The 72089-nt window shown below is 38.8% G+C and overlaps 1 protein-coding gene and 1 long non-coding RNA gene across 2 annotated transcripts; one reads left to right on the top strand and one right to left on the bottom strand.

The window, feature by feature from the left end:
- Positions 1-78: 78 nt before the first annotated feature.
- LOC121931910 lies at positions 79-3307 on the top strand. Its single transcript, XR_006104229.1, has 3 exons — positions 79-1577; positions 2000-2192; positions 3127-3307. It is a non-coding gene; the product is annotated as an uncharacterized LOC121931910 (long non-coding RNA).
- Positions 3308-20125: 16818 nt separating this feature from the next.
- On the bottom strand, positions 20126-52937 carry WDR1 (WD repeat domain 1). The gene is made up of 15 exons (XM_042468817.1): positions 52757-52937; positions 51347-51468; positions 39524-39614; positions 36773-36920; positions 35112-35292; positions 33412-33489; positions 31330-31410; positions 28538-28771; positions 27942-28029; positions 27005-27161; positions 25801-25888; positions 24062-24172; positions 22332-22505; positions 21675-21819; positions 20126-21084 (listed from the first exon to the last, which is right to left on the bottom strand). The coding sequence occupies exons 1-15, from the start codon at positions 52770-52772 to the stop codon at positions 20975-20977; spliced, it is 1824 nt and encodes a 607-aa protein (XP_042324751.1). The 5' UTR covers positions 52773-52937; the 3' UTR covers positions 20126-20974.
- Positions 52938-72089: the final 19152 nt, after the last annotated feature.

Genomic DNA, 72089 nt, shown 5'->3' with positions numbered 1-72089 from the left:
TCCATTTAGAATTGGTAGTTACGCATACAGATAAAGGGATACGTACTCCACTCCTGTTTAAAAATTTGTATGCTCTCATTCCCAGAGCCAAGTCTAAGAAAGCAGGGGAAAACTCTATTGAGAGAAATGAGATTTTTCCTTTCCTAGTGTTCATGTGTGGAACGTGGAAACCTAGGGAAATGAGTGGCTTTGAGGTGGGAATGGGGATGGCATAGTGTTCAACATCTTCTACCTGCTATGGGTGAGACCCCTCCTTTCTTGCTTGTAAGTGGGAAAAATAAAACAGATTAATTATCCTACCTAAATCCAAGTAGAGGGGGTTTATTGAATTAATGCGATTTATATAGGTGTTGACATTCAGTGGCATATACTCAATTCAAGACTAGAAATTGGCTTTAGGTCCATTTAACTAAAGACACCAGATCCTGCCTGACTTTGGAAGCTAAGCAGGGTCAGCCCTGGCTAGTACTTGGATGGAAGACTGCCAACAAATACCAGGTGCTGTGGGCTATATTTTAGAGGAAGGAACTGGCAAAGCCACCTTTGAGAATTTCTTGCCTAAGGAAACCCTATGAAATTCATGGAGTTGACATAAGTCAACAGGTGACTTGAAGGTTCATACATACACAGGTCAAAGTGGTCTTAAAGGGCATCTGCAGTGTCTGGATGAAAAGCTAGCAAATCAAGGACACGTGGAAAGTTATGCAAAAGCAAAAACTGACTGAAGGCAATGTCAAGAAAAGTTGAAGGCGTGCGCGCGCGCACACACACACACACATTTGCTATAGTTCCATTTTCACAAAGTTGCATTTGACCTTTAGACTATGTCGACCTAATGTGTAAGTCAAGGGCAGTTTTTGGGGCCAAAGTTAAGGATTTTGATATGACCTGTGGATATGTTGAGGGTAAAACTTAGGGGCGTGTAACTTAGATTCTGAAGGAAGAAGGACCAGAAAACAATGCCAGAGAATTTACAAAATTCCAGCAGGCATCACTGTTAGAATAGAGGGGGTTCAGTGCTTCAAGGACAGCTTATACTTTTGCCTTTCACCAGGGGAGGGTCCCTTTTTAAATAAGATTTAAAGTTTGTACTTAGATTGACCCATTGACAAGTTGACTCAGGTTTTTTGAATGAATTTTTAACTAAAATTTCTAGATTTATATATGAATATACAGTAAACAGCCAGGGAGCAATGCGGGAGCCAAAGGGGCTTCGGGTGATTAGAGGCTCCTTCTCTCTTTCCCAGTGAAACTGGGGAGACACAGATGGGCTTTCACAGATGATTGCACTGGCAACATCACACTGGTTTTAGGTAGTTGTAAAGGGAATTATAGTGTAAGCTTCATGCTCATTGATTGATACAATTACTGATGTCACATTCCTTTGTTGTCCCTATGGAGACTAGTAGCTTCAGGGGGAAAAGCTTGAAGTATCTAAACCTTTGGCTAACGTAGTGAGGATAAGATATGACATAGTGTTCCAGAGCATTGCAGAGACATTCTTTTTTGGAGGAAAGAGGTGAAGATGACCACAGTTTAAAAGGTCTTCACTTCACATATGACATTATGTGTGTACGGTAAGCGAAACAGAATTTCCTAAACTATTTTTGGTGTCACAAGATATTTTCTTGGCCCTCCGGGAAAATAAAAGATTATATGAGATAAATAAAAATTAAAAAAACATCAAATTTGATTTGAAACGACAGAGCATGTACTTCTGTACTGTTAACTTGAAAAAAGAATGCAAAAATTATTCAGGATACTTCTTTGGACCTCGGTACAAGACGCCTTCTTTGGAAGGTGGTCCCCCAAGGCAAATTGGTTAACATACAAAGATTTGTTACAGATTAACGGTCAAGGGAAGGCCACCTTAAAAAAAGAAAATCTATGAAATGGTAATATGGCTTGATAATAAGATTAATTAATAATTAACAAGAATAAAAGTATAAATAATAAATATCTGGTGATCTGGGTTCACAAACTCATTTGTCTCTCTTAGGACGAATCCTACACCCGATTCAACATCTACAATCTGGGAAGCAGTTCTAGGTTTGCTTGGTTGGAATGGCAGTAATAATGCCCGCCATGATGATTTGTCAAGCAGTATTCTGGAGAAGATAATGGGATTGCTGTCTTTCGCAGCTTTTGTGTATGTTGGAATCAAAGTCATTCACCATCTCTGTGGAACCCAAGTTAGTGTTTATTTGATTATTTTATGGGGGGAAAAGGGAAATTATCTCTGGGTTTTCTTTCTCCATGTGTTTTGGTGAAAATATAACAAAATTTTAAGAGACAGAAAAAAACCAATAAAACAATATATGATATGAGAGATAGATTTTGGAGAATACATATTGATAGACATTGATCTGCACCTTTTTAATATATCTAAATGATAACCTCTGACCTGCACCTTGATATCAAAAGTGCATCTTGACCTGAGTAGCTGTATGGCTCTAGTATGAGATTTAAATACAGTGGTACCCCGGGTTACGTAAGGCGCCACATTCGTATCCCGGGGTACCACTGTAACAGGTTCCCACTGAAACAAAGTGAAGCCATGGGCTTTGATATGTAAATGAATTTCCTTTCCCAGCTCTGAAGATGGGTGAGATCATGCAAGGAGCTGCCTTAGCTGCTACCAGGCAGATGTTTTAAAGACGTGTCTCTCTTTGTGATTGAGGGGGAACCATTTGAATCAAAGGAATAGCGTTTGCATAGCCATTGGGGTCCCTACTCTGGCAGAAACATCTGGTGAGATCAAAACATGGACCTAAGATGTAAAATACACTTCAAGCAGTTTCCTTTGATTGCCCTTTGTCTAGAGACTTTGTTAAACCCTTAAAAGGTCTCCTAAATTTAGGTATGGGCTACTGTCAGCTGCTTGCCTCACCCAGGTCAGTCACCCGCAGTCAGTCTCTCTCTCTGACTTGGTCTGCTAAGCCTTAAATATTAAGCAGACTTGCAAACCCTCACACAAATTGGACTTCCCAAGATAGAACCTCTACATCATGTGAGTATTTCCATGAGTGAAGAATAAAAGTGAAATGAAAGTGAATTTATGAAATATATAAGAAAATCATTATTATATATATATAATATATTCTATCTATCTATCTATTTTAACAGACACGGGGTAACATAACCAACATAAATGCATGTCATGTTACTATAAACTATGGCCCCCACAAGGATTACACTGCGAATGGACATCTGACAGATGACAGTGACATGAATTAAGCAAGGAATCATCGCATTGAATGCTACGTGTTAATTCAGTTTGAACTTAATTAAAACTCTTACCACCTGATTTTTGTATTATTACTCTTTTTCATAAGATGTTTTCTGGTGTGCACCCAATGCAGGCAGTGTGTTAGAGGCTGTTCAGACAGGAAGGACACAGGCATGGGCTTGCGGGAACTAAGTAGAATAGTGGAGGATAGAGGTAGTTTAATTCAGCCAGGTGTTCCCCATCCTATATCTGTGCATTTCATTCTCCCCCCCACCCCAGTGCAGTACCTTACATTTCTCTGTGTTGAAATTCATTTTGTTACCTTTGGCCCAGCTTTCTAATCTATTAAGCTTTCTAATCTATTATGGTCATTTTGAATTTTGATCCTGTCCTCTGGGGTATTAGGTACTTGTCCATGTCTGGGCGTGATTTGTGGGAAGACTCAAGAAAGAGATTTCTGAGCCTGATGAGGGAGAAGGAAACATTCTCAAATCATCTGTGAGCTGATTTTTACTCCTGTTTTGGGTGCTATTGCAGTCTTTTGTGTCTCCTTTTTGTGGATGAGAATGTCATATTGATCACTTTTAGTCTGTGGGCCATGCTTTGTTTTCCACATTTGCTGGCAGATTAGGTTAGAACTATACTTGAATTTGTCTCTGTATATTGTAGTAGTTGTATTGGTATGGCATCTGTTCCTGGGATTTATTCTTCCCAGTTGTTTTGAGTGTGGCTTTCCAAAATTGGGGCAATTTGGGCATGCACTCATATTTAAAATGAATTTGCCCAGAGTTCACATGTTTCAACTGCAGATTTTGACAGTCATAGATGTCCTATGACTTTGCTCACAAAACATATAGATATGGCAACTTCTAACCAATATAGTTTCTAAATATGGGAAACCAATAAACTTTTATCTTTCTCACACTTTTGATTACATTTTAAACAACAAATATCTTAACAATATATAGCTTATGACTATAACTATGAGGTGGTTATGAGCAATGATAAATTTCTTTCTTTCATGGCTAAAACTAGAAGCTCCTCCCTGCCCTAGTATCATTGTAAAACTAGTGCCAAAGTAAATAGATATGTTAAATATACATTTTGCAATGTAGAGATGAAAATAAAGTGTGAAGTAACTATTACTGTGGACTGTAAACTAAAGTGTCATAGAATCATAGAACTGGGGACCACAAGGGCCATTCAGTCTAACCCACTGCTGTGCAGGAATACACAGTCAAAGAACTCCCAACAGATGACCATCCAACCTCTGTTCAAAAGACTCCAAAGAAGGAGACTCCACCACTCTCCAATGTGTGTTGACAGAACCCCCAAAAAAGAGTTTTGTGTCTCTGTGTGCTACTGTTCATGTTGCATGTAAAAAAGTCTTAGGGATATAAAAAATATAAACATAACATATATATTTGACTATAAGTCGATGTCAGGTTTTGGGGCCAGAATAATGGATTTTGGTATGACTCCTGCATAAGTAAAGGGTAAAACTTAAAACAAAGGATGAAGCCAAAGAAAACAATGCCAAAGAACTTGGAAAATTCCAGTAGGCATAACTATTTGAGCTCATACTGAAGACTGGATAGATGAGATGGTGATTCCAGGGAAGATTACCTTCTTGCCTTTCACCAGGGGCATAGTTCCTTTGTTATATATAATGTTAAAGCCCAGTACTTACATTGATCCATGTATAAGTTGAGTCAAGTTTTTTGATCAATTATTTGACTAAAATTTCTAGACTTATACATGAATATACAGTAGCAGAGAAGTGTCAAATCAGGCACAATCTAGAGCAAAAGCTAAATGCAAATTATCCTGAGATGTCCTATCAATAATGGCCTATGTTTCTACTTTTGGAGAGGTACTAATTTTAGTAGCAAAGATTTGATGAGGTGGCACAAATGACCTTTGCAAAAGTGTACATATCACTGAGTTAGGATTTACATTGGTGCACAAATCATTGGACTGCTAATGAACCACTTACTGTAAAACAGATACATAAAGCATTTACTAATGTACAGTAGATAAGAGATACTGACACTGCCTGGGACGCAAGTGCCCTGGAAGTGCCAAGGCATTCGAGGAGTAGCAGAGCAATTGAGGGCCTATTGATGGGTTTTGCTCATCAATGAAAACGTGCACCACAGTTAAATAACATCAATAGTAGCAGCAGGATAAACATGATGTTGTTCGATAAGTGTCAGCCAAAAATGGTTTTATTCTGTTAAAATTTCAATTTTTTCTTCATGTAATAATCTCCAAAGTGAAATCGAAGGCTTTCATGGCCGGTATCCATACTTTGGGTTTTTTTTTTTTTCAGGCTATGTGACCATGTTCTAGAAGAGTTTCTTCCTGATGTTTCGCCAGCATCTGTGGCTGGCATCTTCAGAGAATGCTTGCCTGGAAAAAGTTGGGTTTATATATACTGTGTGAACCTGGGAATGCAGGAGTGATTTGCACGTATATTGTTCTGTTGCTGATGGCAGGCCTCAGGCTGGGAGGCTAATGCAAAAGAGGATTAGTGTCTGCAAATTGGTGATCATTATCTACTGGGAAAGCCCCTGAGTCTGGGAGATTTCTCAGAGTATTGGTGTGTGCTGGGATGTGTGATTTTGAATGAAAGAGAGAACAGTGGGTTCAAAGATGGCAGCTTGTATTTTAGGTGTCAGAAGTCATCTGTGCCACACTTTCAGTTAATATATTTCAGTCTCACCAGCTTGCCTTTCTGTTAAATGAGCGTCTTGTGAACAGTTGCATGCCACTCTGGCACCCATTTTTGATGGTATCCATAATGCTTCAAAAAGTGCCTACTGGTACAAAAAAGTTGGGAATCTTTGCCACAGAATGAAATGTTAAGAGACTAGGACCAAAGTACATGTGGCGTTAGATATGTTTTTTCATCTAACACAAAGATTTTTAAAGATGCAAATTGCAGCAGATGGTAAATGTACATTAATTTGTTTTAATATTTTATTTTATTTTTGAAAACATAACATACATAACATACATTTATATCATATATACATACATAAAATAAGGGGTCAAAGCAGGCCTGGAGGGGGAATCTAACATTTTCTCCTCTGTGGCAGTTCTGGGGAAAGAAAACTATTTCTGACTGGGGCATTTGCTAATGGGCAAAGTCCCTTTGCCATTAGGAACAACAGATTTATAGATTTGGCCCTTGGAACAGAATACTGGTTTCACCACTACAAAACAATGCATGCCTTTGACAAACATGCAGATTGTTGCATGAGCAAAGTATCTGGAATATTTTGTTGTGTAAAATGTGGGGGGAAGCACCACCCTGTGACTCAGCAGTGGTTCATGGAAGATGGATACGATCATCTAATAATCTCTCTCCAGAAAAATCAACAGGATTGATCAGGTATTACCCAAATAATTCATGGAAATGAAGGGTATTTACCAACATTTGGCAAATGATAGCAAGGTAAATGACCTGATGATCTACATTACACATTTTTGTATAGGTAATCTACTATTTAGGGTGGTTCCACCCTTTGGTGATCTCTCTCCATTATCAGCGGGCTCTAATTAGCTGACTTGGCAGTTGCCACACTCCAGATTGTATTGGGCAGCATTTCCCTGTCACTTCAGTTTTTCATACAGTTCCAGAGTCATCCTATGGCAGAGAATTTGGAGACGTTTAAATGACAGCTGCTAGATTTTAGACCTCGAAACTGCTGTTGTTGCTGTATACCTTCAAATCATTTCTGATTTATGGAGACCCTAAGATGAACCTATAATGGGATTTTCTTGGCAAGAGTTTTAATGTTTACTGGAAAGTATGTTTTATATATGTTTTAAGTGTGCTTAGCTACATGGTTTAAAAAATAATATTGTTGTTTAATCCTTTTAAAAACTTTTGTAAATTAACATTTTAGCTTTATCTTTTTAACTTATTGTAAGCCACCTTGAATTGCATTTTGGGAGAAAGTGAGATATAAATCCAATAAATTAATAATAAAACAAGATTTGCCTTTGTCTCCCTCTCAAGCTGAGTCAGTGTGACTTGCCCAAGATCACCTAGTGGGTTTCTATGGCCAAGCAGGGACCTGAACCCTGGTCTTTTTATAGTCACAGTCCAATACTCAAAACACTATGCCATTTTCTTGAGACTTTGTTGACACTGAGATTGCCAGAAACTGCACCACAAAACTTCTAAACCTCCCAACAAAACCTCTACAGACACCAGAACCTCCTTCTTCCTATCGTCTTCTTCTTCCTTTTCCATAGGAAGCCAGTGCGGGTGCCATCAGAATTCAATGGAAACATCAGCAGTGGTCACCTAAAACATGTAATTCACTGGTGGGAGAGAAATTTATGTGGTATAATTCCCTGTAAAATTGCACTTCTTAAAATGTTTTTTAACCCCAAAGCTTTTTTTCCTATTTCAAGTCATACCACTTGAAACGAACCCCCTCTTAAAGATGGCAGGCACTTGGGCTTTACTTATCCCACCGCTACCATCTATTACGCTGCCACCATTTATGTCACGGATGTCCAAACCACAAGCCTTCTCCCCTTATGGCCAGCGCCTGGGACTTCTGTTATCTCACCGCTGCCACACAATTTCTAGTATGAACCCCCTTTCTCCTGGCCAGTTCTTTGTTTAATATAGTAGCGAGGACTTATTATAAACTTGACCGACACTTCTTGAAATGAACCAACATGTAAACTTTATTAACACAACGGTTGAACATTTCTTTCTTGAACTGCATGATATTATGTAGCTGCTAGTTCAGGCACAGGTTATTTAATTACAATTATCATTTGACCCCGCTCTTAACACTTTAATGTTCTCCAGACGTCTCTCTATTACTCAGAGACCTTCCTGCCTCTCTCTCTAGACAGTTGGCTCTCTAAACTTAGCCACCCAGGCTAACTATCCCGCAGGATCCTACACTCCAGCCCCTCCCTTTTCTAGAGGTCTGGTAGTGTAACGGTAGGGAGCCCTTCCTCACTCGGACTCTACCCCTCACCGTTCTTCTATAGGCCCCAAAACCCTCTCTTTCTGGGTCTTATTCCAACCCCAACTGACTCATTCCCTCAGGAACTCCTGGACCTCAGTCCTCTCTCCCCAAGATTCAAACCCTAACTCAACCTTCAACTGCCAGACTCCCAACTGACTCCCAACTGTCAGTACTCTCCGTTACACCACTATCCTCCTCCCTCCTCAGAATCTCATTTTAAATTATGCCAATAATTCATGCACTCATTTATTTTTGTAAACATCCCAGGTCCCCAAACCAGGATACATTTGCGAGACCCTGCAATGGTGGTTTAGCCATTCCACATTTAAAATCATATTTTGAAGCCCTTCAAATGGTCCAAATTATTCAGTTAATTTGTTATGACAACAACAATAGTTGGGCTTGCATTGAGCTAAAAAATAAATTGGACTTAGAGCTGAACATGTCCTTCTCATATAACAGTAACAGATGGGGTCCATCTACAACAAACTCTTTTCTCCACACATCATTAAATGTTTGGCTGAAATGGAAGCATCTATCAACTCCAAGCCCCTTCCCTATCTGACATTTCTTTATACACCCCCTTTTTATAGATTAATCTAAAATGATTCAATATAGACACAGGACAGAATAGGGATTGTATAGGATCCAAGACCTATTTTTGAAAGAGAATCCTAAATCAAAGGTGGAATTATTAATATCTCTTGCTCCTTTTTGTTCCAGTCGACTGCAACTATACGAAATCATGGTATTCCAGAAAGCCCTGGCCAGCACTGAAGATTCTCCCTGTACCCTAACACTATTTGAACACTACTGTGTTAAGGACACAATATGTTTAAAAGGACTTCCTAGTACGTTTTATAATTTAATCGTGGATAATATAAATAGGAATGGCCAGCTTGTAAAAGGGGGATAGGAACTGTACTTAAACATAACTATTTTTGATGCTGAATGGTTGAATGGTTCTCCTCCCTTTAAATCCCAATCAGCTTCCCTTAAAGAATGCTCCTTGAAACTGATACACAAATGGCACCTTACTCCAACTACATTAGTGAGAATTACAAGTAACACGCTTTCTAAGTGCTGGAGGGGTTGTGCTAGTATGAGTACATTTATACACATGTAGTTACATTGTGATAAGATCTATCAATTTTGGCTCTCTGGACATTCGACTTTCTCAAGAATTAAAGCCTTGTTCCTTGTATTACTTTTGTCCGTATTTATTGGTAATAAGAAGAACTTAAAATGTAAATTCACAATTTATTTCCTTCTTGCTATTACTGATTTTGAGATAGCTCTGAACTGGAAGACGGCTTGTTTGCTCATGGAGAACTGGTGGCAAAGGATCTGGAATGCCTTATGAATGGAAAAGTTATCTGACAGGATCCACAAACCCACTTCATGTCATACTCCTTTGGAGGAGAAATGGTTCCCCTTTATGACTTTTGCTAATTTTTTATGCCACCATCTCAACATTTGAACTTATGGAATGATGTTGTTTTCTGAGTTGATCCATCTGCTCCATGATATAAATTGTATTCATGAATTTTTTTTAACTTTTCTTAATGAATTACAATTTTAATAAAAATTTTGGAAAAAAAATCCTTGTCTCAACTTGGAAGGTAAGTGGCGTCAGCCCTGATTCGTACTTGGATGGGAGACCGCCAATGAATATCAGGTGCTGTAGGCTATATTTCAGAGGAAGGAACTGACAAAACCACCTCTGAGTATTCCTTGCCTAAGAAAGCCCTATGAAATTCATGGGGCTGCCATACATTGACAAGTGACTTGAAGACACATACACACACCCATCCACCTCTCCCAATGTGCCATTCCCTACTTTAATGTATATGTTTCCTTTCACCTCTGTATTATTATTTTTTTGTATTCAGCTATTTTTAAATGTCCAAGATTATATTTTAATAAGAATAACATTACCAAGAGAAGAAATAGCTTGTTATATACCCATGCTGTTAACAGTAAATACCATTTACATTGAAATAAAGTAGGAAAACATGGCATGTGACCTGAAAGGATCTGAAGCTCTCATTGGTCTACTCAGGTTGTTGTGACAGCCTTCGTTCCTTCACTTTAACTCAGTTTCCGTATTAAGAGCAAGATAAAAATCCATTATCAGATAAAAGACCTTTATAATGGGTGGGATCTTCATTTTTTTAGTACTAAAACAAAGTCTGTATGGAATTTGGCAAGGGTTTGGTATTTTAATGTGACACACATATACTTTTATTATTAAGTGTAAAAAAAAAGGTCAATATGCTTCAACAGTGTGCCAAGTTACAACACAAAATTTTATAGAAAAGCCATTCAGGGCTGGTCATGGGAAAAGATCATAAGGCAGGAATTCCTTTTATTTTAAAAGACAGGTGGGGGATAAAGACATTGGCCTGTTACAGACTGCCAAAATAAAGCTGCTTCAGGTCTCTTTGGGGGTATGTTATTTAAATGATACATGGGTCCTAAGAGTCCAGAGGTCGCCCCAAAGCCACACTCCATTCCTAAGCACTGGAGTGCAGCTTTGGTGCAGCTTCCGGATTCTTAGGACCCATATATCATTTAAACAGCATACCTCCAAAGAGACCTGAAGCAGCTTTATTTTGGCAGTCTGTAACAGGCCATTGTTTGGTAAAGAAAGTAGTTCGGTTTTTCTACCCAGTACTCAGAAGTCTTGCACTAACTTCACCATCCCATTCTCAAGGAAAATGTTAACTATTTGGCAAAAATACAGAAAACTGCTAGTTCCACCACAGTCTCCCCTTTGGCCTTTTTAATGACATCTAAAGTTTAAGCCTGATGATCTATATAAATAATTTGCTAGATTAAAGCAAATACGTGTGGCTAGAATTGGATATTTCAGATAAAAGGTAAGCCCCTGGAGACTGGTCACAAAACTGGTTATGTTTTGTGGCCCACACTGATACAGTTCTTCTAAATTCAGTAGAACATTGACTATAAAAGTGAGTTATGACTGATTTGGTCTCACAATGCTGAAGTTACCTCACTTGCAGAACATAGACACAGATCCTCAGGGTCAATGTACTAAACATTCCATGTCAATTATTCTAGGTTGAACTTGTGATAGTCCTTGGTGGTCATCATTTTTGTTTTCTTTATGTTCAACATTAAGCCTGCCTTTGCACTTTCTTCTTTGATCTTCCTTAGAAGGTATTCCAGGTCTTTGAGGTTTTCTACTGGTACTGTGGTGTCATCTGCATATCTTAGATTGTTGTTATTCCTTCCTCCTATTTTCACTCTTCCACCTTCTATGTCCAAGCCTGCTTTTCTTATAATATGTTCTGCATACAAGTTGAACAGATAGGATGAAAGGATGCAGCCTTGTCTGACCACTTTGCCAATTGGGAACCCTTGTTTCTCTGTGTTCTGTTCTGACAGTAGCCTCTTGTCCTGAGTACAGATTGTTCATCAGGACTATCAGATGTGTTGGCACTCCCATGTCTTTAAGAGCATTCCATAGCCTTTCATGATCTATGCAGTTGAAAGCTTTGTTGTCTTCTATTTCTCTGCATTGGTCATTGCAGTAATTTACTTTATCTTTCCACACGAGCCGTTGTACTGTTGCATTCATAATTCTTAGTTTGTTCCTATCTCACTTTTGTTTTTCTTCTCTTCTTTTATTGCTTGTAGTGTTTTTTCTGTCATCCATATTTTTTCTGTTACTTTTCGTTTATTGAAATCATCTATCTGCATTCTTCTTTTATTATGTCTCTGGTTTCAGAGCATAGTTTCTCTGGTTCTCAGTCTATTATGCTCAGTAGTGCGAATCTGTTTTTTATGTTGTCAGTAAATTCTGTTGAGATAGTATTTAGATCATATTTTGGTATCATCACTTGTTTTGAGTCTTACTCTTATTTTTGATATGAGTAATTCGTGATCTGTGCCACAGTCAGGTCTTGGTATGGTCTTGGCCCCCAGTACAGAGTTCCACCATCTTTTACCTCCAATTATATAATTTACTTGATTTTTGTGTTGACCATCTGGTGATGTCCATGTGTATATCCTTCTTTCTTCTTGTCTGAAAAATGTGTTTGCAATGACTATGTAGTTGGCTTCACCACTTTGTTTCTTTTGCCAAATCTAAATCTGCCTACTGTTTTTTATTCTTCTTTGTTTCCAAACTTTTGCCTTCCAATCTCCAATAATCAGCTTGACATCTATGCTCTGAACAAAAATGCAGGCTACACTGAAAATTCAAATAGGTGGGAATAGTACACAGAGAACAGCACTGCAGAGTGAAAGACTATAGCATTGTAGAACTATGCTTGCCTAACAATACACACCTTAAAATGTATGTACCCTGTCATAATTAAACCAAATTGCACATGTGTACATTTGGGTGTGATTAGAGTGGCTTACCTGTTGACAGTGCCCATGACAAATATCATGAATCCATTTATTAGGGTTAAAGACCTCAATGCAAGCTACACCCATCACCACTGTGCAATTTACTGCAGCTTTTCAAGTCAGATTTTTGCCTCTTTTTAAAAAGAAAATAGTGTGTTGAGGCTCAGCAATAATCCACCCAGGACATTTTCTTCATTCTCCTATCTTCCAGCATTCAAATGGCATCCCCACTTCTTTTTGATGCCTACCATATCTATTTACCTAAGAAAGCAAACAGGTGTGTGAAAGACTGAAGCTTGCAAGTTTAATGAAAGACTCCCAATTGTTCCCACCAAATATTGAGGGCTGCTTTCTTATATGTGTGCTCGTTTTAAAGCTTTTCTTTAAATATGGGACCACCAATTCCAGCTGTTTCCTTACTTTTGGCACTATTGTAATTGCTATAGTAATATAAATAGCCACGTCAATGGAGATTTCTGGGGAAAGGAAGGCACTGATATGTGTGTGTGCATGTGCTCATGTATATGTCCGACACCCACCTCACTACCATTGAACCGGAACATGATTCTTGGGACTAAAAAGTTTGTGTACCGCCAAGATTTACATATAGGTGAAGACGGGTAGAATTACACACACAAAGTATACCTCACTTTTGCTTTATATCAAAATTAAAACCTTTTGCCAGTCCACATTCTGTTCAAGCTGCTATTGCTATTGCTCTTCACCAAGTTAATCGTGCAGCTCATGGGCAGGATCCCAGGTGTTCCCCAGATTCTCCAAAAGCCACCAGGCCAAATGGTTCATTATCATTTGTTGAAGGCTTCAAGGAATGGCAGATTGTACTTAAAATCTCAAACCATCCATTGACCAAATTACACACACACACAAAATCAGGGGTTTGCTACTGGAAGTAACTTCTGGTTGATGTTTAAAAACACATAAAGTAGTCCCAGGTCTAGCCAAAGTGGTGCTCTGTGGGCTGGTGTCAGTCCACAAGCTGTTGGCTACTCCCTGCTGACTTTCCAAGAAAGAAAGAAGCAATTGTAGTCAGTGGACACAAATTAACATGAGTATATTTTATGTGATTTTATATTACATTTTATATTGTGTATGTTTTATGTGATTATATATATAGACATTTTAATTTTATAATAATTTTAAAGGTTTTATATCTGAGCCACCTTGGGTCCCTCCAGGGAGAAAGACAGGATATAAATGAAATAATAAATATATAAATATACAGTGCCACTCCCTAGGATCCTGGGAAAATATAATCGCTGGTCTCCCACATCAAATAGTTTGGGCTGTGAAAACTGGTTGATAAATACTAAATATCAGCCAAAATACCTACATGTATAGACAGCAAATGGGGAATAGAAGGAAAGCATATGAGTTAGGATGGTAGCATCAAGATAACCTCAAAATTGCCTTATTAGAAATAACAATTTAAGCAGTAATTAGGAATGGCTATATACCAAATGCATGCGACCTCCACATGTTGGGAATTTACTAAAGGAACAAATGGAATCTCATCATAATGGACATGTGATCCTGCTTAGGAACTGGAGTTGCAAACAGCTTATTGCCATAAAGTGTCAGGACAGAATCCTATGTTTTATAGGGCTGATTTAATTAGGATGTAGCCAATTATACCATATTTATGAAGCATGTAATAAAATGAATGAGATGAATTTAACTAGCTGGTTAAGCAATAGAATGCACACTTAAGAATAGCATTAAAAAGATTGCTAAAATGAAGAGCACTCATTTAAAGATTATTTTTCCTTTAGAGAAATATTGTGTAATTGTCTGTTTCTATATACAGTATATACAGAGGCACCCATTGCAATTAATTTGAGGCTATGATTAGGCTGTGAATGAAAATTCCCTTTTGAAAAAAGGATAATACGTTTTATTTCTATTTTCCCGCCTCTCCCGACTGATCGAAGATAAAATAAATACAATCATTTAGACTTACTAGATCTCCTCAGATCACTACCCTATGAAAAGGTTCTATGAAATGGAACCAATGCACCATCTAGTGCTAGGATGACAGCTTTGCAAGCCAATATCTCTTCAACATCAAATTTTGAAAATTAACACGGACCCCCCTGATTTGTTGTGACATGTAAAAAGAAGCAAAGCTAAAAAGCAGGAATGGGCAGGCCAAAACTCTTTCAATATCTATATTCTTAATATCTTCTTGTAGTCTTCCTCTAATTTGATAATATGTTAACCATCGTAATTCTATTCTTTCTTCCTATAGTTCCTGTATTGCTTTTAGTCTTTCTTCTTTTCCGTTTTTAGCTAGAATATCATTGTAGGTGATCCAGCTCCCTTTGCAAGATTTGGGGGGGGGGGGGGGGGGTAATTTTTTTTTTGCAACTTTTACTGTACACCGCTATTATCATTGCGGAATAGCGGTCTATAAATAAAACATCATCATCATCATCATTATTATTATTATTAGTCTGATTTTGCCGCCGCCCCCATGGCTACACCTGGCTAGCCTTATGTATTATCTGCTATCTGATCAATCAAAAGAACAATTTGTATGGGAAGACTTAAGGGGAACTGTATTTTTTCCCTTTCTTGAAGAAAAGCAACAGGTGGGATTATTTTCAGTGGACAAGCAGCCGGAAAGGGAAGCGTCACAGTCTGCTTCTCATCTGTTCTGTTTCATTTGCTTGGCTGTAGAGATATGAGCAAAGTGGAAAACATCACAGCACTGACATCTACACTCAAACCTGTATTTTTCTCCATGGCAAGTTGACTTGCATAAGGAAATGTCATGCTTGGGTACATGTACGGATGGTTAATATCCACTATTTGCTTCTGAACGATGTATAGAGACACTGATGTCCAAAATGAAGACTACATAAATTGTGTATTAATATAGTAATGTTATTCTGAAGCTGAAAAAAATACAGTCCTTGCTTGTGAAAATATTGATAACTGGAACCCATAGGGTAAGTACTGTATTTTCTGGTGTATAAGACTACTTTTTAACCCAGGAAAATCTTCTCAAAAGTCAGGGGTCGTCTTATACGCCGGGTGTCGTCTTATAGGGCAGGTGCTGAAACTTCCGAGCTGGACTGGAGAATCTGCAGTCGCTGCATATGGTGGGGAGAGCTCAAAAACGGTCGCGGCCACATCCCCGCTATATCCGGCGATTGTATGAAAGCAGCTACCGCTCTGATAGTCTTGGAGATAGGGGGCACTAGGCAGGCAGGGAGAGCTGACCAATCCAAGCAGGCTTTGTATACAACAAGGTTTCCTGTTAAGGACCTGCATGTCATTTAAATTATCATATTGAAATCAAATCTGATGTTTTAAAATTTTTTATTTGGTATACAATGGAAGAGGGGTAGTCTTATACGGCAAGTACATCCCAAACTCTATATTTTAACTGGAAAAGTTGGGGGTCGTCTTATATGCCCAGTCGTCTTATACGCTGGAAAATACGGCTATCTATTTATATTTTAGTTGTGTCAGACATTGAAGATAATACTATATGCAAGGTAACAAATAATGCCCAGTTCCAGAATCATGCATATCTGCCATTAAAACGGTATTTAGTTACGTTTTGAAGGTATGTAGAGAGATCTTGTAGCATCTTTGAGAATATCTGAAAGAATTTAGGAGCATTAGTTTACGTAGAATTCAGTCTATTTCCTCAGATTTGTGTTTTGAAAGTGTTTATATTAAAATCCTTTCTTTTCAATTTTGTCTTGATTTCTTTCTTACCCCCCCCCCCCTTTTGTTTTTCAGAAAGCACACCCTGAAAAATTACAATAAATTTTGGATGGTTTTAAAAGAAAAAAGATAAGCCGTGCCAGTGTTGGGGGGAGAAAAGGTTAAACTGGTTGTGAAAGAGGCTACCGCCCTTCAACTTGTCGAAGATGATTTTGTGAATTTCATTCAGCCTTCCTCAAAAAACTCTATCCCGTTTCAAGATTGAGAAACAGAACTGAGATCATGTAGGATACATGAACACTTTATGCATGCAATGTCATCTCTAGCAATGCCTGCTAAGTTCTTAAACCAAGGCCCAAGTTTTTTGAGGGTAATCGCTCATTGGCTAAAGCATTTATTTACAAGCATCTTAATGTGTGGCAGACTTTGAAAGGTATTGCATGATCTGTATGCCACGTACACTACCAGTGGCTCAATTTTTATAAAAGGATTTCAAAAATCAGAAGAAGATATTGTAAAATACAGTGATGGTAAGAGAGAGACGAATTGTGTGCCCATCTCAAAGTTACTAAATGAAGGTAGCAATGAAAGGGCAACAGCAGCAGAAACTGCAATCCCTCATTGCATCTACACCACAGGTACATGTTTGCCCCATCCTCAACCTTGTGGCAATGCAAAACATGGAAAATCGGGATTACTAAATCCAGACAAATTTTTTAAAAAAGTCTCAGCCTTTCAAGTAATATTTTGCTGCTTGATGGAAAAGTGTAAGCTGCGGCCCAAACAGAATCAATCAGCATAGAGAGCAATTTGCATTTGCATCACTGTAGTGTGCATTTGAAGATTCAAAACAAAAATGGATGGAATTTGGCATTTGAATGCACTAAAGCAATTACATGGACTCCTGTCTGCTGTGCCTGAAAGAGAGGATGACTTGATGAGCTACTGTGACTTCTCTGAGTTCAAATTTAAATGGCTATTCTAGCAGGATATGCCAAGCAAACCAGGTAACAGTGTGGTGGTGGGGTTATGCTAAGGTAACAAAATCGACAAAAGACGACATTTACCTGTATAAGCAGCCTGGAACACCATAGAAAGTCCAACTGGGTCACAGTGTGATGATGACTTGAGTTGTATCAAATTTCCATATTGGATGAAATGTGGTGAGACGATTTTGCTCACCAGAATGAACTTGGCAAAAGTTCTGCTACCCAAGACCTACTGTATACTGGCACCATCCAAGATAATACATCTTCCTCTAACTCACATTACTTCTGGCACAGCAAATAAAACCAGCAGATGGTGCACCACATGTGGAAAATAAGCTTGGAAGGATCACTGCAGCATCTAGGTGACACATTCTGGTTGTATACACAGTGGTTGGCACCTTTCACGGTGTGTCAATTTCCTCAACAGGAATTATTTTGTTATTAGGGGGGCAGTGGGGAATTACCTCAATGGTAATATTTATGCTAGATCTTCCTTCAAATAAATTTTAGAAAAATCTTTTTAATTCACAACAAAGCTGACCTGTATCCAGACCCTTTATTTTTGCACCAAGGGATGTGTGTTAAGATACTCAACAACAAATTGTCAACCTCATGTCTTTCCTAGCTCCTAAAACATGGGTATTGTAGATTATCCTTCATCTTACACTCATGACCAATTCTGTGGACATGGATCATTTTTCTTCACTAAAATACATTGCCATTCCTCTGGGATCAGAAAGAAACTCCAAAATCATTCAGTGAATTAAAAAAAAAGCCATAGGCTAGTACGAAAACAGTAACCCTTTCTTTTAAGGTAGTTGGTTGTTGGCAGTAAAACCTTTATTAACAGAGGTTTAACCTGAAACAGAATTCCACCACATTCTTAAAGGATCCCAATTGTGCCATATTGGTGATGGGGGGAAATTAATCATATGTATTTCCTAAAGGAACAGGCTTTAACCACTGTATATACTCATGTATACATCTGGTAATTTTAGTCAAAAACTGATCTCCCCCAAAAAACACTGAGTTGACTTATCCATGAGTCAATTTAAGTACTGTATTTTAATTCTTATTTTAAAAAGGAACTATCCCCTGGTGAAAGGCAAGAATTTAATATGTCCTGGAAACACTGATCTCCCTTTGCTCTCTAATCCATCTCACCTTTAGGGTGACCACAGACAGTTATGGCTGCTATAATTTTATAAGTTCTTTGGCATTGTTTTCCTTTGCTTTATATCCTTTGTTACAGTTTTACCCTCGCCTTATCCACAGTTCATATCAAAATTCATAATTTTGCCCCCCTCAAAATCCAACTTTGGTTTAAATGTGAGGTTGACCTATAGTTGAGTATATATGCTATTGCATTATACTTCAATTCTATACATGACTATAAATCCCACTTTAGTTAATTTGAACCTACTTTGAAATGCATGAAAGACTATAGGTCTGGCATCTTCTATCCTTTATTCTAAGAAACTTGGTAATTTTTGGTGGATAAGAATGCATTTTCAAGAATTAGCAGAGTATATTCAACTCCTTGGAAGCATGAGTTCAATACCAGCGAGGGGCTCCAGGTCGACTCAGCCTGGCATCCTTCTGTAGGTTGCTAAAATGAGTACCCAGCTTGTCAGGGGCAATCAGCTTACACTTTGTAAAATGTTTAGTACACTAGTAAGCGATATAGAAATGTACTTGTTATTGCTTTCTCATATGCTGCATTCAGGCTGGCATCCTGCTGGTTTATTCCCACTAGCATAGAGCTATTCAATCGTTGAACGGCAAGTCAACAAATAGGTAAATCCCACTGACTATCCTAGTCAGAATATTCAGGGTATTGTTGCCTTCTTAAATGTAATGCTGAGCTCTATGATCTTCCTGATCCTGCCTCTTCTGTCATGGGTGGGATAGGGGTGGAATATGGTGGGAAATCTTGAAGAAAGGCCCAGATTTGCTGAAAACGAATATACCAATGTACATTAGCCCTCTTTTGTTATGAAGTCCAGCTGTTATTTTGCCAACTTTTTAAGAATGCTCTTACATATATGGCTCAGGTCCAAGCTATTTGGCAGACTGTATCTCGCTGTATGGACTGGCCTGGGCTCTAAGATCCTCAGAAGAAACCCTTCTCTTAGAAACCCACAACCATTGCAAACACAGTTGGCAGGGACATGAGAGAGGGCCTTCTTGGTAGCTGCCCTGAGACTCTGAACTCCCTTCCCAGGAAGGCCAAAATGGCCCCCTCCTTGTTGTCCTTCTGCTGGCAGGCTAAGACCTTTTTTGTTTAGACGAGCGTTAAAAATGGAAAAATCTTAAAGAAAGTCCTGCGGGTGGTGTATTGTTTTAAATTGCATTCATTTTTAAACGAATGATCTTTTTAATATTTTAATAGTTTAATACCATTTTAACTTTCATCAATTTTCTTAGTATTTTAACTACTGTGTTTTTTAGACTGTAAGACTGGGTCCCAATCTTGGGAGAAAAGCTTGATGAAAATAAATATAACAATCATCATCTGTGTAACAATGAAAGCAGTGCTAAAACATTTCCCCACAGCCTTTTCAAAGTCAGGGGCCTCTTCTTCACCACAATGGCTATTGTGAACAAGAATACAGGGTGTTTTGGCACAGACACAGTTCTGGACAACACAAGATAACACCTTTCTGGCCATTGAAATAAATGTTACCTCCAAGCCTGCATTTAGTGGAATTTAAAGTAAAATGTATTTTGAAAGAAACACAACAAAAGAGGGCAAAACTCTAAAGCAGAAATTTGTTTGTACCGGGTTTGGAATAGGTCCTCATAATGATCAGTTCAAGGCACAATAATGCTTTATTTCACTTTAATTCCTGTACTGAAAAAAGCATTTTCATAATTACTGTATGTTTTCTTACATTAACATTGTTTTCCTTATGAAACAGGCATATTTAAAGCAAATCTAGATGCATCCCTTTCCTGACAGACAAATCATGATCAAATATTCTCATTTGTTCAAAAAGGTAACAAAGGTATATCTGGAAAAATGCCTTGACATTTATTTGTAAACTTTAAATTCTAAAAGAATGGCAAAGTACAACAAACCCCCACATTTTAATCTTAAAAATAACTACAAATCTGGACATGAAATACAGAGAAGTTTATTATGGATGTACCCCACTTCGTTATCTGGTGAAGGAAAACTGAGGCAACAATTTGGTGCATTACAGACAAGCCAATATACAGTAGCTGCACACCACGATTCATTTTTGGATCACAACTAGCATTCTTACTATGACTGTTAGTACAGAAATGTTCTGCAATTAGAAAAAAATGAGAATTCTCTCATGCTGTACAATACCATGTGCAAGTATGTGTGTCTTAGATATTAAAAAATAAGGAACCAAATCAGTTTAAAATTCCTCTACGCCAAACTGCTAGGCTGTAGACCCTGGAATGTTCAGCACACAATTTTTATAAGCTTCAGACATAATTTAAGTGCTTCTCATGTGCAAACCATTACTGACTAAAGCTTTTCATAGGTCATTTAATTACAGATAAGAACACCCTCTGCAAAGATATGAGAATATGCTATAAGACCCCAGAGGCCATTACAGATTTGCTAACTTTAAGAAAGAGAAATGCCATATTTCACTCCAGTAGTTCTAGTCCCTGATGAGGTTCTCCTGATTGAAGGCATTTTATTTGTAGGAAATAGACCACTCTTTAACAGATGCATCATGCGATGTTGTTACCAAGGTATATTCATCCAGCCATGCCAAGCTGCTTACATGATGCAATCTGTGGGCATCTGGCAAAGGAAAAACAAAAAACAAATGTGAATGCTTGCACCTCACCTGTGTAGAATGATGTCCAATATTTATGAAGGTACACTCTTTTCCACATGATGTCACTTGCGCACTGGGTGCTACAACACTGGTTTTTATTCCACTCATAGGGCAAAAGACCTTATCTTTCAGCATCAAGCAGTCTGTATTTCCCTCATGTCGCTATTAAGAGATGCCTGGGCGCCAGGAGCACAGCAAAGAGCTGCAATAAGACTTTGTTGTATGGCAACACAACAGGAGAAAAGGTGATAACAAGAGCAATGTCAACAGACTATAGCTGTAACTTCTCACTTTCCTCTTTCTAATTCTGTACAAGCAGAATTAAGGACTTTTGAAGCCATGCCTGAAGAACCTATTCAGAAATCTCAAGTCACCTTTACATAGACTTTATTTTTTGAGGAAAAATATAGGTCTAAAGAAATGTTTTTATTACTTTATCAAAGGTATCTATAAACAAGAGACTTTACACTGGCAAGTACTCTGTTATCATGCCAGGTTAGCATTCCTCCTTCAGAATGAGATTAATCTGTAACAAATATATATTTAAAATTACCTTGTATTTTGACTCTGGTTTCTGGGTCACTCAGTGTCCAAACATATACCATCATATCCATGCCCCCTGAAGCAAAGTGTTCATTATCTGGTGACCATGCAATGCAGACAATTTTTGCATGGTGTCCATAAAATGCATTATGTTCCTATTTAGAGAAAATACAAAACATATAGTCCATAATTTTATGAGCAATTTTTAAACCTAAAAGGGAGTTCATTGTCAACAATTTATGAACATTAATATTCTACCAATACCAAAATAAAAAATATGATACAGGTAGGGCTGAATATCCTTATTTACTGTCACTTTTAAAAACAGATTTAAATACATATACAAATGTTTAGTGAGAAGGAGAACAGATTTAAAAACAAAAACAAAACCATGCCATTTTTAGGACAATACTCAGTTCTTCCACTGCTGTTCTAGTAATCCAAATGCTACCAGCTTTGTGTTTGCAAAAGCCTCCCCTCAAATAAAATGGTCAAGAATGTTAGTTGTGCTTCATGGTTTTTCAATAACCAAATAAATCTGTAATATGTGGAATAAAACTTCAGGTATTCTCAACACAAGGTTACTAGATTTGCATAGATAAAATTTGCTTCTTGTTTTTGAGAAATAAAAGTAAAAATAGTGTGGAGGTCACACAACAGTCCTTACCGCGTAGCCATCAGCCACACTAAACACAGTGACAACCTTGCTGGCATCTGTCACTGCCAGAAAGGCACCGTCATGGGAATAGGCCAGGTCAGTCACAGGGCCTTTCACTTCCAATGTCTTTTCATCTCTTTTCAAGGACGTTCCCTGAATTGCATACAAGTAAACGTTTCCATCCTAAAAGTCAAAATATTATAAGGTTGAACTCCATTCACTGTGCAAATATCATTAAGGGCCTTGTCAGTCTTCAAATTTTCTGTTGTCTACACTGAGAATTATTTTAGAAGCATGTTATCAGTTTTCACATATGACTGCCACAAAATCAAAAGGGGCAGTGGAGTATCCCTTTGCTTAAAGACTTGGAAAAATGTTTCCTTGTGACACTATAAACGTCAAAATTTGACTGCTTATAAAACTGAAACCTTGCAATCTAATAAATGTGGTTTCCATGATCTGTTTAATGATGTTTACAAGTGTGTCTAACTTCAAACCAGAATGATAAAAAAAAAATCACAAATCCAACAAGTAAAAATACATAATATTGAAATTTATCCTTATCCACATTTATTCCAGTTTTTGAATAGACACGCCACATATTTATTTCCAGTTTTCATGAAAATTAGTGGTGAACTTTATTCAGGTTTGTCACAGGAATTCTGATCAACAGCTGAAAGGTTATCAAGGCTTAAAGCATTTTGCTAGCAAAGATATCTTGTGCTAAGTTTCATTCTGAAGATATGGAAAGCTATCAATACACCAGTGCTTTGCTTTTCCATTATGTATGCTATACATGGCTATACATTGCTATACATGGTTTTAAATCTGCATCTTCTACACATGTAAACAAACTGCACACATATTATATATAGTGGGCCTTTGTTATCCGCTGGGGTTTGGTTCCAGGACCCTCTGTGGATAACAAAATGGCAGAGCAAAATGGTGTCCCTTACATAAAATGGAAAATCAAGGTTTGCTACTGACATTTATACTTCTTTTGAATATTTTCAAGCTGTGGATGCTTGAATCCATGGATAAAAAAATCTGTGGATAAGGAGGATAAGGAGGGCCAACTGTATAAGTAACTACCTTAACTATAAGTTAAAGTTGCCTTAACTCTGGTGTTCAATGGTTTTGTGGGGTTTTTTATCATTGGACTGTTCTCTGATCAGTAATGATGTTTCACAATGTCACAAACCGTGCTTCTTTGAAACATACCTTTCAAACACCCACACTCTTTCTTGATCTTTTGGGCTGAAATCCTCACAGGAGGATGAAGTGCCCAGGATAACCAAACATGTTCATCAATATTCTCATTTTATACCACCTTATGAAGAATATAGCCTTAGGTGTATTTTAATAGTATGTAGAGAAAGTAGTTAAAAGAAGTTGGCAGCATGAGCTTTCATAGACTTCAGTCTATATCCTCAGATGCATTATATTTTAATACTTTGTGAAGCTTAAACAAGTATTAGATCATAACTTGGGTTTTAAACTGGCTTTTTCTTTGATAAACAAGTAACAATGTGTGTTTATGAATACCAATTATGCATTTACTGCAGAGAAAACCCTAAGAAGAAAAGCTGGCTATGTGACAACAAAGACTCTGACTTAGAGAGTATCTGAACTTTACTACAAAAAGAATATTACCACATTCACTGCCACACTGCTATAGTACCTGCCAAGTGCTTAGTGACCAGAAGCTGTTACTTTTATGAAGCAAATAAAATTCTTACTGTTCCTCCAACTGCTGCCATGCCACCTCCTGGGTGAACCGCTACTGCTTCTGGTTCAAAACCTGGGTTATCAACCACAAAACATTTCTTCTTATCTTTCATCAAGACAATCTGCAATGGCAGAGAAATATGCAATTCATTCCTATTTCCATCAAAATAAAGTTCTAATATGTGCTCTGATGTTTATACTGTTATGAAAGTATCACATTTGCAAAATGTTACATTTGTAAAGCTGACAATAAAATAAAATAGCGAAAAGAAAAGAGAAAAAGAAATTTTCTATTCTGTAGGTTCAAAAGATTTACAACTTTGCAGATTATAGCACAGTTTAAAAATCCAACCTATCACTGCCGAATTAAATTCGAATTTGAGATACATCCAAATACTATCGCACACCTATTTTCCGTCGATGTTGCTGGATGGGTGCATCCTGGGTAACATCTGGCTATAATCTGAGTTCAGCCAGCTGATTTGCAAAGTCGGGATGTTACCCAGGATGCACCTGTGGCAAAAACATGTGCGATAGTATCTGGATATATCCCGAATTGAATTTGGCAGTGGTAAGTCGGTTTTTTAAACTGTGTGATAATTTCCTTTGTATTATATGTGATGGCTATGTAAAAAGGCGAAACAGTACTGGTTTCAAATACACAAATTAATTACAGAGATTTTGCAAATTAAAATATGTAAAAGCTCCCAAAATATATTTATTAGGAATGTTAGATTACAATTTAGAAAAAAGTCAGGAAAATATTGTTTTATATAACAGTAGATGCTAGAATAATTTACACAATATATATATATATATATGGAAAAATGAAGACATTCCAGACACATCAGAATGGATATGGAAGATGTGTGACTGTATGGACAATGACAAACTGATACAACTAATCAGAAATAGACATATAGAAAGATTTAAAAAGGACTGGGTAAATTACTTAAGGTTTTTTAAAAAAGTTAAACAATAACTGGAGTGGACTTAAAAATGTAAGTAAAGACTGAAAATGAATAAAATGTTCATAGACATAGAGAATATTACTGATGAATAGAATGGGAGTAATGTTTATTGTGAAATAAATTTACAAACTTCTACAGGGTTGCTTCTTTAAAGTTTTTTTGTTCTGATATAAGAAAGTTAGATGGGATAGTGGAAAGAAAATATTTTTTTTCCTCTTAGAAAAATTAAAAGTACAGAGTATCTTAACTGTATGACCCAGAAATTAGAGGATAGGAATTTTTGCTTGTTATTATTGTTATTAGTGGTATTTGTTTGCTGATGTGCTGTTAAGGTTATTGTTCTTATCTGTGGTTGTACTGTTTTATGCTGTCTTTGAATGTTGTTATGGCCATGGCATTCACACACATAGTGCAGGTCTGTGAATGTGCCAGCACATGCAAGGGGATGCTATTCAGGATAGTCACACATTCATTGAAGGCTATAATGTGTCAATGGTTCATCAGTTAGAATGCTATAATTATGTGAGTTAATGAAATCAATTAAAGGTGTTATTGGTTTGTTTGTGGGTTTTTTTGGCTAACTGATTGGCCAAATTGGACCTGGACTAGTCTTGATCTCTCTCTGCCAAGCCTACCTCATGAGGCTATTGTGAGGATAAATGTACAGTAAAAGGAGAGAGGTTCAGTGTTACTCCTTGAACTTTTTGGAGGAAAAGTGAAAATTAATGTAGTTACTAAATAAAATAAAATATTTGCAGTCCATTTTTTCTAATACACACCTCTCCAATGCATACAACCACAGCATATCCGCCAGGTCCAACAGCTATACATTTGGGCTGAACATCCATTTTTATAGCATCTTGGCCACTAAAAGGAAAAGAAAAAATGTTTTTCCCCCTAGAAAGAGGACCAAAGGTCACAGGCAAGTATGTACTGTGATAAAAAGAGTAAAAGGGGTGGGTGGGTGGGTGTAAGGCAATGGAGGATTTTGAAGGTAAAAATAAGATATTTATAATAGATCTGAAAACAATTGGGTGTCACGTGGTAAGTGATTTTGGGAGCAGAGTACAGGAGTGTTATGAGATGATCATTCAGAAAAGACTGCAATAGATGAGGCAAGGGATACTGGTAATTTTCTTCATCACTTCAAACAATATGAAAAGTGGCCACAAATTAGCATTTTATGCTAAGACAGGACTGGAGAAAGAGGCCTGCTATATAGCCGCCAAAGCACTCATATCCTGAAGTCACCAGTCACCTTAAAAAGCATAAAAAATTGTTGAGAAGCACTTCCAGACACTTTTCTCCACTCACCTTCAAAATGGAGGAATTGGGCATATTTCAGATTCCTGAAACTAGAAGTGATATCGTATCTAGGAACATGTTGCACATTCCACATTGTTGTTATTTTTAATAATGTGATACATTTCTTTTAATTACTTGCTGATCTAGTAATGTTTTATTCTCAGATTTCTTTTATACCTTACTCTGTTTCAGTGTTCTGTTTATATTTTGACCAACTGTTACTGTATAACTAATCCAACAGCCATTCTATCTACTTAAGAGGATAAAGCTGAGCCAAGAGGATAAACCCTCAGAACCAACAGTAGAGGTGGTTACAGAATTACTCTGTCAATTGAATGTGACTTTTGATAGACACAGTTATCATAGTAAACTATGAAAAGTGAGTGAAAAGGCAGGCCCAAATCCATGAGGTTTCTCTAGAGAGAGAAAAGAACCACTGAACTCGATGCTCTTCCTCACTGCCATTCCCTTCTCCTTTTGTGTCATGTCTTTTTAGATTGTAAGCCCGAGGGCAGGGAACCATCTGAATAACTATCTGTAAGTCACTCAGAGCCGTTAGGGCTAAAGAGCGGGGTATAAATACTGTAAATAAACAAAGAAAGAAAGAAAGAAAATAAACTAGATTACCAATACAGGGTCATTTTGATTTGCTGTTAGTTGGTGAATTTTAGCACCTACCTGTAATCTTTTTTACTGAGACTGGTGTAACGCACAGTATCATCCATGCTGCAACTGACCAGCTGCTCCATTTCATCCACAGCCATTCGTGAAACCAAATTTGTGTGTCCTTTCCCCAAAAAACCATCATTTTCCCCTGTATCAGAATCCCAATAATGTGAGCAAAATATTAAGGAAATTTATTGCATGATAAGTAGAAACAGTAAGCGCCAGTATTTAACCAACAATCAAAATGATTCAGTTCCAAAGATGTGCTAGGTAGGGTTAGAACACCTAAAACATTGATAGCTAATAAGATGTAGTACCAAGATATGTGTGATCTATCTCCCAACAACTTTAAATAAGCAAACAACAACAAGACAACACACAAATGCCACTGGCTTTGAGGATAATTTCAGAGAGTTGCACTAAGTTCTTTCAAGGTTGCTGAAAATGTCCTGTGCAAAAGAACACCAGAAAGGAGCCTGAAATTCAGCAAGCGACTACATGGACACATCTTTTGTGTTAAAGATGCGAGGTAACTTAGTACCAAAAATTACACAGCAAATTGCAGCCTCAATGAGAGAATAGCATAATTAATATGCTTTTAATATGTTTTTTATTTAGCACAGTGTTTCATAGACTCCTTTGAGCATCAGATGACTATTATGGAACCCTTCCCCAGAAAAAAAATACATAAACATATAAACTCAAAATTTTGTATAAAATTAAATTCATAGCTTTCAAAATACACCTCCTCCATACAGTCCCAATAAACATTTGAAAAGATTTATTTTCAACTTAAAATTAACTGTGACAGCAGTTCAAATATGAACTGACTTCTGATACTAGCCTATTTGCCTATGAAGTTCCAGTGAGTAGCAAGGAGTAGAAGAAATAATCTACTGACCTCAAATTTTTACCTGCAAAAAATGTTATTTGGCTATTCAAAGGATATTAATATGTCCATCATGACTCCCAGAGTAAATATAGGATTTTCCTCCATTTTTATGCACTGTAAGACATTGTATTGATTTACTGTGACCCTGCAAAAGAACACATATAATTTACATTTTATTTTAAAATAGAATGAAACTTAATTAAATACTTCACAAAATGAAACAGTATGAGGTTGTTTTCACTTGCCCAAGGAGACTTTCTTATCTCTCTGATTTAAGCCCCAAGGAGGGCAAGAAACATAAGCCAAGTGTGTCAGAAACCCCACTGGGCTTGGCATACAGAACTAACTTATGGTCTTTTGGATCCTATCCACAGCCTGAATGGCCCCTAAAATATTCAGAGACAGGTGACATACTCCCAAATCAAGGTATGGGGGTTTTTTGGTTCAAATTTATTAACATTTCTTTCCCACAATCCAATGCTTAAGAATTGGTATGTTTATCTTAAATGAAAAGATTGCGTCTTTAGTAACTATGTTAACTGAACAGTTCAGCCAACAAAACAGAGGATCAATATGATTGTAAGGACTGTTAGAAATTTCCCTACAACAGCAATCCCAAAACTAGCAAGTGCATGCATAACAACCCAACAAACCTTTATGATGCGAAGAGGTTTATCTGGGTTATTCTCATCCAGATAGTTGATGTAGCCAGAAAGAGAAATAGTCAACAAGTGGCCTTTTTGCCATAAGCAACCCAACTGCTGATCCAGAACATTTGATCCCATATTAAATGTATTCACTATACTATTGGCACCAACATCCCATATCTTAGCTGTTTTGTCTCCAGAAGCTGAAAGCAAGCGATTGCCATCTGGACTCCAACTAATCTGTTGGGGGAAAGAAAAAAAAAGAACACAAGATTTTGAATTACAGCTTCATAGTATGCATCAGATATGACCTCTGAAGTGCCTGGAACGGTGTTCTCCAGATCATAAAAAAACAAGACCTTGTGCGAGATCTGCCTTCATCATAAAGCCAGTGTTATTAATGGCTGCCCCAGTACAGCCAGAGAATGTTCAACAAAATAAAAAAAAAAATAGCGTACACTTTGTAAACTGTTTACGGAGTGCTTAAGTACACTGATGAGCGGTATAGAAATGTCCTTGCTATTGCTAAAAAGAATAATGTTACAGATACGCTGCATTCTTACAATCTAGAAATGGTTCCCTACAGAGGGAAACTAGGGCTAGTAACTAATCAAAGAAGTCTTAGACTGAAATCCCATATACTGTCAGAGTAAATTCCAATGCACAGAGTGGGACTAACCTCTCTTTTCATCAGCTGTCACACTTTTAATTTACTTGCATGAGGAGCAGAAGAAAGAAATGGGTTTGTAACAGCAAATAATGACAATAGTTTTTTTGTGGGTTTTTTGGGCTACGTAGCCATGTTCTAGAAGAGTTTCTTCTCGACATTTCGCCAGCATCTGTGGCTGGCATCTTCAGAGAATGCTTGCCTGGAAAGGAATTAGGTATATATATTGTGTGACCTGGGAAGGCAGGAGGGATTTACATGTGTTTTGTTCTGTTGCTAATGGCAGACCTCAGGGTGGGAGCGTCTGCAAAGGAGGATTAGTGTCTGCTTGATTAGTGCTCATTGTCTGCTGGGAAACCCCTGACCCTGAGAGATTTCTCATTTGCATTTGTTGAGTCTTTATCTTGCTGTTTTTCAGGAATGATAGCCAAACCTTGTTTACTTTAAGGGTTTCCTCTTTCCTGTTGAAATTGTCCAGGTGTCTGTGGATTTAAATGGCTTCCCTGTGCATCCTGACATGGTAGTGGTTGGCATGGTCTAGAATTTCAGTGTTTTCGAACAGTATTTTATGCCCAAGATGGTTTGTAACATGTTCTCCTACTGCTGATTTTTCTGGCTGACCCAATCTGCAGTGTCACTCATGTTCCTTGATTCTTGTTTGCACCCTGCTTTTGGTGGTACCTATGTAGACTTGTCTACAGCTGCATGGTAAGCGGTAATCTCCTGTGGCTGTGAGAGGGTCTCTCTGGTCCTTGGCTGAGCAAAGCATTTGCTGGTTTTTTTCCGTCGGTTTGTAAACCATTTGAAGGTTGTGCTTCCTCACCACTTTACCTATTCTGTCTGTGACTCCTTTGATGTATGGTAAAAATACCTTCCCTTTGGGTGGCTGCTTGTCTTCACTCGTCCGGGTTTTTCTGGGCCTGTCAGCCCTTCTGATGTCTGAGCTGGATTAACCATTAGCCTGTAGAGCCCGGTCCAGGTGCTTCAGTTCATCTTCCAAAAAGTGGGGTTCACAGATGCGTTTTTCCTAGTCTACCAGTGTTTTGATTGTGTTTCTTTATTGTCTTGGGTGATGGTTGGAGTTCTCGTGCAGGTATCTGTCTGTGTGTGTAGGTTTTCTGTATACTGTGTGACCCAAATGTTGGCTCGGTTTGTGGATGACTAGGACATCCAAGAATGGCAGTGTTCCTTCCTTTTCTTTTTCCATAGTGAATTGGATGTTGGGGTGGATGTTGTACAGATGGTTCAAATAATGACAAATTTACTTGCCCTCAAATAAACTACTTGGCTCCCCCACCTGCTCCTTTGCCATCTAATGCATTTTTTTGTTTTTGTAGGTTTTGATCTTGACTATTGGAGGAGGGGATGGCAGAAGAGTTTGAGTCTTGCTTTGCTTTAATTTTTGTTAAACACTAACACACAGGTATATTTCTTGCTTGTTCAGATGAAAATACCACTGGCTCAATGGTCCTAGTGTAGGTGGGACTAGCAACCAGATTATAATCTATACTCTCGGAGCCCTTCCCCATCGATCATTTGTATCCAGAGATCACCATATTCCACCGACACTCACTCCTCATCCTACTATATTTCAGATGTACCAGAGGTGGACAACTGATGAATCCACTTTTCTCTGTGGTGGATTAGGGTCTAAATGGCTATCATATTCTATTTTATGTTTATGGCCTATTTTTTATCCTGCCATCACTCCAATTGTCATTCATATTTTCAGTCTCACGCCCAGGGGTGAATCATCATAAAGTGGAATGTTGGTTTCAGACTGATGTTAGTTTAAAAGTTGTTCTGCTACCTTTTTGATGTTAAGTGCCAGAAATTTTACATTAATAGGCAGTTTGATCTTACAAAACTGACTCTTCTGCTTCGGGAACCCAGCTGAGTTTCCCAAACCCTTCTGGTAGCCGAACTGTTAATTTTGGAGTGGGGAGAACCAATTTCTTTATGGCTGACAAGTGATTCAAGAATTCTGCCACACATGCAGTTTTAGTGCCTGTGGTGCAAGGTACTGGTGATGCATGTGATAAAAGCAAATTCACTGGACAGAGGTCAGTATGCAGCATCACATATGACACCATCATTCAGGACAGATGAGGAGTGAACCAGATATACTTACTGCATAAATGCCTCCATCGTGTGCCTTATTTCCACCTAGAGCAGCAACTTTCTCTCCAGTTTTGCCATCATAAATAAAAATCTTTCAAAACCAAAAAGAGACAATCATTAGTTAACTGCTTTTACAGTGCCTAAATCATAGAAAACATTAAGACTACCGTATTTTCTGGCATATAAGACGACTGGGCATATAAGACGACTCCAAACTTTTCCAGTTAAAATATAGTTTGGGATATACTCGCCATATAAGACTACCCCTCTTCCAACGCACACCAAATAAAAACATCTGATTTGATTTCAATCTGGTAATTTTAATTCAAATTCTTGTGACATGCAGATACTTAGCAGGAAAACCTGTTGTATACAAAGCCTGCTTGGATTGGTTAGCTCTCCCTGCTTGCCCAGCCCTCCCTGTCTCTAAGACTATCAGAGTGGTATTGCAAACACGGCTTTTTTCCCCATATCTGGGCATCCCGGACACCTGCAGCTTGCTCCGTCCTTCAGTTACATATGGGGCGACTGCAGATTCTCCAGTCTATCTCAGATTTTTCAGTACCTTCCTTATAAGATAACACCCAGCATATAAGACGACCCCCATCTTTTGAGAAGATTTTCCTGGGTTAAAAAGTAGTTTTATACACCAGAAAATACAGTACTTGTCTGCAACTATCAAATCAAGATTTTCAGGAAATTTGGTGATATAACCTCGACATCAAAAAATACCAAGAGATTTTGAATTACTTAAGAATCTAAAGATTTCAAACACAGCATCATGTATAAGTCAAGGTCAGGTCTGGGGCCAAAATTATGGATTTTGTCATGACCCATGAATAGGTCGAGACTCCTTTAGTGTGTGTATGTGTGTGTATGGCAAGAGAGACTCTCACTGAGGCTCTTGCTTCATGTTTCAGCGTTCATTTCAGCCAGATGCACGGATGGGAGAGGAATTCTTAAATAGCAATATCAATCAATCAGTCACCCAGGACTCTTTCTGCTTGGCTTCAGAGAGAAATAAACTCTCCACACAGCATGGGGAAATCTGAAAGAGCCGCTATTACATTACACAGTGACCTGTAAGTCAACCTGGGGTTTTGGGGTCAAATTTTGGACATAGATTTTTAGACTTATAGATGAGTATATATGGTATTTAAATTCCTCACACTGGCACAACATTAAAGGCACTTTGAGAAATTACCATGAATCTAGCAAAATCCAACTGTTTGCAGCCCTGCTTCTACCTGCTGTATTGTTAGCACAATATTAAATAATGATCTTCTAAGTCCTCAATATTTTATTTATTATATGGGTTCCACATGCACCAACATCCAGATAACTATCTTCCCTGGTTCCCGCTCAATTTTTTTTTATTAACCATTAAAAAAAGAAAAAAAAAAGAAAGGAGGCCTGAGCATTGCAAATCAAACTGCTTTTTTGCCCATCACAAGCATCATACTTGTGCTATACTGGGCACTGGAAGTTGAGGCCCCACCTCTGCCTTATATTCAGTTCCTAGCTAGGCTAACTTGTCTCTGAGCTTCTTCAGTTTGATTTCTGCCCAACAAGCAAGGATACAGAAGATCCAATAGGTTTCAAAAGTTGTTTACGTGTTGGAGCACTGACTTGTATTCAAGTCCTTTAACCAGATATTTTTCTTTTAGCCAGTTTGCCTTCCATGACAGGGGTGTTTTTATGAATGGCAAGATGCACCATCCATCTGTGAATGGGTAAGCCTCCACCTACAGCACACACATGGTGTGATAGTGCCTGCAGGCTACACTCAAAATTTAACCACTGGCACCAAAACATTGGGGCCCCTCAGATAAAGCCAAAGGTAGCACTTGTTATGAAACTGCCTTCTCAGACTCCATTTGGTTGAGCATCCTCTCCTTTGACTGGCCATGACTCTTCAAAGTTTTAAACATAAGGCCTTTTCTACCTATTTAGCTGAGATCCTTTAGCTGAAGTTAATGGGAATTAAGTCTGCAATCTTTAGCAATCAAAACATATCCTCCACCATAAAGCTAGAGAGGCTTTTTTCTTTCCACCAACTGCACCTTACTAGTAAGAAATGGGATATTTTTACCTGGCCATCTGCACTGGCTGTAGCAAGCCTATTTCCATCAGGAGAAAACCGTACGCAGTTAACAAAACGGCTGTGATCCTGTAGTAGAAGAAGAAGACGACAGCAGGATGTTACTTCCTAAAATGGAATGTCTGTTATTTTGATCTCTTAGCTGCTCTCTATCTTCAATCTGTTAAAGATTGGGTAAGAAAATGAAAAAAAACTTCCTATTTTGGGCATGTAAGGCCTAAGCAGTCTAAAATACAAGTTGTCCCTTAGAGAATTATTGGTACCCCATAGTGGAGTCAGAACTGGCAAGTGGGAAAACCAGGTAGATTAAATAGGTGTCCAGAAGCATTCTGAACAAAACAAATAATATAAATACTCTTGATGCAATGTATCATTTCCCCAGAAAAGTGTTAAAATTTATTTAACATGTGGCAGAACAAAACACACAGTGAAGTAACAGTCAGGTAGTCATATGCCCACCATGATCCTCCATCCATGCTATGCTTCATCAGAGATCATCTGCAGAAATCTGTTTATACATGACATTTTGTGAAGGAACTCTGCAGTACCTCATTAATTACTCTCTCACCAACAAGGGTAGAATATATTTTTCAGGAATCCTACTATGTCTGTTGCAAAAGTGCCAAATTCTTAAAAACATGTACACATTACATTTCTGAAGGCCCAGGAACTGCACAGAGCTATATGTCTCTACATGCTTTCCACCCAAATTTTAAAGAAAATACATTTTATTTTTTCAGTGCCCTGCACTCAAAAAAAGCCATAGGGGGCAATTCTGCCAGCTTTTGAGACTTCCCTGGCCCGTTTTAAGTTCAGAAGAGGTCCTTTTCCAAAACAGAAAGTCACTTTTGGCACTGGAAAAATTTCCCTGCCCCCCCCCCCCCCCGCCTAAAACAGTGACAGAGGGATAACCTCCTGGCATAATTGGCTTCCATGGTCTCTAAAGGGCTGGTAGAAAAGTCTCTTCAGTAAAAAATAAAAATAAGGAATATTTGGGGCCCTAAGTAACCAGTGGGCCACACTATACTAATCACTGGATTTTTGATCTCGTCTACAAATGTCACATATGTTTGGTAACATGGGTCAACACTATTCCAACACTACATATAGGCTTTGCATGGTGACAGCCATAAATGTACATGGTTAAAATGCTTCAAACAATATTTTAATATTAGACTCTTCAAAAAAGAAAATGTGAAGACATGTACATACCACTCTTTTCAAAGTTATAGTGTACTGGTCACTTAGATGTATAAGCTAAAGAAAGTATTAAGACATCCAAAAGAGATACAAATAAAAACAGCCCTTTCATGTGAAGAAGTGCTCATATGAACAAGAAGCAACAGAGCAGCTAAGGTTGCTCAAGCCTAGGCCTAGGGGAAGAATTTATGTGAATAGATTTTTTTTATGTGTGTAAGCTTTTCTGAAACCTGAAATCTTGGCTATAAGCTGTTCAAGGTCTTTGGGCAGTTATGCAGAGATGTACATGTGCATATTTTCCTTCCTGTATAGGTCCACACCTAATTCTTGGGAACAGCCAAAAGTCACCAGAATACAAGGTTTAATCAGAAATTGCTTCTTCCCCACTTTGTGAAAAGTGATTTCTGCATGTATGGGGAAATGGGGTGGGGGTGGGGAATTGGGACTGATAATAAAACTGACATGAAGATAAGCAAAGAAAGCCAACATACACTTATTGTAAACTTGAATTTGAATGGTGGTCCTTCAAAGAAAGCTGCACAGCTGTCATCACTGCCAGTTGCTAAGCGGTAAGGTCTTGTCTGCTTAATATCTACACTATTGATAACTTTGTTGTGGCCAGCGATCTCACCTACTGAAGAACCGGTATCCCATAGAAACACTGCTCCAAATCTATAGGTGAGAAACAATCACATGAAATAAGAAAGAAGAGCTATGTACAGGACTTAATTTCTTCATCAATCAGCATCTTGAATGTACCTGACAATAACAATTAGATCACACAGTTAATCATAAGCAAGCAATGCTTCTCATTGTTTTTAGGCACTCTGCACATTGTGCATAAATAAATATTATAATGAATCAAAACACCTGCTTTATGAACTCAAGAGAAGAATGAATAATCCTCTGTAATACAATCCTGGCCAGCCATCTGAAGCTCCTTTTAAATACTAAAACAGTTCATCTCATTTCCATGCGTATGGAATAACTTAGGGGGTGAAACAGACCAGCAGCTTCAACTGGCTTCGGGGTGGCGTGGGGTGTGTGGCCTTCAGATGGCACATGCCCTGCAACTACCCCTAAGCCAGCATCACGCCACCTGCCCAACCAGATGACCAGCAGCATTGTGGTATTCCGGCGGCATGGCGTTTACATGCTGCAGGACCACTGAAAAGCAGCCACAGAAAAGGCACCCTTTTTCCAGTGCAAAAGGGGCAGCATTTTGCAGCTTCTTTTTACCCTGAAAAAGAGTCAGATCGGAGCCATGGAGTGCAGTTGCTGCGGCCCTGATCCAGTGCTCAAAGGGGCAGCATCAAGCCGCCCCTTTAGGGCAGTCTGTTTCAGCCCCTGAAACAGGGGTTGACCCAGGTCTATATAAACAGCTGTTTCTTTAATATATTATATTTGTATGGTCTATATCAACAAAGAGCAGAGTGAATTTACTGTAGTTATAACACCAGCAGCACCCCTGAAGAATTGCTCTTGTTATGAGTGCTTAATATCTTAAGGGCATTTACTGAAGCCTATTTCTTATATAATATTACTGAAAAGAAAAAAGGAGTAAAAAAATAATGCCAATGTTTCTAGAAAAGAATGAATCTTATGCTACACTTGGGCAGCAATAAAGCTGACTCCACTTCCTGATTATCATTTTACTTCTGAAATGGAAAAAGACTATCAATAGAGAGTATCCATCACCATTATCAGATTATATTAATGTTCTCCTAAAATGAAGTTGTAATTTAAAGGAAAACAGGAATAAAACAGAAGCAGATACATATCACCTACACATCCCATTTTATCTGATCTGATTCCTTTGAAGCATACCTTTCCTTTTTCCCTATCTTAACTACAAGAATTCTTTAGAAAGAGCAACCTTAGTCCAGTAGAGTATTTTTGTGGAAGGAAGGAGACTGGAATATACATTCCAAGAAGCAGCTTTCTTTCCAGTAGTTATGTTAAACAGATTTATGGTTTAAGAGATTCAGAAGAGGAGCTTGTTGAATCACTGAGACTGTTTCCAGGGATATGTGCTATTAAAAGATCGCTAGCTGTCAAATGAACTCTGAATCTAGAAATCAAAGCACAAGAAACAGATACATTCTTCTGTAAGACTATGAGAATTTGATTAATATTTTCTCTTCCTACTCACTTTTCCCTTCCTTCCCCAACAGCAGCAAGCCTCTTGCTGTCTTCAGTCCATGCAATGTCTTTTATTTTTCCTGCAAAAGGCTGATATTCATACTTCAGCAAATGTTCCTTCTGTGTGGTATCCCAAATTCTAAGCTTTCCAGAGATATCTGTCATAGAACAGCAGGAGATGAAATTACTATTCCAATTCGATCAAGTTGTTGCATATAACCATCAAATACTACAGTCAAATTTTCAGTCACACCTCTTCTAAATCACCTGTCATTTAAGGACATTATGAATGCTAGCATTTTATGTAAATTGTAGCTATCATGACTGGTTTGCTATACATAAAGTTTTGCAACAAATTTTCTCAGAATGATGGATAACATACCATGTTGATGCTGATCTTTGAATGTTTCAACATGGTATATTGCAAATAAGCTGCTCATCTACATTTATTTTACTTGTCTATTTTTAACCACAACAGAAGAAATGTTGACCTATGTTTGTATTGTCCATATAACATGCTTGCTTTTGTGTGGGTTTTATAAAGATCAGTTTGAAAAAATTGATGGACCAAATATTTCTAATACCCCCTCCTATGTATATGCACTTGTTTTCCAAAAATCTCCAAAAACAAAACAAAATTTCATGCAAATCACTGTAACATCAATACTGTATTCTTTTTATGTTTAGCAGGTTACCTCTCTATTTAATTTCTGCCTATTCAATGAGATGAGAACTAGACTCAGCTTACCATACCACTGTGTGGATAGCAGGCGGAAGACTAATAAGATGGGAACTCCATAAGATGCTTGCAAAAATACTGTACTGAGAGCAGCAGCATCTCCCACTAGTCACCCAGTGGCACTTTGGGGCTGGAGGTGGGGGAAACATGGGGCTGAGATTTACCATATTTATGGAAATGTTTCTGCCTTTAATATTATTATTTTTTTTGCATAGATTCTTTGGAGTCTAAATAATTCATCATCCTATTTTAGTTTCAAATTCAAAAGTGGAGTGACTATGCATTATTAAGGGCAGCAAATAGGGGATCCCAGGAGAACAGATATGCTCCTGTTGCTTCTCATAGATTGCATAGGTGGAGCCTTGCATACCCGCCTTGAATCCCATTGAGGGAGAAAGGCGGGATATAAATCCTAGAAATAAAGTAAAAAATAAATGCAACCATCATAGTTTGCATGCCCAAATGTAGTGGTAACATAAAGCATTTGATCCCTCCAGGAAAAGCATAAAGACCAGGCTGCTTGAACTGACAGTGCCATCAATAAGAATCAAGGGAGAAAACAGGAGATCAGCCCAACCTACATTCCACTCTATCCCACCATGCATGAAGTCTACTTAGAAAGTCTTCAGTGACTGGTTTAAAAAAACATCATACATTTATGCCTGAAATCATTTCTCGACAGTAACGCCCTGACAAGCCTTCCTCCATATATGAAAGTTTGCCCCGAATGAAGCTGACAGGGTTTGGGATAGAATTAATGTGCTTTGCTCAATACATTTCAGTCATCAAGATCCTGCTTATTCAAAGAAATGCTGTGAGACTACTACAGATTCTTTTACAACGTGTCAAGTAAAAAGAACAAAGAATAACAGAGGGGATTACAATGTTTTGGGGAATATCAAGGTGACAGGTAAGAGGCTAACCATTACGGTTTGGGAATCTTCAAAGCTATTTATTCAAACTATGCTTTGAATTCATTCAAGGTGGAGACATCTAAAAAAGTGGTCTTCTAGTGCTTCTTGTGTTCTGCAGGTCCCCAGCAAAGTGGCTGATGGAAACTCACAACATCAGCTGTGGATCCAACCATGACCAGAGATGTGGCCATGCCCCCTGACATTTAAAAGCAAATGTCTAATCCTTTATTGAGGAAAAAAACAAGACTTAAAAAGATGTTGGCAACATTTGGCAAGTTAAAAGAGTGAGAAATATTTCTAGCTGCAGGAGGCAAATTTGCATAATTTATAGAGAAAATTTATAGAGCAAACCTTTGTTGAAAAAGAGCAGTACAGATTTCAGAGTTTTGTGGATTTTGGAATATCTGCATACACATAATGACTTTTCTTGGAGACGGGACTTAAGTCTGAACAACAAATTCATTTATGTTTTGTATACCGTTTATACACATAGCCTGAAAACAAATTTATGCACAATTTTTTAAAAATAATTTTGTCCATAAAACAAAGTTTGTGTACACTGAGGTGTGTCTATTTCAACTACTCATGAAAACAGTTTTGGAATAATTTGGAATTCAGAATTCTGGATAAGGGAGACACTACCTGTAATACATGCAAAGGTTTCTTGTGTTTTTTAAGTTGGAAAATGGAAATCCACTACAACGTTTGCAAAACAACTTGAATTTTGGCCTCAAAATACCCAAATTCAGTTTGGAAAGCTAGTGCACAAACATTCAAAGTCACACTACTGATTAGCATTTATGTATCATTTTCAAATGTTCAGAGCACTCCTCATATATTTTCTTCTTGAAATTCTTATGGCAGTGTATGTGTGTTTGTGTATTCAATGGCAATCAGATTATACAATGCTCAGAACAGAACCACACTCATAACAAAAAACATAACAGAAAAGGGAACCAAAGCCCACTGAAATTAATGACCTTAAGTAGGTCTCAGACAGCACAGGATTTCAGCCACAGATTACAAATAGACTTTGCTTTTGGCAAAATAGGTAACAGCTACATTATGTTTTTTTCTAAGCAACACGCGTAGTGGCATTATACTGTACCTCCAGATGCAATGTAGAAGCCACTGGGTGCATACTTGGCAACCACAGCTTGATGGGCATGTTCAGTGTAGATGTCAGCAATTGCCGGATTCTATGAGAAAAGTATAATTTCAAAATATAACTTTTCAAACAGGCACCTCTTGTCAATACCCTCTGCCACCAACACTCTCAAAACAGAAATAAAGACTTTGGCCAAAGTACAGAGATAGATTCCAATAGCTAGTAGTTACCCATGTTTAACTTTCTAATACCCCCTCCTATGTTTATGCACTTGTTTCCCAAAAATCTCTAAAAACAAAACAAAATTTCATGCAAATCACTGTAACATCAATACTGTATTCTTTTTATGTTTAGCAGGTTTCCTCTCTATTTAATTTCTGCCAAGCAGAAGCCAGATCATTGAAGCAAATTCCTAGGGACAGCTGCCAAAGTCATTTAACTATGTCCCCACATTTGATTCTCAATTATACCAGTGGTTGCCTCCAGATCTAACAAGATCATCATGGACAATATTTCTCTTCTCATCATGGACTAGTTAGCACTAAATTCTCAGACTATATAGAAATTAAACACTGGACTGGCAAGTCGAGGATCATGCTGTCATTTGTGTGTATCTGAAGCACTAAGACGGCCACTGATTCCTCCACTGAACTAAATGAAAGAGAAAAATGGGAGGAAATGAAATCCAGTTGCAACATTAGTGTTAGAATTTGACTTCCTGAGGAACAGTCTGATGGAAAAAAACCAAAACAAAACCTGGCTGCCCTCCTAAAAGAGGAACTCAAGCCATGAGTAGGCAGTAGTTGCTACATGAGGTAAAGGACTCTGCTTGCTCATCTTCTTTCTACCCCCAAATTCCACATATCTGAGTTTTTTTTGTTAAACAAGTTGGATTATGTGCATATATGTTCTATATTACAGACCAATATGCACACACACCAAATGTATATGCTCCAACTCCAAATAAGGGTAAGTTCTAAATGCATATTCGGAAGGGTGCAGGGAGGATAGAGAGCTGCCATGTAATGGGTTACACTGTACTGCAGCCATTCACTCAAGACCACAAGGTTGCGAGTTCAAGACCAGCAAAAGGTCCCAAGCTCGACTCAGGCTTGCATCCTTCCGAGGTCGCTAAAATGAGTACCCAGACTGTAGGAGGCTAATTAGCTTACTTGCTAATTAGCTTACTTGCTGTTCACCGCTATGATCTCTGGAATAGTGGTATATAAATAAAACAAATTATTATTATTATTACACAAACACAGGTCTTTATAAACAGGAACTCAAAAAGTGAGGGCAATCCTGACACTGCCACCACTTGCACCATGAAAAATGTGACTGTGGAACCCAATGATGTGGGATGGAAGTTTTCCAAGGGAAAAACATACATTACAACACTTTTCCACAGAGTATTCCAGTTTTAAAAATGTGTTTATTAGAATACAATTAGCAATTGTAACACAGGTCAAGTTGGACAATCAAAGATTTGTCTTAGAAATCATATATATATTTCTGAATGCATATCTATTTTCAGGGATGTTGAAGTATCTAGGCTAATTTCTTAATTTCAACATCTTCTTTTTCTTCTTAGGTTTTAAACATATGACTTACGTTTAAATTATTTAAAAGCAATCCAATAAAAATAATTTCTAAAATCTCAGTAAGAATAATTGACTTATTTTTTTGGCCTCAATCAATTCTTTTTCAGTTCAAATACTTTTTGGCTGTTAAAAAGTCAAATAATAATTCGGTGTCCAACATTAACATGACATTTTGAATTTAATAAACAAAACTGAAGAAGTCTAGCATGTAAATGAGTTTCCCAACAAAACAGCCAAAAAAGCTTCCAGAAAAACCACATCACTGAAGACAGTTAATGTCTCACCAAGCAAAAACAATCAGGAACTCCCCATCTATAGACTCAGCTGCCTGCACCTAAAACCCAACTCTGAATTTAAGCTGGTGTCTTTCAAGAAGCATGCAAAATTCAAACCATCAGCAACTCAGGGGTTTCAAATTAATAGGGATCCTATTCTACAAGGCAAATTGGAAACTGATTTAAAAACTGAGACACTGGGTATTATCTTTTTGGGTGTTTTTGTGTTACATTTATTTATTTTAAAAAACATATCACAAAAGGACAACACACATCATACTTAACACCTATACAAAAACAGATAATACATTAATAACAAACAAAATATCACTTCTATTAGTATTATTTTGTCAAATTTTTTGGTACTGAATCATTATGACATTACTTTTTTGTCTCCAAACTATATATCTCTTATCACCAATACTTACCTATTTCTATTACCTAATCTAAACCAATTACAAATTCATTACCCCCTTTCTGTTGCAAATAAACTTTCAAGGACCCGGAACAATGGATGCAAGCTACAGGAAAAGAGATTCCACCTGAACATTAGGAGGAACTTCCTGACAGTAAGGGCTGTTCGACAGTGGAACACACTCCCTCAGAGTGTAGTGGAGTCTTCTTCCTTGGAGGTCTTTAAACAGAGGCTGGATGGCCATCTGTTGGGGATGCTTTGATTTGGATTTCCTGCATGGCAGGGAGTTGGACTGGATGGCCCTTGCGGTCTCTTCCAACTCTATGATTCTATGATTCTATGAATACTTTCCACTGTGTTTCAAATTTTTCTAATGATTTGTTTTAACATCTGAGTCAACTTATTAATTTCCATACAGTCTTATAATTTCAGAATCCAGTCTTTTACATTTGGACATTCTTTTTTTGTTTTATTTATTTTATTTATATTATTATTTTATTTTATATTATTTTATTTATTTTTCTTCCACTTGCTTGCATATAACACTTGTGTGGCTGTGGTCAAATCATAGTTTATGGTGTATTTACTTCTTTTGGACCACAGTTTTCCCCATCGTTGTAATAAAACATTTCGCCCTAAAACACTGGCCCACAGACACTGCCTATTTTCAAGCCTCTTCTACAATACAGATTTGAAAAATGACAGAATGGATGGCAATTTAAGCATTCAGGCAAGATTTAAACATAGGCACACTAACAAAAAAAGTGTTTCCATTTATACTGCATAACATATGTCCTAGATATATTGTAAATAATTGCAAAGGACAAACATAGCTACAAGCACTTCCAGCATGTCATCAAAACTGAGGGGAGAATGTGGCTACTTAACACTGCTGTGGTTCCTCCACCTGTATATTTGGCATCCAGCCTGTAACACACTTTCTATAAATATAACACAGTAACTCCATAATACATAACTCCTGAGTACAAAATATATAAGCACAAAGGAACCTGTACTGGGGCTAACATTTGCACAACATTTTAATATTTTCTAAATTAAGTTTTTGTAAAATGCCTAGTGTACAGTATAATGAATTCACAGAATTGTATTTTGAAGAGAATTCCATCCAGAAACCTTATCTCTACAGCAGTCATCACTGAAATCATTACAAAACATGCATTCCTTGTTTTAAATTTATAAAAGTGATTCAGAGTCCCAGTGAATCAGCAGTATGGTACTGAGTTTCTTTCAACACCCACACATCACAATTCCACCCTGCCACACACACACACAACCTGTCACTGAATGTTTGCTAGATAAGCAAAGATACCTAAAGTTCCTTCTGTTAAATGAGGGTTTATTCAGCTAGGATCTCAAAATAGCAGAAAAGCTCTTCCTTTGGAACCATTGGGCCAAATGTGATATCCACAGATCACCTAAAAGGGTCAGAAGAAGAATTCATACCATATTCAGTGAAGCAGTTTAAATATCCTTTACATAAGTACCAAATGATAAAACCTCTAAAGCATTTTCTCATGTCCATACAGACATCCAGCATATGCACCAACACTCCCATCCTGTTGAGTGAATATATTGGTCCTTCAAAAAGGATCAAACACACAATAGCAATTCATAAATGATCACCAAATCCACTACTTAGGGCCTAGCCTCCTGTCTGTGACATATGCAAACATAACTCAAGGTATGCCAGGTGCTGCTCAATCTCTCCATCCTGCTCAGCTGAGAGTGTATGCCAAGGAAATAGGCATTCCATTGATTGAAAGCTGATATAGCTTCATGTTCACTCCCTCTGTACATTTAAGAGAGCCAGCACGGTTTAGTAGTTTCAGGGTTGGAATATGACTACAATAACCAGGGTTCTAATCCCCACTCAGCCATGGGAAACCACAGGGTGACCAAATCACACTCTCTCTGCGTCAAGGCAAAGGCAAGCTCCCTCTCAACAAAATTTGCCAAGAAGACCCTCTGATAAGAGTCCCCTCAGTGTCACCATAAGTCAGAAATGTCCTGAAGGCACACAACAACCACAACACATTGTTTCAAGCAAAACTGATGTTTTGTATCTTCTGGCTTCCTCGCTATGTTTTTATTAAAGGGTTCTGCTAAATCTGGGTTCTCTGCTATTGAAAAAGATGCACTGTTGCATCTGGGCATGCCCTGGGGTGGCATCATCTTAGTTCGATGTTATCCTATGAATTTGTTTTAGAGAATATGCTATACAAGGTCATGTTCATGCACTTTAAATCTGCTTCCTTGTGGTGTGAATGCTGATAGACAATGGATAAAGATCTTCCAAGTCCTTGTGGATGCAAGGAGACTATGGCTAAAATACTATTAAAGCACCAACACTGCAGTTTATGGCGGCGGATGAAGTCTGCTCCTTTCCTGGGCTGCACAACAGAAGCCAATATTTGGGGGGGGGGCAATACATGTGCCTGGATATTGCCCAGCTTACTTGTGCTGCCAGGGAAATTAGCAGCCTTCAACCACTAGGCCCTCCAGCATGCTTGCTTGTTTCTTTCAGTTGGCTCTTTTCTTCCGCTATGTAAAGCAAGGCACACCAAACCTGCTTGCACTCCCATGACCAATCACTGGTCAAAAAGTGGTGCTCCATATACCAGTTTATAACAGAATATTACTTTTTGTCCATGAATTTGAATTGTTGAGTTTTCCATTTGAATTGTTGAGTTTTCCATTCTTCACAGCATCTGGAGTAGATTTATTTCTTGGCACCTTTTCCTACCCAAGCCTTGTTTTGTTTGTATGCTAACAACAGTAGCAACAGTAGCCGTATAATGATGATAATGATGATGATAAGTGTTAGTAGTACTATTAATATACAAAAATGTTTTAAATTTTTATTTTAGAGAACATGCATGGCCAGTCTGTGGCTCAAGAATGCTTATGGCTCATGTGTCCATGCAGTCTGCAGTTCATGGCATGCCTCTCAAGATGAAAACAGACTGGTCACCTTCAGTCACCTGGGTTGTAGGCATCAAAGGCAGAGAGAAGATTGTTTGTAAGCTTAGAGAAGAGTGACATATCAAAAAGTATTGCCTACTTCTGGAAAACCAAGGCGAGGTTGCAGGCGGTAGAAGCCCATCCTCTCTTGGCCTTCCTTTCTCCAGCCATGCTCTGCTGCCTCCCTAGCATGGCCATAAGGAAATGAGAAGTTGTTTCCATTTTCTCAATTGTAACAACAGTATATGAAAATAAGCCAGGATTGTAAACCATAGTTTAAAGTTGCCACGATTGGCTCAGCACTGGTTAAGACTAAACTCAATTTCTCTAGGCTAACATATAAACCATGTGATTAGATGAAATTGGGAGCAAGAGTTTCCAGTTCCCTCATGTCTGTCATGGAAGTATACAAACATGAAGTTAAGGTTCATTTGTGCAATGAGGTTTAGAATTACAGTATGTAAATTAGTTTCAAGCGCATATATTCCTAACGCAGCCAGCTGTACATTTCTAACACACACTCCAAGCCTGAGTCTTTCATCCTACTTCTCAAACAGAGCTACTCTGCATATGGGGATGAGAATGAGCACGAGGAGAGAATGCTTACTATTTATTCCCAATACTAGTTAAAATAAATGAAAATCACAATATGGTTTCAAACCTGATTGATTTGAAATAGCAAGAAACAATGTCAAGTTTAGACATAACAAAGAACTGTGGTTTGTTTTAAATATGAAATTGAAGCCTTTATTGTTTTCATGTGTGCAGAAGAGAGGCACACGAAGTTCTCGTGTGCCGAGGTGAGCCCACAATGCATTGTGTTTGGCTCCTGATAATGAAGTGTAGATGAAAATTTGAACTCGGCTGTACTTTACTCTTTTCTTGCCTTTTTGTTTCACCTGACAAATTGCTGTTTTTTAGCACACATGTACACACCATGGAGGGGGGTTAGAATGTCACCATCTGATGATTTCTTATTTAAAAGATTCCAGAGATACAGTTGATAATACCAAGACTTACTAAAAGGTTGGTTTCTTCTTTGTTGTAATAGCAAGTACTGTATATACTCATGTATAAGTCTAGAAATTTTAGTGAAAAATTGACCCCAAAAACCTAGGTCGACTTATTCATGGGTCAATGTAAATACTAGACTTATTAAAAAGAGAACCATCCCTGAAAAGGCAAGAGTGGTATCTGTCTTGGAAGCACTGACCTCTCTCTGCTATCTCTTCCATTCATCCTTCAGTGTGAGCCAAGACTATTATGCCTGCCAGAATGTTGTAGGTTCTTTGGCATTGTTTTCCTTTGTTTCATCATTTGGATCTTTTGTTGCATGTCCCTAAGTTTTACCCTTGACCTTTCCAAGGGTCATATCAAAATCCATAATTCTGCCCCCAAAACCTGCCCTCAGCTTATACATGAGGTTGACTTAGAGTCAAGTATATACGGTACATTTCTATAATGCTTATCAGTGAACTAGCACTCCCTAAGCAATTTATAACGTCTAAGCCAATTGCCCCCAACAAGCTGGGTACTCATTTACTAAAAAGACTAAAGCTAGAACATTAAGGCTATGATCATTTCTGTAGCATCAAACATTCACACCGCCTCTTTCAGCAAACACAAACAAGAGAAACCCACTTTGACAAGTCGCTGAAACCAGAAACTAAGGCCTGTTACAGACTGCCAAAATAAAGCTGCTTCGGGTCTCTTTGGAGGTATGCTATTTAAATGATGCATGGGTCTTAAGAGTCCGGAGGTCACGCCAAAGACACACTCCATTCCTAAGCACTGGGGTGCAGCTTTGGTGCAGCTTCCGGATTCTTAGGATGCATGCATCATTTGAACAGCATACTTCCAAAGAGACCCGAAGCAGCTTTATTTTGGCAGTCAGTAACAGGCATAAGAAAGCTCTGAAAGAAAAAAAGAACAACATATTTAAGGGTGGTGAAGAACCAATCAACCAAAACTTAAATGCATTCAGCTTTGTAGTACTCTAATTCAAAAAGGTTCCCCCCCCCCAAGCACTGAAATGTGATATACATGTGACAGCCTGCAACTTACTCTTTAATACTGTGGTGGAAGAGGGAGCCACCAAAGTAAAATATTAATGCAGTTGGATAATCCAGTCTTAACTGATGTTTTCATGGTGCTTTCTAGAACATTTTAAGAACTTCCACGTGGTGCACCTTACCTCCCAGATTGCTTGTTATAAACCCAGCAGGACAAGATGCCTGAAAGATATTGTCAAGGGTGAAAAAGTCTACCTATATGAACTGACAACTTATTTTATATTAATTTATAATCTATCACATTTTCACTGATCCTTCCTTGAATGATTTACTTGATGGGCTTACATATTTTAGCAAATGGCTGGCTGCTTGTTGAAATATAATTCTGAACGAATTACTGCTAGATTATACTATGCTTTCTCTTTGATCACTACAAGTATACCTCAGTTACACAGAAACTAGAAGTCTGTATTTCTCCAGCCCTCCACCATTCTTCCTATTGTGCTACTAAAAATGTCAAGCTAGATAGAGGACAAGGAGGAAAGGGGGACTGGGTGGCCATAAGAAGACTTTATAAAAAAGCTTCTTTGTTAAAGGTTTGTTAATGGAGGCATTGAAATTTTGCTGTGTCAAAATTGTACCCCCTCCCAACTCAAACACAGTTCACAAGCATGGTGCATAATTAAGAAGCTGCCTCACCCCCTATTTAAATCAAGCTGACACACCTAGACTAAAATTAAACACTCGAGAGCTACAATCTTCAACCTTTTCTGTTTAAGGAAAAGTGTAGTGTTTGTGATGGGGTGGTGGTGGTTAAGTTGTGTAAAGTGTTGAGAAGAGGATGGTGGAACCTTCAATGATGCACAACTGGATGCTACATCTTATCTCACATGGTGGGTTGCCAAAGCCAACCAACCAATAAGGAGATCAGAGTCAAAAGCTACAGTCTTCAGCCCAACTTGATGTGAGTCAGTTTTACATAATTTAATGTCATTTCCAAGTATATGTGTACATGATGGGGAGAAAGGTAGGTGCTTAATTTTCTGTTCAGTATTTCCATCACAGGAGTCCAGGTTCAGGTTTACTACCTTAGTGAGGATGATGGCTGCATGGTGTTGAAAACATTCTTTATAATGCTCTGCTTAAAGACCTCCTTCCTTGGAGGTCTTTAAGCAGAGGCTAGATGGCCATCTGCTGGGGATGCTTTGATTTGGATTTCCTGCATGGCAAGGGGTTGGACTGGATGGCCCTTGTGGTCTCTTCCAACTCTATGATTCAGAATTACAACATTCAGATACAACCAGGAAGCCTGTTCAGTCACACAAAATGCTACTTCCAAGCTGGACGCTGCCATTCCGCAATAAAGGAATTTTAAAGAGAGTGAAAGCTGCTAAATTCCCCAAAATTTTGGTTTTCTCCATCAGGGCATGAATTAAGAGATTTGTTTCCTATCACGTTACACCAGTTACTGTGAACAGTCATGATTATTTTGAATATATTTAAGCGTCAGGCTAATAAGCCGCTCTGATAGCCTTTAGGGCCGAAGGGCGGGGTATAAAAACCATAAAATAAATAATTGTCAGTTTTACTATATGAATATCATTGACAATGGATCACTTTACCTGCTTTACACCTGTGTTTGTGTTTTCTGCTTTCACACATCTCAGGAAATGCAGTCTAGTCTACAAAAGCTTATTCCATAATTACTGGTAGCCTTCAAAGTCTTCCAAGACTGTTTTTGTTTTTTATCCAAATGCCAGAACCAACATACTCTATATTCATACACACAACTGCATTCACGATGGGCTTGGAATACAGTACATGAGAACAAGTGGTGCACTGGGGTATGTATGCCGCCTTGACTTTGCTGGAAGAGGAATGGAATGCAAATGTGATTTTATAAAATTGTAGTTTTGATCTCAACAGTATTCTTAGTATTCCAGTCTCATTATATACAGGGGCATAGTAAAATGGTGTTCCTTATAGACATAGCAAAATCTAGGTTTTATTTTTGGAATTGATATTTTTGGAATATTTTCAAGACATGGATGGTGGCTTGAAAATATCAAACTGTGCATTCAAGTCATGAATATAGAATCCATGGATACAGAAGGCTCACTGTATACACTTTAATTTTATTCTCACAATGGTCAACTTGAATGAAGCAATAACCAGCCTTTCTGTTATCCTTGCACACATCTGCAGAGGCTAGCAAACTGTGTCCATGGTAGTCCTCCTGTGGCAGATGTATCACCAAACAGAAGTGTACTGTGAGTGACAGTAAAGGCACCAAACCCCATGGTTTGGTTTGATTACTGCCTACTCTTCTACAGATCACAATACAATACTGGAAGGGCTCCATTAATGAAACGGAACAAGCCTCCTTCTCCAATCCAACTATATCACAACATTTTGCTTTCCAAGTTGTACAACTTCCCTCCCCTCCTGTAATTATTTATGTGTATTCATACATTTTAATGGACGGCCAGCCAAGATTTGGGGTCACCACAATCTGTCCCTCTTCCTTCCAGGAGTACAGGGATTTGTCAGATGCCATTTTGAGCTCTGGAGGCAGACCATTCCTGATAAGCACCACAATCTGAGAACACTCCCCCAGCTCTAGATCCATCATAAAGAACTGGGTTGGGACTCAGTTGGGCAGGGAATGCACACCACAACAAATCTGTCAAAGGTTATTTCCACATAATGATTTGGAAATGATTTCTGCAAAATGTAATGTCTGGCTTCTCTAAAGACACTAGCAGCAATATTATGTATTTGTAACACAGGAATCTTCTTTTAGTCACTTCCAAAAATCAACACTGTCCATGTAAGAAATGCCTAACCATATGGTTTTCAGCACTGCAAAGAGGAATTTTCCATGAGTAATTCCCAGTAATAAAAAGTTTCACCAGACTGAAGGGCTGTGTCCCTAGAAACACAAACAGTGCTAGCAGAGGTACGCTTTTTAGATGAGTTGACTGAGAAAAACTATGGTGGGTGCTGATAACTTAAGTCCAAAACACTTTGTAAAAATAATCCAGTTTGAGACTGCTTTAACTGCCCTGGCTCAGTGCTAGGGAATTCTGGGAACTGTAGTTCTGTGAGACATTTGGCCTTCTCTGTCAGGATAGCTCTGAAGCCACAACCAAATACAATCCCTAGGATTCCCTAGCACTGAACCAGGGCAGTTAAAGCAGTCTCAAACTGGATGATTTCTGCATTTTGGACCTTAAATTTAAATACCATGACAGTTTCTTTGCTGCTGGCCATAGCATTAGGCCCCAGAACTGCTGACTGTGCTGCTCTGTCCCGAGGCAACATAAGCAACCGCAAAAAGCCTTTTGTAATTACAGTCTAAACCATGCTATGTTAAAAAAGGAAGACATTTACAAGTTCTCATTTTCATCCAAAAACATTTCCCTAATGAAGCACATCCCAGTAAAAAAAAAATGGGGGAGGCAACCACTGGATTCTGCCTCTGTTAATTGTAAGATAATGAAAAGCACAACGAGAGAAAGGAGGTGAAGTTGAATTCTTAAGAATTTTTTAGCATCACGATATCGGCTTCATCTATACTGCAGCAATAATCCGATCTGAGACTGCTTTAACTGTCTTGGCTATGAAACTCTGGGAACTGTAGTTTGTTGGGGCCCCAGAACTCTTTGACAGAGAAGACTAAGGCCTGTTACAGACTGCCAAAATAAAGCTGCTTTGGGTCTCTTTGGAGGTACTGTATGCTGTTTAAATGATGCATGCATCCTAAGAATCCAGAAGCTGCACCAAAAGCTGCACTCCGGTGCTTAGGAATGGAGTGTGGCTTTGGTGCGACCTCTGGGCTCTTAGGACCCATGCATCATTTAAATAGCATACTTCCAAAGAGACCCAAAGCAGCTTTATTTTGGCAGTCTGTAACAGGCCTAAATGTCTCACAAAACAGTTAAAGAGGGCTCAAACTGGAATATTTATGCAGAGTATTTTGGACCTAAGTTATCAGCACCCGCCACAGTTCTTCTCAGTCAACTTGTCCAAAAAGTGTACCTCTGCAAGCTGCACTCTGGGGCCACAACAAACTACCATTCCCAGAACTCCATAGCCTTGAGCCAAGCTGGTTAAAGCGGTGTCAAAATAGATTATTGCTCCAGTGCGGATGCATAAATATTTTATATACATATAAATAGTCAACCCTTTAGGGCTGAAGGGCAGGTATAAATACCATAAATAAATAAAAATCCAACGTTCACCATTCATTAGGGTCAACATTAGAAACACGACCCACAACACCTCTCTGTACAAAACCACCACCATTTTAGGTTCCAAGAAGGCAATTCCTGGATGCAAAGCTCATCTCTTGGTTTATTCTCAGCTCCTGTGAGTCATTTTTCCTCTTCTGGACCTAATAACGCATTCCCTATCCAACTGCCCCAAGACCAGCCTGACCTTGGAATTAGCCCTCAGGAAAGCTATATACAGTATTTAAAATAAAGCACATATTACAAAGGAAGGGAAGGGGAGAGGAAAGGGAGAGGATACATTACATCGATGTTGCGAATGATGACACATTTCCCGTTCGTGTACAGAAAGTTGTTGCCCTTCGGGTCTCCCCCAATGATTTTGGAGACGCCTCTTTCGACCTGAGGGAGGCTGGCGAACACTTTTTCTACACATAATAAAAGAGAGAGAGAGAGAGAGAGAGATTAAAATAATAATAGTAACAATAAATAATAATAATAATATTTAATAATAATAAAATAAAGTAAAAATATTGTATAACAACAATAATATAAAATAAAATAAATAAAAATAAAATAAAAATATTTTAAAACAATAATAATATAAAATAAAATAAATAAAAATAAAATAAAAATATTTAATAATAATAAAAATAAAATAAAAATATTTTATAACAATAATATAAAATAAAATAAATAAAAATAAAAATAAAATAAATAAAAATAAAATAAAATAAAAATATTTTATAACAATAATGTAAAATAAATAAAAATAAAATAAAAATATTTTAATAACAATAATAATATAATATAAAATAAATAAAAATAAAAATATTTTATAACAATAATAATAATAATAATATAAAATAAAACAAATAAAAATAAAATAAAAATATTTTATAATAATAAAAATAAAATAAATAAAAATAAAATAAAAATATTTTATAATAAAAATAAAATAAAAATATAATAATAATAATAAAATATTAATACTAATGAAAATAATAATAAAATTATTTTTATCCTGCCTCTTCGATACGATCGGGGTGTCTTACAACAGTAATAATAACAGTAATAAAACCCATACAGTATGAAAACAAATCCCACTATCCCCTCCCTCCCATTAAACAAATAGCCTAATAATCCCCACACAACAACAATAATAAGAATACAAGCAGCAATGGATCACCAAGACCTCTGGAAAAAACAACAAGCAACAACAACTCAAGCAGTCCCTATATAACTTGTTGCTGGGAATATCAACTAAATGGGAGGAGAGAGAGAGAGAGAGAGAGGCTCCATAGTGGCTCACCTTCCCAATTCTCTTAGGGATTGAGAGGGAAAGGACAGATGATGAAACCCCAATTTTGCTAATTGCAATGTGCAAATTGCCAGTTATATATATATATATATAAATGGAACCCTTTCTTTGCCCTAATTTTCCTAATTGCATTGTGCAAATTGACAATATATATATATACACACATATATCATGGGAGGGGGATACTTTGCAATGCAGGGAGCCCCTCAAGGTGGAATAATGTGGAATTATGGGAAATAACGTGGAATAATGGTTCCTTCCCTTCCCTTGCAAGAGGCAGGGAAGGGAAGGGAGAGCAGTGCCTGGGTGACAGCCAGAGCCAGGCGTTGGCATGGCCAGGGGCGACCCTCCTCCCTCCCTCCTTCCTTCTTCCATGGAGGGGCTGCAGCACTTACTCAGCTCATGAGGCATCTTCGCTTCTCAGCTGCGACAAATGCCACCTTTTTAGAATGGAGAGCCAAAATCCTCGCCCGACCGCGCCGTCCACTCCCAGAGGCACCAACAACCAGGAAGCGCCCGCTCGCACCGCTTTTTCTTCCTCCTCGCTCGCTCGCGCTCTCCCCCTGGCTTTGACCATATATAGTCAACTCTGCTCGCGCGCGCTTCCAGCCAAGGCTGCCGCGCCTAGAGCCCGCCCGTCCCGGAAATGCCGCCCAGCAAGCCCCGCCCTTCCAGGGAAAAGGATGCTGCTGCTGCTGCTAACACCAGCGCCAACAGCACCTCCCAGGTCTCCGATGACGTCAGCGTGCACCTCGACGTCAGCGATAGACGCAGAAATAAATAAACTGATACCAGGCTCTCGGTTTCCGGGTTCGAACTGCTGCCCATAGAAACAAGGAATGTCTACAATATATCCGCACTGGAAGGATAATCCGGTTTCATAACGGTCCTGGCTCAATGTTGTGGGAATCTGGGAACTGGGGTTTTGTGAGACATTTGTCAGAGATCAATGGTGCCCACAATAAAACACAGTTCCCAGACTTATTATTATCTATGCTGGCTTTCCCAGCATTGAGCCATGGAGGTTAAAGTGGGGTCAATCCGGGTTATTTTTGCAGTGTGGATGCAGGGTCCTTGTCTCTGGGTCCTTGTCTCTGGAGCAGCAGAAAACAAGCTCACTCCCTCCTCAATATAACATCCCTTCAAATACTTAAACAGGGCTATCAAGCTACCTCTTAACCATCTCTTTCCAAGGCTAAACATACCCAGCTCCCTAAGTCTTTCCTCATAAGGCAGTGGTTCCCAACCTGTTTAATGCCGTGACCCTTTAATACAGTTCCTCATGTTGTGGCGACCCCCAACCATGCAATTATTTTCATTGCTACGTGCAAATATGTGTTTTCAAATGGTCTTAGGTGACCCCTGTGAAAGGGTCGTTCGACCCCCAAAGGGGTCCCGACCCACAGGTTGGGAACCACTGTCATAAAGCATGGTTTCCAGGCCCTTCACCATTATGGTGGACCTCCTCCGGACATGCTCCAGTTTGCCAACATCCTTTCTGAATATGGTGTATCTGCATGCAAGTCAGCTGAAGAAAAGCTCCTCTGCCTGGATCCCAGCTTTGCGGACTGGGGCCAACCTGCCTCTCTTTATAACAATAGCATTTATATTTCTATATCGCTTAATAATAAAACCACTAGCACTCCCTCAGTGGTTTACAATGCATAAGCCAGTTTCCCCCAACAAGCTGTGTACTCATTTTACCGACTTAGAAAAGGATGGACGGCTGAGTGGACCCGGGAGCCCTGCCTGGGATTAGAACTCACAACCTTCTGGCTGCAGTACTGGCATTGAACCACTGCGCCACCAAGGCTCCCTAATGCAAATGTATTCTGCGCAGTGTCTGCGGATCCTGCAGAGATGCGACTGAGGCTGACACACCTGGCTGTGGTTTCCCACGAATAAACTATCCACATTGGCCCTAAATGTTGTGATATTGGCCACAAAAGTTAGCATCATACATTCTTTTTCCTGGAACCATGTATGGATGTGAGAACTGGACAGCGAAGAAACAAGACTGGAAGAAAATCAATTCATTTGAGAAGTGGTGCTGGAGAAGAGTGCTGAGGATTCCTAACCATATATATATATATATATTCCATAGTCTTTCGTATTTCCGTGTTTCCATATTTATATTCCTCATTCAACAATATAAACATATTTGTTTACCAGCCTAAGAGAGTGCTGAGGATCCTGTGGACGGCCAAAAAGGACAAATAAATGGGTCCTAAAGCGGATCAAGCCGGAGATCTCCCTGGAAGCCAAGATGACAAAACCGAGGCTGTCATATCTCAGACACACCATGGGAAGGCATGACTCACTGGAAAAAACAATAATGCTAGGAAAGGTAGAGGAAGTAGGAAGAGAGGAAAGCCGCATAGTAGATGGAGGGGCTCTATTAGGGAGGTCATGGACACATTCCTATGCAGCAGGCTTTTTAAAATCAGGCAAGCCTGGTTTTATTTGGGGAGTGGGGTTGTTCCGGATTTTTAGATTATGTTTTTAACTTTTGTATGCCTTAAATTTCAATGTTGTGTTAATATATTTTAAATTTTTGTTTTAATGTGCTTTTATATTGTGAGCTGCCTTGGGTCCCTTTTTTGGGAGAAAGGCGGCATAAAAATAAAACAGACAAACAAACAAAATAAGCAGAACAGTGGAGGACAGAGTTGCCATGAGTCGAGAGATCAACTCAAAGGTGGTTAACAACAGCATCAGCCCTAGAGCTCCCTGCCAGTGTTGCCAACAAGCCTCGAAGACATTCCCCGCAATGTTTTACCCAAATCTCAAATCCCTGGAATTCCCCAATATTTATTGGAATATTCAGTCAAATCCCTGGAAGAAATTAATTAAATTCCCTGGATTCCAGGGAAATTGGCAACGCTGCTCCCTGCCCTCCTCCTGGTGTTTAATTCATTGAAGCTCCTCCTGTCTTACCTTTCTGAAACCCGCCTAGGGCTACGCTGGGCACAGAAAAAGCAGTAACCATTGAAGAGAAAATGAAACCATGCAGCAACATGAAAAATTGTATAAAACCATTCCAAAACACAGGTATAAATGTGTGCCAGAGCGTTATTGTAATAATAATAAAAATATAATAAAATGTATTTATATCCCGCCTCTCTACACAATGCAATTGGGGCGGCTTACAAGGTTAAAATATACAGTCCAATTGTCCTCTTTCCCACCCATGCCCACTGGATTTCCAGACAGTGCTCCATCTGTAACTCCTCCAAATCATCTCGATTTAATCTGAATTAATTCACTCTCATCCAGGCTACTAGCAAAGTCAGGCAAGATTTAAGGGTGATAATTGCATCATTTGTGGCAGGTGATCAGACATCCTCCTTCTCCAGGACATGTCCTACATTTCAGTCTTCTGTTCAGGAGGAATTCCAAAATGGCTTCCATTTTGAGTGCGACTAAGAAGTACGAATTTAGGCCTGTTACAGACTGCCAAAATAAAGCTGCTTCAGGTCTCTTTGGAGATATGCTGTTTAAATGATGCATGGGTCCTAAGAATCCGGAAGCTGCACCAAAACTGCACTCCGGTGCTTAGGAATGGAGTGTAGCTTTGGCACAACCTCTGGACTCTTAGGACCCATGCATTATTTAAACAGCATACCTCCAAAGAGATCCGAAGCAGCTTTATTTTGGCAGTAACAGGCTAGGTGATTTAAAACTACTTCATGAGTGTTTTTAGATTTTATATAGTAACTTCCTCCTTTTGATTTTACCTAGACTCTTCAGAATTGCTGATAGCGTTCTGAGTCCACTTTCTCTGCAGTTTTCCCTCTGATCCGGACTTCTGGCAGCTGCATTGCGAATGTATAGTCCCCACCTTCTAACCTCTAATCCATTTAATTTACCTTTCATCTGTTAGTTCTTGTATGAGTGTGTGCTTTGTGTGAATGTTGTAATCCCTTTTGCTGTATTAATAAAAATACATTTTAATTTGCATTCTAGAATCTAGTTCTTGGAACCAGTAAACACAGCTTTTTAATGTTACCAAAAAACCTTGAGCTAATTGATTGATTCCACCATAAAAAGTAATTTGAAGCAATTTAGATAACATTTATGTTCACAAACTGCTCAAGCCCAATACTCCCCCCTCCAAAAAAAAAAAAAAAAAGAAAGAAAGAAAGAAAGAAAGAAAGAAACCTGGGGTACAGAAAATCACATTTGCTCAAAAGAGATTTATGCAAACCTCTACACGTAGGAGGTACGGTTATAATGCACACATGCACTAGTGTGTGTCACTTCCTACTTATGGCGACCTTAAGGCACTCCTATTACAGGTTTTCTTGGCAAGATTTGTTCAGAACACGTTTGCCACTGTCTTCCTCTGAGTCTGAGAGCTTGTGACTTGTCCAGGGTCATCCAATGAGTTTCCATGGCCAGGCAGGGATTTGAACCCTGGTCTCCAGAATTGTAGAGCCAGTGTGATGTAGTGATTTGAATGTTGCACTATGACTCTGGAGAGCAAGATTTAATTCCAGCTTGGCCATGAAACCAACTGGGTGATCTTGGGCAAGTCATACACTCTCAGCCTCAGGGAAAGGCAATGGCAAACTTCCTCTAAATAAATCTTGCCAACAAAAGCCCATGCTAGGCTTGCTTTAAGGTCGCCAGAAGTCAGAAATGACTTAAAGGTACACAACGCTCCAGAGTCAATGTCTCACACTCAAACCACTACATCATGCTGGGTCAAACCCACAGTACTCTCACAGTACTGGCTGAAAAAGCTAAAAACGGATCATTGCCTGTTCAGTCACCTTGGCAAGAATGGACTGTTTGAAATTGGCCTCTATCCTCCCAAGCCTGCTGTGTCAAGGGAAGAATTTATTTACTGCCTCCTTTCAGCAATGAGAAATAGACCCATCCCACAGGGAGGCATTAACTATGCAGCCAGTGCCATCTTAGCATATTTAATTAATCAGGGTGTCCGAGTACTACATAATTATTGCACTCTGATTCTACTTAAATTGCCATCGCAGGAGACAGCATTCACATAAAGATATAATTTAATTTCTATACATCTCATCCCTAATCTCTTAATAAGTCATACCACAGAATCATCTGGAACACAAACTCCCCATCACAGGTATTCCATTCAATCAATCAGGTCTCTATGATAAAAGTCAGGCCAGCATTTTGGTCTAGAGCTAAATCCTGAATGGCTGCACTCACACAACACCTTTTCAGGGTTAAAGAACAGAAAATAATTGAGACTGGGCTTCAAGTTCAGGAAAACGGAGGGGCAACTGTATTTGAAAAGTATCTACAACAGTCAGTTCTGCAATTAATGTCTGAGTTTGATTTCAAACTGCTTTAAAGTGGTAAGTGGTCATTAGCTGATATGACTGGACTGAATTTGTATTTTTAAAGTTTTTAATCATTTTAATTGCATTCAGTAAACCACTTAATGAGGTCTTTGCCCTGAAAGGCAGCATACAAATATTAGACATAAATAAATAATTAAACACAGTCCAGAGAGATGAACACCAGCTATTGGACATGATCTAGTGGAAATCTACCATTTTCTATTAGTCGGTCAGCCAGCTTTTGCTTGGTTTATAAGGAAAATTGTTCAAGAATAACCTGGAAAAGTATGGTTATTTGACTGTGAAAGTAAGGCAAAGAGGTATCAATTTTTATTTATTTAGAACAAAGAGCAAGCACCATCTCCCCCTCAAAGCTCAAGCTAAGCAGACCACCCTCACAAATGGTACCAACTCAACCAGCAGCAAGACCTGTGGGGCAGAAGATGTTAGTGGTAGATCCAGGCAACCATCATGTACTGGAAGGTTTTTCCCACACCTTAAAGCATCCTATGGAGAAAGTGAGACAGTTGGAGGCATGGTTAACACTCTCTTGAAAGAAGATGGCAGCAGCAGTTGGAGGCAAGAGATCAGAACTGGAACAGAGCTTTTAGCACACACATTTTCTAGGGCCTTGAGGACAGGGGAATTGGTTTCAAGTTCAGACTCAAATGGGGGGAGAGCATGCACTGTAAAGGTGGGGGTAAAGTTCACTTAGAAGATTATTGCACTGGGGTTAAAACGTTCCCCGGTGCGTTCTAACTGGGGTGAGCATGGAGCATGACGGGAACCCGATGGGGCCCAGAACGCTAGTTTACTGAACAGCGAAACGCTGCCACCGCCGAGCATTCCCATCGGGCTCCAGGGGATGCCATTTCTGGGGATGCTTACTGATGGGAACCCGATGGGAATGCTCGGCGGCGTCGGCGTTCCACTGTGCAGTAAACTAGCGTTCTGGGCCCCATCGGGTTCCCGTCACGCTCCATGCTCACCTCCGTTAGAATGCACCGGGGAACGTTTTAACCCTGGTGCAATAATCTTCTTAGGTCTCAAACACATGGACCAAAAGTATTCTGACCCAGGAGACATACCCATCAGACTGATATAATGCATCAAGCCACATTGGGGGCATGGAGTTTACACGACACACACCCTGAATTTGGCCAGAAGCTGCACTGAGCCCAACCCAACCCAGAAGAGCTAGGCCAAAAAGGAGTGGGAAAAATCCACCCCTTTTTGGAGGCCTAGTTCAGGACCACAGTGGTGGTACAGATTGGGACTGGGTGCGTGCGGTTACCATGGTCCCGGCATGAATGGTGGCGGCGTGATCCCAGTGCATACCTTTTGGGTCGTCTGTTTGAGCATTTACTTATGCAAAAATCAAAAACACCTGGATATCACTTTTTATTTGGATGCATTGTATCATTCTGATGGGTATGTCTCCTGGAATTGGATATAGTTTGGGATGAACTGTGGACTTGGTTGCAGCTGTTTTAGATTTGGTGGGAGGTGGTGATGGCCCTGCTTTTTGTGGTGGTTTGGCATAGGAGTGCATATAGTTCATACAATACTGGCATAGGAATTGATACAATTCATACAATACTGTAGTTGGGTCTGCACTTTATTTATCTCTACACCACTGCTGAGGCAACTACTACATGGTTCCAAATGACCATTGGCAATACAGAATGGGTCATTCTAAGCTTCTGATATTTGCTTATAGGGTAATTTTGGCAGTTGTCCGGCATAAGAACTAGCACCTATCCAAATCCTCCCCCACTTTTCTACAAAACCATAGCTGCTTAGCTAATGTTGCTCGGAGCCAGGCATATGGATGGTTTTCACACACACCACCGCAAACTCTTAGCAACCTCTCTCATTTATGAAAATATCTAAGGATTTCTGGCTGGGAAATATTTTTTGGTGGCCCTGGGGAGCTTCTTAGACTAAATTGGCCAGTGGTCCAGCTCAGTAAAAGGTGGATCATAGAATCATAGATGTTCACTGGGCACTTGTCAAACAGAATCTGGGAAGTTTAAAGTGATTCCAGTCCTGTACATGATCTCTCTTCTAACCTCTCACTTCAATGTTTTAGCCATAGCTAACCAGCCAAACAGTGAAATTAGTATCACTGTGTGGGCTCATCTAGATGTAGGATGTCAATTTAATCCCCAAAGAACAGAGTAGAGGAAGCCCACTGTACATCCTCCTCTCCAACCCTCTATTATTAAATACAGAGTTCCTCCTCCGCCATCATAATCATACCTTGTTTCTCTTGCTTAATATCTGTTTCTATGCAACAAGAAGAAATGTACTGCATGAGGTGTTCTGTACCAGCTGAGCATGCTATTCCATGTGATACTGTAGATTTGTAATAACAGCTGTGTCATTTTTTTTTTTGGTAGAGATATGTGAGGAACTGATCAGGCTTGATTGTGTGTTATGTTTTATTTGTTGCCCCTGACAAATGTGACTTAGGCTGCATCTGCACGGCAGAAATAATCCAGTTTGACACCACTTTAACTTACAAGAATTCCATAGCATTGAGCCATGCCAGTTAAAGTGGTGTCAAACCAGATTATTTCCGCTGTGTGGATGCAGTCTGAGACAAAGGGCAGTACAGTTTAAACTCTATTAACAGCAGTATAGTAATTGTTTTGGGGATCCAGGGTGAGCTTAAATTTTACTGTCTTCTCAGTCCCCACATTGCCAAGAGGAGTGTGGTCTATGCCTGCATGGAGAGCCTTCCAAACGAACTGAATTACAACAGAAACAATATCTGACACAAAATATATGTCTTTGATTCTAACCTCATCACTTTTCTTCTCCTATATGATTTTTTAAAACATATTTTGCCAGATGAAGAAGCCAGTGGAGCTTCAAAAGGTTGCATGATGTGTTTTTTTGCATTTTAGTTGGTCAAAATCTTTTGTGGATTTTTGATTTGGTTTTATTCAGTCTCTTTTTGAAGACATCCAGAAAAGGAAACCTCAGCACTTCTCTAGGCAATTGGTTCTGTTGCCAAATTGGCCTTACTTCAAAAAGTTCCTTCTACCATGCAATAAAAATCTACCCTTCTGTAACTTGGTAGTTACCCAGTGTAGTCAGGTTAAGGTTCGATTTTTTTTTAGTAGAAGCCTCGCTATAGCTTCTTTTGGACAAGATGGAACTCTGCCTTGCTGCAATGAGGTTTTCACTACTCCCACTAGCTACTCAGCCAGTCCCCCTTTGGCTGCTTTTATGAGCAGGAAGGACAAGTGTCCAGTGCACATACCCAGGCTCTCCTTCAAGGATCCTGTCCAAATCCTCAGGATCTACTCTCTGGGGCATCAGAGGATAATGCCCCTCCTTTATTACAGCCCTTGGAAGTATTTCAAGAGCACAGTCATGTCATCACCCTCAGTCATCTCTTCCCCAAGCTGAACAAATCTAACTCCATCATTCGTTCCTCATGTTTTGTTCTCCATACCTCTTATCATCCTTGTTGCCTTTCTCTCAACCTGCTCCAATTTGTCTGTATACCTTTTAAAATGAGGTGCTCAGACCTGTACTCTAGATAAGACCTGACCAGCAGAGAATATACTGTGAGTATTACTTCTTTAGACTTGGAAACTATGGTTCTATTAATGTGGGCTAAAATAGTACAGCGTGGCCGCATCATATGCGGGTTTGAGCATGTGCTCACGCCCTTGTAGAGCCGTGCAGGAGTGTGCAGGGTGAAAGGAGCGGCACGTCCCATTCAAATGAATGGGGCTCAAGCATACGCGCATTTTGGTTTACGCGGGGGGGGGGGCGTCTGCAACGGATCCCCCATGTAAGCCAAAGGCGCACTGCTTTTCCTTTGTTGCTGTATCACACTGCTTGTCATGTTCAAACTGATGAGCACAAAATTACAAAAGGGCAGGTTACAGACTGCCCCGTTTTGGGGCGGCTGCACCCTCCCCTTTCCCCCACCAGCTGCTGGAGGCCCCGATCCGCTCTGGTCCTCCAGGCAAAAGCCCCCTCCTCCCCGCTGGCCTGGAAAGGGTTCCTTGGGGCTTGGCCCAAGGACACCCCTTCCAGGCAGTCGGGGAGGAGGAGAAAGGGGCCGCTTGGCCCCTTTCTCCTCTTCGCTGGTGGCGCAGCCATCTGAAGGCTGCACCAGCGACGCAAACTCCAAAAGGAGCTCCATTTCGGAGCTCCTTCTTGTGCCTTGTAAAGGGCGCTCTAAGCGCCCTCACGTGGTGCAAGGACGTCACGTCCGTGCCGCCTCGTTTGGAGGCGGCACGTTCATGACGTCGTAATGGCGGCGCCCATGTACATAGGGTGCCACCATTTTGTATGGACTCGGTCCGTATTAGGGTGAGGGGCATCCGGAAGGGACGCCCCTTCCTAACCCTAATACACACCGAGGCAACCCTACCATGCACTAGCGGCGCATCTGTAATGCGCCAATGTCTTTTTTGCACATAAAGTACTGTCAAGTCAAGTATCCCCCTCATAACTACTAATTATTGCATCCTGGAGATTTCTGAAATTTGTTTCAGAAAAGCGTAATCTACCAATTAATTAAATATTAACAGGAATTTTTAGATTGTAAGCCTGTTGGCAGGGAACCGTCTATTATCCCCTCTGTTGTAAACTGCTCGGATTCCCAGTGATTGGGCGGCATACAAATAAATCCTATTATTATTGTTGTTGTTGTTGTTGTTGTTACCACCTCTTCTTGGTTTGCTGGCCTATAGCAAACTCATACTACAATGCTGTTCTTATTTCTTTTGCCATTTTGTTTTTACCAAAATGCTCTCAACTGATTCATTCTGACCATTCTCATTAATTTCTGCCTTTGCCTTCTCCCTTTCCTCTTCTACCCCATTCTTACCTTACATACTTCAATGTGTATATAACAATCATGGAAGTCATCCCACCAAGTTTCCTTTATACCTTGCTTTGTGTGTCTTCAAGGCCTCAAGCAGACAGGGCAAAAGGAGCAGCCAGATGCTGCTCCCACCCCAATTGCTGTGGGACCACACCAACTGCAAGTGCCTGGTCCTGATATTGACCGCTGCTGCAGTCGTGAACCGGGCTGCCGAAAAGGAGTGTTTTCCCCCCACTCCTTTTTTGGCCTGGATCTTTTGGGTTGGTGCGGCTTTTGGCCATGTTCGGGGTATGTGTCATGTAAATGCCATGCGCCCAGTGTGGCCCGACGGTGGCACTTTTGGCCCATCTGTTTGACGCCCAAGTCATTTCTGAATAAGGCAAACGTATCATGGGGTTTTACAGAGCTGAGTGTGCTGACTCACCCAAGGTCCTCTGGTAGGTTTCCATTGTAGAACGGGGAATTAAAACCTGCTCTCCAGAGTTGTAGCCCAACACTTAAACCACTACAAACTGGTTCTATATACCTATAAAGTCATATTTACCTTTCTGCACTAGGATGTCAAAGCTTGTCTTGTTTCTCAAAATCAGTGCATTGTTGTCTACATATCTCACGCCTTACCTGTTCTCACCTTTTATATTACTGCAAGTTTTATTATGGATCCCATCTTTTGCCTCAGTTTCTAATGTACTTGGGTCCATTTATGCCTCAAATTTAATTATGTCAAAATAATGACATGATGTGTTGGACTTGTAATTTTTATGCAGCAATCCATGTATGTTAAGTAGAAACTATTTAATAGTGGATATGGAGAGTCTCTGTACAAATATTAGAAAAGTGCTTACAATTTTTACAATACAGTACAATGCATGGTCACAAATCCATATGGAAGGTGGAATGTAATTTCTGTAAAATAAGGGCAGACCAAATGGTCCTCCTGGTGTTGTTAGGACTCCCAGTTAGTTCTATGTAACATCATTAATAAACTTGCTGATTAACCATATCATTCCAACTTAGGCTAAAAGGGATCCAGAGCTTGAAATTTTATAAAGGTGATTTATGTAGGGGAGAAGGAAAATGGTGTTAATTTCTGTTCTTCAAGAAGCATGTTAAACATATTTTTCTGGTTTTAAAAAAATGACTATAAAGCCTCCAAAATGATTGCCTCCTTGAATGATGCTTTAGAATTACAAATAAACATTATTCATGACACTATTATCAGTTATTCTTTTAATTTGTAAAAATAATGCCATAATTCCCATTACCCCTCAAAGTGAAGTTTTATGGGTCATGTTGTTATTTCCAAGCTCTGGCAGACTCTATGACAAACTGGATAATAGGCTTATCTTTGACCTCCTCTTTGTCATAACAAGCAACAATGAAACCCAGCATAATTACAACGTGGAGTTTAACAACCACCTGGCTCTAGTGGTTTTTCAAAGCACAGAATATAGCTTAGTCAAGAAACCTGGCCACCTTTTTGATATTGTGCTTTGTACCACTGGGGGTTATTAAAAGAATAAAGTGGAATATATTAAACACGCTGTTTAGCAGTTCATTTTGGCATTTGCATTAAGCTTCGATGGTTGAACTGTTAACAGTGAATTTATCCTGTTTTAGTAGTACTGATTTTGTTTTATTTCAATTTACTGTTTTTAAAATGCCTTTTTAATTTCCCAGCCAACCCCCATATCATGTTTATTGTGAGCTGCATGAGAAACAGCTTGCTGCAGAAAAGTGGAGTATAAATAAACTATGTGATTATTATGAAGATGTAATTCAAATAATGTAGTTTTAAAATATTCAATTGCTTTTTCTTAATATACTGTATTTTTATAATTTAGTTTTGTAATAAAGAGCATACATGAAGGAAATGGATGTGTGTGTATAACTCACGTTTGGAAAATCATCATGGGTACACTAGACCTTTTGCTGTCGAACATCCCTTGCATGTTATCTGGCACCTAAGGTAGGGAAAAGGCAGGGAATCCTACGAACTCTTCTCCTGGCAGAGAAGAAAAATACACTGATAACACATTCAGAAACTTAGAGGCTGTAGAGACCGGCCATTAAGGCCGCCCTGGGGATGGAGTCGGGGTGTCGCATCCACATGACATATGGACGAACTCCACCCCCAGGCCAATGTGACATTGCGCACCACACCATATGGAATGCAGTGTCATGGTGCTCCTCTGGCGCTATGTCTACATGATGCAGCATCAAAGGAGTGCAGAAAAGCTGTGCCATGGTGCCCTTTCCAGGGCTATGGTGCCCTTTCCAGGGCTTTTTGCAGCTCCTTTTTGTGCTACAGAAAGGCGAGATTGGGGCCGCAGCATGTAGTTGCCACTGCCCCAGTCCGGCACTAAAATGGGCAATCTGTTGAGCCCCCTTCTGGCCTTTCATTATACACCAGATATTCTGAATCAGAACTAATCAAATTGTTACTCTCAGTACAAGGTATCTATTGAATTAACAGGAATTTGGCATTTTATACATACATATATTTGAGTGAGTCCATTCTAATTGGGGAATAAGAACAAAATAGAGTCTTGAGGGTGCTACCTCCATCTCCTTGATAGTAGGGCCAGCTCTGATAATCAATTTCACTTAATGGTGGTTCATGTTGACAAAGACTATATTAATCCAGGTTGTGGGTGCAGGGAGGATGGCACATTCAGCTTCTTGATAAATGTCTCTATAGATATGATCCTAATTCATGAAAGTCTATAAATTCTTGCACCATAATTGTGCCAGAATGTTTTTGGTCAATAGTACAATGGTATATACATGTAAATATAAAGTCAGAGGTGGGAATAATTCAATCTTCTAGATGTTGTTGCACTTCAAGTTCCATCAGCCCTAGCCAACTTAGCCAATTTTGAGGAATGTTGGGAGATACTGTCCAGTGATATCTGAAGGGGATCTGATTCTCATTTTTAAAATATAAATAAATAAAGTATTATAGTACAGTTTATGGCCTGTAATTTGGTAGCAGTTTGGAGTCTTTCTTGGTCAAAATCACACAAATCCAGAGTGATCTTTATTCTTCATATCTTGAGGCAGTAAGATCCTTTATCCTATGTATTTGATTTTTTTAAAAATAGTTCTTTCTTTCTCAAATGTGAAAAAACCCTATTGATTTTTGTATATTCTTCAAACTGAATGAGTAGAAGCAAAAGTCTACTGTCATCTAGAAACTATGACTGTTATGATATGGTTTGTAGATACAAATGCAAGCTGTGTTTTGATAGTGATTGGGGTTTCACTGTGATGTACAAATTACACAACTGTATTGATCTAGCTTTTACTTGTTTCATTTGAAATGCACATGTATAACAAAAAGCATAATTTGAATTACGGATCTTTCAGTACTATTGATAATTTAGTGTGAGATACTAAACACACCCTTAACTCTCTGTTTGGTGTGATCTGCACTTCAGAAATAATGTACTTTGATACCAATTTAACTGCAGTGGCTTCATGCTATGTAACTACATGGTTTCATGAAGAAACGTGGATTTAAACTAGAAAAAACCCCGCAAAAGCAGGTTGATTTTCGCATGATGTCATTGTTAAACCTGTGTTAATCCAAATGGAAAGTGGATCGAAAGTAGACAAAAGCTGCTCCTTTTTACTTTTGGAAAATCACGAAAGTAAAAAGGAGTTGTTTTTGTTTACTTTCCGTTCGGGTTAACATGAAGTGTGTGAAAATCAGCCTACTTTTGTGGTTTTTTTCTAGCTTTTAAAACCCAGCAAATCATTTCTGTGAATGATTTGCTGCTGTTTCTTGCCTGGTTATTCATGGGTTAATGGCACTTTAATCACGTTTCACCTTGACGTTGGGTGAAGACCATTAGTGCAATTGCATGATAATAACAGGTTATTGATGGGATAATATCACTTTGAACACAACGTCATGTAAAAACCATTAGCGCAATTGCAGGATTATCACTGGTTAATCACTAGTAAGGCCTTTGACAAGGCCCTCCATGATATTCTTGCAAACAAGCTAGTAAAATGTGGACTAGACAATGTAACTGTTAGGTAGATTTGTAATTGGTTGACCGGCCGAACCCAAATGATGCTCAGCAATGGCTCCTCTTCGAAGTTTGAGAGTGAAATGCTAGAATGGTGGCGTTAAGAGAATTATTTTTAACTAGAGTAATTGTCAAGTCATTTGGATCTATCTGAAAAAAATAAAAGATAGGCCAGAGGGGATAAGAAGAATAAGTAGAAGAGGATAAGAGGATGTATGAAATGAAAGAGAAGAAAGAAAAGGAGACAGAAAGAGATTGGAAGGGGGAAGAGAGAGATAGGAGATAGGAGTGATTAGACTGGGGAATAGAGAGAAGTTAGAAGAGGAAAAGAAAAGAAAGGATAGATCAAATAACTTGATTGAATATGATATTGAAAAGATAAAGAAATTTTATTTAAGTAGTAATTATAGTTTTATTATAGGATCATAGAAATATAATGTATTAATATAATTTTGATGGGTTAACACAATTGTAATGTAAATATAATTCTACAGAAATATATGGAATTGTAATAGAAAAATGATGATGGTGGAAGGTTTTGAATGAATAAATGTATTATGTTTTAATTTGAATACTCAATAAAAATATTTTAAAAACAATAGCTCCTCTTCATCCTGGAAAGAAATGACAGGGTTCTGTCCTGGGTCTGGTGCTATTCAACATCTTTATCAATGACTTCAATGTAGGAATAGAGGGCATGCTTATCAAATTTGCAGATGATACCAAATTAGGAGGAGTAGTTAATACTCCAGAGGACAGAAACAAAATTCAAAATGACCTTAATACATTAGAAAGCTGGGCCAGAACTATCAAAATGAACTTCAATAGGGAGAAATGTAAGACACTGCACTTAGGTAGAAAAAATGAAATGCATAGATATAAGATGGGGGACACCTGACTTAAGCAGACTACATGTGAAAGGGATCTAGGAGTAGACCACAAGTTGAACATCAGTCAACAGTGTGATGCAGCAGCTAAAAAGGCCAATACGATCTTAGGTTGCATCAATAGATGTATAGATCAAGGGAAGTAGTAGTGCCACTCTATTTTGCTTTGGTCAGGCCCCATCTGGAATACTGTGTCCAGTTCTGGGCACCACAATTCAAAAAAGATGTTGACAAGTTGGAGTATGTCCAGAGGAGGGCCACCAAAATGGTGAAGGGTTTGGAAACCATATCCTATGACATTTAGGGAGCTGAGTATGTATAGCCTGGAGAAGAGGCGGTTAATGGGTGATATGATAGCCCTGTTTAAGTATTTGAAGGGGTGTCATATTGAGGAGAGAGCAAGCTTGTTTTCTGCTGCTCCAGAGAACAGGACCCGGAACCATGGATGCAAGGTACAGGAAAAGAGATTCCACCTCAACATTAGGAGGAATCTCCTGACAGTAAGATCTGTTTGACAGTGGAACCCTCGGAGTATGGCGAAGTCTCCTTCTTTGGAGGTCTGTAAAGAGAGGCTGGATGGCCATCTGTCAGGGATGCTTTGATTGTGAGTTACCACATAATCCTTCCTCCAACTAGCTCATTGTTATAGTCATGGTTCCAGCCCTCCTTTTATCCTCACAAACCTGTGATGGAGTTTTGGCTGAGAATGAGACAGGGTTAAGATGAGCTTAACTGAATTCTGAAACCTTGTTTCTCCCTTGCTAGTTCAACATACTAATCAGTGCCCCACACTGACACACAGATCCTTGTTGTTTTGAAATGTGAACTGTTACATACACGGATTTATAAAGAGTTTTCCCCATATGCTTCTTTTGCAGCAACTTTGCCTTGAACAACAAACATGAATGGCCGTGACATCTGTTACTGCTGAACTGGTGAAGGGCCATTTTTGGAAATGCAGCTGAAGAAAATGAGGAAAGTCTTACCAATGTTGTATGCCAGCCATGCAAACAAGGGACATCATAGCCTGTTGACTGCATCACTGAGGCAAGCCAGTGTTGAAAAAGCAAATCCAATTAAAACAAACAATGAGAACTTCTATTTTGATTATGAAAAAAAATGAAGAAGCCAGATTGCATTGAATAAGATGTATTAAGTGCAGTTGTGTATGGGAGATCTCAGTCCTGGAGTTACATCTCAAGAAAACCAATGTGAAGGAAATGATTCAATTGCTAAATTTGTAGAAGAATTTGTGCCTTGTCCCCAGAGAGAAAATGATTCTACTGCTTTTAATGAGCTTTCTAATAAGCAAGAAGAAGAACCACTATGTGAAATGCTTACACAAAATATAATGAAAAACAGAATGACTAGTAAAATGCACACCACAACTCCAGTGTTCATTCAACATAGGACTGTGCTTAGAGTGCTGAAAGAAAAGAAGAAGGAAGACTTGCCATCTCCATCAATGTTTCTCCCAAGACCAGTTTCTTGCTGTATTTCTGCAACATTTGATAAACTTCCATCTTTGCCTACTGAGAATAAAATGAATGAGGCTTGTGGAAATCAGAGAATATCACATATTGCAAAATTTAAAGGAGATATGGGCCTGTTACAGACTGCCAAAATAAAGCTGCTTCAGATCTCTTTGGAGGTATGCTATTTAAATGATGTATGGGTTCTAAGAGCCCGGAGGTTGCACCAAAGCCACACTCCATTCCTAAGCACCGGAGTGCAGCTTTTGGTGCAGCTTCCGGATTCCCAGATTCCTCCAAAGAGACCCAAAGCAGCTTTATTTTGGCAGTCTGTAACAGGCCCCTGTTGTGAACAGCAGTAGCCAGCACAAGGCAGTGATTTAGGTACTGTAGGCCAAAGAAGAGAGCCATGACTGAAGATGCACAAAGCAAAGGTCAGCAACTATATGATAAAGATGATTTATCTAAAAAAAGACCAAGAATAGAAAATGATTGTTTCTTCAGTGTAGTACCCACTTTAATATGGCACCTCAGGCTAATACCTTTTAAAAGTGATCAGCTGATAAAATGCCCTCATTGTTACCAGCCTTTGGTTGTCTTAAACCACCCTGATGTTGATTCACCAGAAATAATAAATGTATTGAGAGTTATTAATAAGTACAAAGGCAGTGTCCTAAAAGCAGTGTTAACAAAGAGAACTATTAGCAGTCTTGATGTGAAGCGACATCATAAAAGACGGAAGTCACAGAATTTTATTAGAAAAATTCAAGTGAAAACACAGAATGCATTGAAAATTAAATTAAAGAAGACCCACAAAATGAAGTACAAGCTGGAATCCACAAGAAGGTGGGATGCAGTTTGTTGCCCTAAGAAATGCCCTAAGACATTTTGTGTCTTACATCTGTAATTACTCTTTCTTTCTTTCTTTCTTTCTTTCTTTCTTTCCTTCCTTCTTTCTTTCCTTCCTTCCTTCCTTCCTTCCTTAATAGAACAGTTCACCAGTCCATTAGAATTACATTGGAATATGTACTGTAAATTTGTGTGATTTTAAATTGAGTATATTAGATTAGGAGGAGGACAGGTAGTTCTAATGTTTGCTAGTAGAAATCTGATTCTACTTCAGGAGAATGGTACTAGAGTATAAAATCCTGTGGAATTAAAAATTAAACAACGAACAGTGCATAGTTGCTAACTATGTGCAGCTCAGCAAAGGAAGAGAGCTGGTAGGAAAGAACAGAAAATACTTGCTGTATGTAAGAAGATTTAGTAGTCTACGTTAAATTAAAAATGAAGATTTAAGATTTGAATGTATCTAGTGCACACACTATCAGGAGCCCTGGTGGCACAGTGGTTAAATGCCTGTACTGCAGCCATTCACTCAAAACCACAAGGTTGCGAGTTCAAGACCAGCAAAGGGCCCAAGCTCGACTCAGGCTTGCATCCTTCCAAGGTTGCTAAAATGAGTACCCAGACTGTTGGGGGCAAATTAGCTTACTTGCTGTTCACCGCTATGATCTTTGGAGTAGCGGTATATAAATAAAACAAATTATTATTATTATTATTATTATTATTATTATTATTATTTTCAGTTTGATCTCAATAGTGGCTGAACAGCTGTGGTTGGAAAGTCCACAAACTTTGGTCATGAAGACTGTATCCATGTCTTGTTACTGAGGAGCAGCAACTAGTCCTGATAGTTATGGAAAAGGTTGCAATATAGCCATCTTGAATAGTCATTAATAGACGGTTTCTATGTGGATTTGTTTCACAATCTTTAATAGACCTCTGTGATTCCTTGCATTGATTAAGTGCTGCCTAAAGCTGTTTTAAATCTCCTGCCAATTAGTTCCAGTAGATGAACCCAAGTTTGGTTTCATGAAGGAGATTATTATTTTATACACTTATTTAATATACCACATTTTGTTTCTAAGCTAAACAGTCTCTGTCAGAGTTTCTTATGGGGAAGATAATTTTAGTTGCACTTTTCTGCATGTTTTGAAGCTCTACAATCCTTTCTGAGCTATGTTAGCTTGAGCTGTATGGCCAGAACTATAACATAAATATGTCAGTATGACATTACTGACAACTAAATTTTGGATCCATTTCTTAGTGCTCTGTAGGAATTCACTTTTTCACGACATCACCTATTGGTTTTGATATTTTAATTGAGCTGTCAGTGCATATATGGAGCTACAGTAGGTTTTCTGGCTTCATGGTGTATCATTCTGTACTTTGCCAGTTATTCTTTTTGGTGGTATTTTTACCAGGAAACTGTTAGTAATCTTTAAGCCAGGTATGAATAACTGTGGCCAGGCAATGTTTATGTTACTGGTGCAGCCTGTTCAGAAAAATGAATGGGCATATAATAATTGTGTTTACCTTGGCACTGTTGATTCAAGTTTCATTTTTGAAACAACCCTGAAAAATTAGGCACTCAACCTACTAGAGAAAGTGTCCTGTACAGTTCCCATTGAATATGTGTGGGAGCTATGGAAGGATGCTGTACTATTGCACAGCTTCTGTGCATTTCATCAGGAATTTGCAATATTCATTGTCTTTTTAAAAAAAAATCAGTTTCCACATATTCTCATGAAGCCATGCTGTGCAAAGGCCTGATATTGCATGCATTTATTGCCAAAAGAAAAGGTTTGTAGGTGAGACTAGGAAAGAGATGAACATTTTTTTCTTTTTCTTTAAAAAAATTAACATTGTCACAAAATGTTAATCTTTTGAACTTCAGTATTGACTTATATGCACACATTCAAATTTCAGTGGTCACTGCAGTTTTACATGGGGAAAAAAACTTTATTGTTTAAGTGTTTAAATACCGTATATACTCAACTATAAGTCGACCTCATGTATAAGTTGAGGGCAAGTTTTGGGGCTGAAATTATGGATTTTGCTATGACCTGTGGATAAGTCGAGGGCAAAACTTAGGGGCACATAGCAAAGGATCTAAAGGATGAAGCAAAGCAAAACAATGTTAAAGAACTTGCAAAATTCCAGCAGACATAACTCTTTGTGCTTAGTCTTAAGGCTGGCTGGATGAGAGGATAGAGGGGATCGGTGCATCCAGGACAGATTATACTCTTGCTTTTCACCAGGAGATGGTTCCTTTTTTTAAAATCAGAGTTAAGAAACAGTTCTTACCCA

Source organism: Sceloporus undulatus, chromosome 5 (genome assembly GCF_019175285.1).
Source record: "Sceloporus undulatus isolate JIND9_A2432 ecotype Alabama chromosome 5, SceUnd_v1.1, whole genome shotgun sequence".
Classification (NCBI taxonomy): domain Eukaryota; kingdom Metazoa; phylum Chordata; class Lepidosauria; order Squamata; family Phrynosomatidae; genus Sceloporus; species Sceloporus undulatus.
Note: the sequence above shows the minus strand (reverse complement) of the source record. Positions and strands in the feature narration are given on the sequence as shown.

Excerpts from the sequence above, each read along its gene's own strand:
- WDR1 (XM_042468817.1), bottom strand. Across the intron at positions 39,615-51,346 it reads TCATCATTCGCAACATCGAT|AATCCGGCAATTGCTGACAT; the intron begins GTAATGTATCCT and ends CTTTTCTCATAG. Across the intron at positions 27,162-27,941 it reads GAGTCATGATGGACATATTA|ATTATTGGGATTCTGATACA; the intron begins ATATCCTTTGAA and ends TATTTTGCTCAC.